The sequence below is a fragment of the Rhizophagus irregularis genome, chromosome 24 (genome assembly GCF_026210795.1).
Source record: "Rhizophagus irregularis chromosome 24, complete sequence".
NCBI classification, from domain to species: domain Eukaryota; kingdom Fungi; phylum Glomeromycota; class Glomeromycetes; order Glomerales; family Glomeraceae; genus Rhizophagus; species Rhizophagus irregularis.
Genome location: NC_089452.1, coordinates 1295935 through 1357952, shown reverse-complemented (window position 1 = coordinate 1357952; position 62018 = coordinate 1295935). Strand labels below are relative to the sequence as shown.

The 62018-nt window shown below is 25.9% G+C and overlaps 14 protein-coding genes across 14 annotated transcripts; 11 read left to right on the top strand and 3 right to left on the bottom strand.

Annotated features, from left to right (window-relative positions):
* Positions 1-2524: 2524 nt before the first annotated feature.
* Positions 2525-3263, bottom strand: OCT59_016007 (uncharacterized protein; the record flags this gene model as incomplete). Its single annotated transcript, XM_066132196.1, has 7 exons — positions 2525-2535; positions 2618-2680; positions 2748-2810; positions 2892-2945; positions 3010-3060; positions 3130-3158; positions 3256-3263. The coding sequence occupies 7 exons, from the start codon at positions 3261-3263 to the stop codon at positions 2525-2527; spliced, it is 279 nt and encodes a 92-aa protein (XP_066003208.1).
* Positions 3264-11032: 7769 nt separating this feature from the next.
* On the top strand, positions 11033-11670 carry OCT59_016006 (uncharacterized protein; the record flags this gene model as incomplete). The annotated part of the gene is made up of 2 exons (XM_066132195.1): positions 11033-11524; positions 11668-11670. 2 exons carry the CDS (start codon positions 11033-11035, stop codon positions 11668-11670), a joined length of 495 nt encoding a protein of 164 aa, XP_066003207.1.
* Positions 11671-12575: 905 nt separating this feature from the next.
* On the top strand, positions 12576-12938 carry OCT59_016005 (uncharacterized protein; the record flags this gene model as incomplete). The annotated part of the gene is made up of 1 exon (XM_066132194.1): positions 12576-12938. One exon carries the CDS (start codon positions 12576-12578, stop codon positions 12936-12938), a length of 363 nt encoding a protein of 120 aa, XP_066003206.1.
* Positions 12939-13862: 924 nt separating this feature from the next.
* Positions 13863-14117, bottom strand: OCT59_016004 (uncharacterized protein; the record flags this gene model as incomplete). Its single annotated transcript, XM_066132193.1, has 1 exon — positions 13863-14117. One exon carries the CDS (start codon positions 14115-14117, stop codon positions 13863-13865), a length of 255 nt encoding a protein of 84 aa, XP_066003205.1.
* A 74-nt stretch (positions 14118-14191) lies between these two features.
* OCT59_016003 (uncharacterized protein) lies at positions 14192-15613 on the bottom strand (the record flags this gene model as incomplete). Its single annotated transcript, XM_066132192.1, has 5 exons — positions 14192-14842; positions 14957-15013; positions 15178-15434; positions 15505-15521; positions 15585-15613. The coding sequence occupies 5 exons, from the start codon at positions 15611-15613 to the stop codon at positions 14192-14194; spliced, it is 1011 nt and encodes a 336-aa protein (XP_066003204.1).
* A 4394-nt stretch (positions 15614-20007) lies between these two features.
* On the top strand, positions 20008-21363 carry OCT59_016002 (uncharacterized protein; the record flags this gene model as incomplete). The annotated part of the gene is made up of 1 exon (XM_025327510.1): positions 20008-21363. The coding sequence occupies one exon, from the start codon at positions 20008-20010 to the stop codon at positions 21361-21363; it is 1356 nt and encodes a 451-aa protein (XP_025170950.1).
* Positions 21364-25114: 3751 nt separating this feature from the next.
* On the top strand, positions 25115-25525 carry OCT59_016001 (uncharacterized protein; the record flags this gene model as incomplete). Its single annotated transcript, XM_066132191.1, has 1 exon — positions 25115-25525. One exon carries the CDS (start codon positions 25115-25117, stop codon positions 25523-25525), a length of 411 nt encoding a protein of 136 aa, XP_066003203.1.
* A 2239-nt stretch (positions 25526-27764) lies between these two features.
* On the top strand, positions 27765-28282 carry OCT59_016000 (uncharacterized protein; the record flags this gene model as incomplete). The annotated part of the gene is made up of 3 exons (XM_066132190.1): positions 27765-27842; positions 27951-28037; positions 28109-28282. The coding sequence occupies 3 exons, from the start codon at positions 27765-27767 to the stop codon at positions 28280-28282; spliced, it is 339 nt and encodes a 112-aa protein (XP_066003202.1).
* A 1203-nt stretch (positions 28283-29485) lies between these two features.
* Positions 29486-31382, top strand: OCT59_015999 (uncharacterized protein; the record flags this gene model as incomplete). Its single annotated transcript, XM_066132189.1, has 6 exons — positions 29486-29533; positions 29624-29872; positions 30185-31049; positions 31121-31159; positions 31244-31279; positions 31348-31382. 6 exons carry the CDS (start codon positions 29486-29488, stop codon positions 31380-31382), a joined length of 1272 nt encoding a protein of 423 aa, XP_066003201.1.
* An 8951-nt stretch (positions 31383-40333) lies between these two features.
* Positions 40334-40558, top strand: OCT59_015998 (uncharacterized protein; the record flags this gene model as incomplete). The annotated part of the gene is made up of 1 exon (XM_066132188.1): positions 40334-40558. The coding sequence occupies one exon, from the start codon at positions 40334-40336 to the stop codon at positions 40556-40558; it is 225 nt and encodes a 74-aa protein (XP_066003200.1).
* Positions 40559-40712: 154 nt separating this feature from the next.
* On the top strand, positions 40713-41129 carry OCT59_015997 (uncharacterized protein; the record flags this gene model as incomplete). Its single annotated transcript, XM_066132187.1, has 1 exon — positions 40713-41129. One exon carries the CDS (start codon positions 40713-40715, stop codon positions 41127-41129), a length of 417 nt encoding a protein of 138 aa, XP_066003199.1.
* Positions 41130-42283: 1154 nt separating this feature from the next.
* On the top strand, positions 42284-44146 carry OCT59_015996 (uncharacterized protein; the record flags this gene model as incomplete). Its single annotated transcript, XM_066132186.1, has 1 exon — positions 42284-44146. The coding sequence occupies one exon, from the start codon at positions 42284-42286 to the stop codon at positions 43913-43915; it is 1632 nt and encodes a 543-aa protein (XP_066003198.1). The 3' UTR covers positions 43916-44146.
* A 1882-nt stretch (positions 44147-46028) lies between these two features.
* Positions 46029-47759, top strand: OCT59_015995 (uncharacterized protein; the record flags this gene model as incomplete). The annotated part of the gene is made up of 1 exon (XM_025320634.2): positions 46029-47759. The coding sequence occupies one exon, from the start codon at positions 46029-46031 to the stop codon at positions 47757-47759; it is 1731 nt and encodes a 576-aa protein (XP_025170958.2).
* Positions 47760-50326: 2567 nt separating this feature from the next.
* Positions 50327-50686, top strand: OCT59_015994 (uncharacterized protein; the record flags this gene model as incomplete). The annotated part of the gene is made up of 1 exon (XM_066132185.1): positions 50327-50686. One exon carries the CDS (start codon positions 50327-50329, stop codon positions 50684-50686), a length of 360 nt encoding a protein of 119 aa, XP_066003197.1.
* Between the last annotated feature and the right edge of the window lie 11332 nt (positions 50687-62018).

Genomic DNA, 62018 nt, shown 5'->3' with positions numbered 1-62018 from the left:
ATCAATAAAAGTTCATGTTATATAAAAAGTTGTTAAAATAAAATTTTAATTTTCTGATTTCATTACAATTTTTTTTACCAACAGTTGAAATTTCTTAATTACTCTAAAGATTAAATAATTAAATTATACTTTCATTTATTTAATGATCAAATAACTTCTAAGTTGAATCACAGTAATTCAATCGTAAAAGAATATCATTATCAATAACAGAGTGCATTAAAAGATAATAATTTCTAGATTATAAAATACAATTATCACTTTGTAGTTGCTTTTTCGTGTAACAATATTTTATTTTGTGATCATCAGCTGATTTAATGATTTAAACTTTGTCGATCACTGCAGTACAACATATAGGCGTAAATTTTTTTTTAAAAAAAAACTAATCATCTTCTGCATAAATTGACCAGTAATCTAATATGGAAGAATTTAAGCTCAGTGATGATGTAATTGAGCAAATAAAAGATTTTGACTATGAGGGATTAACAGAAGAACAAAATTTGTTAATTGATAAGCTAATATTAGATAAAGAATTGATGCATTTGTTTATTATAAAAATGATAATATATGAATTCAATTCTAGATAATCACCAATTTTTTGTAATAGTAATTGTAATGACTCAACATGTAATATTTCATCCATAAACAAAGATTTCAATTTAAAAGGTTTACAACCTTAATAATTTGTTGAACAAATTTAGAATCTAAAGAATCACAATAAATGATATGAACAGATTCTAAAACATTCAATTGATCAAAAACCTCTTGTAAAATATTAATTATATCATTAAAATCAATATATAATAAAATATAATTGTATTCAAAAGTATTTAAACAATTAGAATTTTTTTAACAATGAAAAATATAGATGATATAAAATATCTTCAAATGTAATTATTTTGAGATTGTGTTGTGAAATAATTATTTGTGATATACATTTTTCAAACAATGAAAAATTCTTGAATTTATACAATAAAGATAAATTTAAAACAATTGATGAAATTGATTTACAATTAGAATATAAAAATTGTAAAATGGTATAGTATTCATGACATTTGGAAATGAATGAGGAAAATTGAGTTTTATTTTTTTGATATTATAAATAAAATTTAGATTTTGTAAAATTAATTCCATATTTTCATTAAAATCTCTACAATCACTATTAATGTCAATTACAACTTAAAAAGAACGTAAATTTCCTTCATTTTCGATGAACACTTCGAACAATGATTTATAAACTAAATTTTCTAGCTTCTTACGATTATATTTCATCACTGAAATTTTAGCCCACTTTTTAATTGAATAACAAATATTTTGTATATTTAAACATTAAATAAACTTGGGTAATTGAATAATGTATTTGTAGTTACTAAATTATTATTAATTCCATATTCACTAAATTTTGTTTTACTATCTTCATATAAAAAGTGTAAATAAATTTCAATACAACGATAATTTTGTGTAGGGATCTTCCCATAATAATAGAATCACCAAACGACGCCAAAATTTATTAACTAAATACATGAATACAACGTTGAAAAATTATTTTTAAAATATAGTATAATTTCATTTGTTAATTCAGGTAAATCTCCTGAAAATAATTTGAGCATGTCATGTTGGCAAAAGGGCTATCAAAAGGAAAGAAAGAAGAAAAAGGAGTAGCTTTCATTCAAAAAAGATTCTATTTATCAATTTTAGTAACGTTTGTTGTTACTAGTTCATAAAAAGGTAATAAGGGATCTAAAAATAACACGTAAATCTCCTTGTATAATTTGGGTAATTCAGGCTTACTGCTATTGAGAAATAATATCGAAATTATGTAATTTGAAGTCAAGATATATCTTCATCATCTCGATTTATATTAACCGACGAATAACTTTTTAATAAAATATTTGAGAATATTTTTAAAAGTCACACAAGTTGATCATAAATTTTTAAATGAACTGATTCAGAAGAAAGAATTCATACCAAATTTTGTAATATAATTGGAAAAATTTTAAAAATTTAATTATTTAAATATTAGAACCAGCAACAAGCCCGTTGCTTCACATGAGGATCGATGAACTTAGACAAAATAGGTTAACTACACAAATAATAAAATTATGATACATTTAATAAATTTAAACACAAATCTCCATCAAATTATTACCATAATTCTATCCGTACGGAGAATGTTACACGTTACATGATCCAAACTAATTTATAAATAAATTTCATTTCGTCAACTTTGAAATTCAAATAATATTCTCAAAAATGGATATATTTGATTGAAACTGGATATTGATTATAGGATGAGAACTGGACGTAATCTAATGCGTTATTACAAAATTACTTTGCTTACACATAATATTTTATAATAAATTTATAATTATTTTTATTTAATAATTGAAAAGTCCTATAAAAAATAAAGAATTGAATTATTTAAATTACAAACTAAGAATCTTTTTACTACTCTAATCTTAGTGTTTAAATAATTTCAAAATAAAATAATAAATAGTAAAATGAGTTTTCTTTCAAGTAAATTAATTTAAAATCCATCTAAAGAGAATAAATATATTAGTAAATAAGTAAATATATTATATCATTTTAATATTATTAAAATATTAAATTATAAACAAACCATCGGGAGTTTCTTGTTTATCTTTTTCTTCTGAATGAAGATTTGGATTATTTTGTACTTCATCTATAAAAATAAGATAAATTAGAAAAATAATAACTGATCATTATTATAAATAATTTATTTTACTTACCATCAATACTAATATTTGATCGTTGCTGCATTATTTCTCTCTTATAGTCATTTTGAATGTCTGCTATTATTAAATAAATCAAATTTAATAAAAAATTCAATCTTATATTCAATGAAAATTAGAATGAAATATTTAAGGCTTTACCATTCTCCATTTTCAATTTTTTAAATAATCTGGATGACTCTTTACTATCATCATCTATAATTAAGATATAAATTATTAGTATTTGTTTATTATAAACTCTAATTTAAGAATAAATTACCTTTAAAATTAATTGATTTATACTGATTACTTGATTTACTATGATTACTAGCTATAATGAAAAGATATTTATATTTATACAAAATATATAAAATTCAATATTATTTTAATAAATACTTACTATTACCAGAAATACTAAAATCATATGATCTAGTGATATAAAATGCTATTTTTTTTAAAAAAAAAGATTATTTCAATCTATTCATTAATTAAAGGATTTATACTAAAACATTATTATTAACTTTACATTACCATTTTGTTCTTCTATTATTATTTAATTAAAAAAGGGTATCATTAATTATAATATTAAAGAAAAAAAATTAAACAGTTAATAAACATTAAAAAAGCATACCTTCTGTCGCATTTTTAGGTTCAGGTAGATTTTCAAAATTGTGAATCTTACTTGTAAATAATTTACTACTCATATTATTAATTTTTTCTTTATCTATTTTCGCTATTAATTGAGGTAATTCATTTGGATTATTTCGATAATATGACATAATTTCATTCATCTTATTATAAAGTGTATTAATATCAGGCCTTTTTAATGGATTAGCATCCCAACATTGTTCCATTAGACTTTTATATTCGGAAGGAATTTCTGATATAATTTTTGGTCTTATACCATCAATGATATTAATTGCAAGAATACTATCATGTTCATAATTCATAAATGGAGGTTGCCCAAATGAAATTTCCCACATAAGCATTGCAATACTATAAATATCAGATTTATAAGTATACCCTTTTCCATTAATAACTTCAGGAGCTATGTAAGGAAGATTTCCATATATACTTGTTGATGGTTTGTCTGCAGGACCACAAAATCCAAGATCACTAATAAACCAAGAATCATTAAACTGTGAATATAATATATTTCCAGAATGCAAATCTCTATGAATTGAATTCTTTTCATGAATCCAATAAAGTTTATCAATTATTTCAAAAGTAATTCTAATTCTTTCTTTCCATGTAAGTTGATTATAATTTTGTTGTAAATATTCTCTTAAATTCATATCAAGCACCATCATTACAAGTGAATAATTTCTATTTGATGGATTTTGTGTTAAACCAAAACATTGAACGATAGCTGATTCTTTGTTGCCTAAAGTTAAATGTGATTTAGCCTTTAAAAAATAATAAATATTATTATTAACGATTAAATTTTAAATTTAAGTTCTTTAAATATTTTTAACTTACAAACCTCTTCAAACCAACTTTGACTTGCATTTTCAACATTTTTTAATTCTTTAAGTATTACAGCAAGAGTTCCAGATCTTATTAATTGTTGCTCTTTAGAATCCCATTCAATATAGTATCCATCAATCCAATCTGCTGTATAAATCTCTGAGAATCCACCTTTTGTCAGATATTTAATATTTTCTAAATTATTAAATGGGATCCATTCAATAATAACATTTGGTGCAAGTGTTTCCATTTGACAATTTTTTATTAAATTATCAATAACATTATTTCCAGAAGTCCAATTTGAAAAATTAGATTTTAAATAATTTCGAACACAATATTCACAATATAATGTAGCTAAACATTTTTGGTTACAATTTTCACAAACTCTTCTTGTTCCATCATTATTAATAATTTTATCTCGGTCAAGATCTCTTTTAATCAATCTTATTGCTTCAGTTTTTTCTTCTTCTGTAAGAGAATTATCAGCAAGAACGAATTGTTCACAAAATTCGTATTGTTTATGAAAGCCAACGTGAATATTATAATCAATTGATGATTCTGCTCTACTAAGCGCTGCTCGTATTAATTCTTCCCGAATATTGGACATTTTTGTAAAAAAAAAAGAAATATTTTCAAGTGCAAAAAAAATAGTTTACATAGAAGGTTAAACAAATAAGTTGTGCGACCACCAAAATTTTAATATTGTCTACTGTCATGTGTTTGCATTGTAAAAAAACAATGATCATCTGATCATACAATATAGACAAAACAATCCGTCATTACCGACAACTTGGATCTTTTATTATTTTTTTTTATTGTACATATATGATGTAAAAACTATAAAGGTACAAATGACGTTAAGCTTTTGTAGACTAGAAATTATTTACTGCAAATTTAATTTTAAAGATATTTTTGGAAAAAAACTTATTTTATCAAATCATTATAGAATTCAAAAATGAAAACACCTTTAAATTCATAATAAAATAATAAAATAAAATTTCAATTGCCATATTTGTGATGATGATTGTCTATGTTATCAATAAATATCGATGGTAATAAAAAAATATTAAATATTTAATAATGGATTAATTTTCTTTCTTTCTTTCTTTTTTAATAATATTTATTTTAGTTATTACTTAGGATAATTTTTTTTTTATTGGCAATTGATGTTTGATGAGTCAAATTTTGAAGTTTTGAATGAAAAGGCGAAATCAAAAATTCAATTTTTGATTATAAACTTTTATTTGCATAATATTTCGATATTATAATATAGTAAAATATTTTTCAGGCAAAATTTATTGCCTTTTTCGTAAATCCTTATTTTAAACATCGTTTTTTATTCACTTTTTAATGCAAAAAAATCATTTACTGGGACTTTAGGCTATTAGAAAATTATACTCATCACTTGCATAAAATTATTGAAGTATATCCTATTATTGAAGTAATTATATTATAGAAAAAAGAAATTGGCTGATAATAATATTATAAGGTTGTTTGTAGGTAAAAATTATTTAATCATTGGTTGCATTTTTAACAATTTACAATATTCTATTTAGTAATGAAGGTGAGTTCAATTTATCTTCTTTCATTCGGCAAATAATTAAAAGAATTTTTCAAAATTATTTAAACTGTTAGCAATGACGTGAAACGTTGTACCGTGTTAAAACCAAAAACAGAAATAGCACATTTTAGAGGTCTAGCTATCACGTTAATAATGCTGGAATTATTACATACTGTCTTCGTACAGTATATGGATATTTTCTATAAGTATCAAAAACGTATTTCTTAACAAGACAAAAGGATTTGGTAATTAATTATTTATCATACTGCATTATTTCGTAATAAATTTATGTTAATCTATTATTTACCTTAAACAGCAAGTAGGCCAAAAATAATCCGTCATTCCTTTTTAAAATATTAGTAAACGTAAGAGCGATACTAATGAAACATACTATTGTATTCTAACAGTCGTGGGAATTTTTACGCCAAGTTTTTCCAGATTTACGAAACAAAAATTTTTTTTAAATCAGAAATTCATAAAATATTTTTCTTTTTTTTTCATGTGTGGAAAAATAGAAATTATTTATAAATTAATAAGTAAATTAACACATAAGTCTTGATATTTTAGGTTGAAACCGTTTACTCATTATTTACGAGGCGAGTAATAAACATTTAGCTAAAGTTAACAAACTTTTACTCAATTCTAGCCGGAAAATTTAACTCTGACTAAAATTGAGATAACTATTTTTACTCAATTAAACTCTTACCTGGATGTATAAGGATTTTTTTAAGGCTTTCTTTATCTTCTTTTTTTTCATCTTTTTTTTAGGTATTTCTTCTCTTTGTCTAGGTTTTTTCTTCATTAGGTCTTCTCTTAGTGATTTATGGGTTTATGGCTGGGACGGGTAATGAAAATAGGCAATAAAAATAATAGATTTTAGAGTTTTAGATAGGTATCATTACATTTACAGTATACAACAGAAATCATTGTATCTGCTTATGTTAAATAATTGAAGTACAAAAAAAAATGATATTTTATCTTATTATCATTTCATTGCTATTGTTTATTATTTAAGTTTTAGCTACAACCTGTATTAATGATTAATGATCAAAAATAAATTAGGCTTTTAAGTTTTAACAGTCCAAAGACCGGTCTAGTCCAGTCCCAGATAAAAGGATCAGACCCTAGGATAAGACTTTAGTGGCTTAGATATTGTGTCAATACATGATCTGTATAATAAAGAGGAATATTCTGACAAGGAGACTCCAAAACATTCACAGAACAACATATTATCTGCCGTGACATACAGTGTTATTAATAACTGCCTTTCATGCGCAAATAATACTGAATCTAATGTTATAAAAAGTATCTGAAGATATTTCCAAAAAGGTTAGTTGTTTAATAAGTAATTATTTTTTGTTATAGATTCTCAAAATATTTAACTTTCATAAGTCAACCAAAAAGTCTATTCTCCTCTAAGCTATCAATGCAAAAATTGAGAGACAAAGAAAAATAAAATACAAGAAAATGTACTTTTTCTATAAAATAATTGTTTTTCAGAGATAAAAGCTTGGTATAAAAAGGAATAACTTTTAGTGATAACAATTTTTTTTGTATTCTATTAGAATGAAATAAGCAAAAGAGAGTACATCCGAAAGGAGTAAACACTTTAATGTATCAATTCTTTACATTTTAGTTTTATTGTATGTTTCGATGGCAAAGAAATAAAATAATTTTTTACTCTGATTACGTATTTAATCTAGAAAAGTTAGTATATAATATTAATTAAACAACTTTCTTTCCATCTAGGTACCATTTTAATTATTATAACAACGAAATAAATTTAATAAAAATCAGCTAATTCAAAAGTTTTTCTAGAAAACATTTCTTCATGTATTTAGTATAAAAACAATAAATGGCTTGAATGAAATGGAATTTGAAATGTGGTTTCGGTGAAATGGTATTTTGGCGAAACGTCCCTTCGGTAAAATATGAAAATATCCCTTCAGTGAAATATCCCTTCAGTGAAATGGCTTCTGCGAAATGGGTTTCGGCGAAATGTACCGTAACCGTCTAAAATACGTATACAAATATGTTATTATACGATTTTTCACCTAAGCCTATATTACTCTGGTAAGTGTACGATGATCGAGTATAAAACATGACGTCAAAGATTATAAATATTTTAATATTTGATAAGGCTCTGATCAATTTTTTGCCTAGATCGTATATTATTTCTAATAGTTCTTTCATGACATATTACCGCAAATTTTCTATTTAACTTTTTGATTATAGATACATAATCATCTATTGTTGCTTTAGAAATCCCTAAGCGCCATGTTATTTTTGTAACAAATTTATTTAAAACCATTCACTATTTAAGATGAAACTGCATTAATGAATTTCTTTTTAGAGAAAGCCCATCCTATATACAGTCATTAATAATTGTAAATACTAAACTAATATTGATATTTTGATATCTTACAAAACTTCATTCGAGTATATCTAATGTTTTGCTTTATTGGGATCTCCTAAGGCAGATATTAGCTATTAAGTTATCTATTTATTTTTTTTTTATAGGTTATAAACTAATCAAATGATATTAATATAGAATTTGAAATTAAGAAGGTCACAAAATTTCCCACCATCTCAGATTTTTGAATAATAAAATTCATTTAACTTTAGAATCAACAATAGTAAAAATTTTGTAATTACTTAAAATCCTTTAAATATGACATAAAAATAAATAAATAAATAAATCATACCAAATTTGGTTAACTTCATTAACAAACTTTTTTGAAAACGAAAAAAAAAAATGTTTACATGATTAACTTTCGATGTTTTATCAAAAAAAAAAAAATCTTTTTTATCGGTCAATGCAAGATAATAATGTAATACAATTTGAATTTAGAATTGTGAAACAGAAATCACATTTGATAAATTTTATAAATCCTTAATTTAGGACGATTCTATAGATTGGCAAATATTTGCTAATACATTACACCTAGAGAAAAATTATTGTGATCAAAATTGAATTGGGTTTTTAATAATTGGAAAAGCAAAAAAAAAAAAACATTGTATAATATACATTCTATTCTATATAGAGGATTCTCATAATTGTTTTACAATTTAAATAATATAAATGAGGAGAAATTTTGATTAAAAACATATAAATGAATGCCATATCCGCCGATTTGCGGAATTTGCCGATCATCAGTTATGTGGCGCAGTACCGATTAAAATCGATCAAAACCCGTTCCTACGTAAGAAAAAATGTCAAAAAATATATAAAAAAACTTTTAAGACCTCTCCCAAAATATTTACCTCTTTAACCCGAAGCCAGTAGAAGGAGTTTCTAGAAAAAAAAGGAAAAAAATATTATAAAGTTAGTTTATTAAAAAAAACAAAAGAAAAACTTTACAAAATTCAGAATATTTAATGATTTAACGAAAAAAAATTAACTGAAAAATAATTAATAATAAATATCAAATAGATTTTAATTAAACAACTAATCAATACATAATCTAAATTCGCTAAAACATTGTTATTAATATTTAGAGTTATTTATTTATTGAAAAGATTTTTTTTGAATAATTTTGCTTTCTAAATAAATTTTTTCTATAAACTATAAAAAAAAAAATAAAAAAACAGCTCCAAGTTGTATCTAATATAAAATAATTACAAATATACTTGCAAAAATTCTCAACTTACTTGATGTAAAAACTGTTTGAAAAGTTGATGGGGAGTTGATGGGGAGTTTAATAGGGAGTTTACGAAAGAAAAAAATTTTTTTTAACGCTACTTTTTGTTGAAGTAATTTCTTAATATCTGTCATATGATCATGTAGCACAAGTGTGATCATTTTTGCAAAACTTAATTTACCTAATTTTTATTAAATTATTGTCAAATTCCTTAATTTAGACGAATTTTGTTAATTCCGCAGATCGGCGGATATGCGTAATTAAGAAATTCAAAGAGTTATTTCAATTAATTACTGATTTCTCTTTATTTTTTAAAAAAATAGATACTTATACATTCAACCCTTTATATACCATAAATTATATATGATGTTTATATATTATAAAAAAATTTATTTTTTCAATACTATTTATGTTATTTGTGAGTAATAACGGGATTATGGAATTTACAATAATTATTATGCTGGTAAATAATTTGTATAAACAAAAAAAAAACAAAAAAATATATTAAATTTGTGATTGTTACACTTGTAATTGAATAATGTAGGTCAACGGGACCCGGAACCCGGAAACCTAACCCGGCCCGGACCCGGAACCGGGTTTGGGCCAGCAAAATTTCTTCAAAATTAACCCGGGCCGGGTCCGGACCGGCACATGATTTTCGTTAAACCCGGATTTCGTAATTCTGGTCAAAATCGTCTTAATTCTGGCCGAAATTAAACTGGCCAAAATTAAGTTGGCCGATTTTTTGTTTTTACAACAAAATGATATAATAATAGTCCAATAGTGGTTAACGCAGACCTCTAATGTAGGAACGATAAATGCAATTTCTACTAGTAAGGAAATATTTTTTGATCAAATTAGAAAGACGTATGCAGCATCGCTAAAGAAAAAAATTTTTACCTAAAAAATTTTTGGCGAACCTAATTTTAAATGTTACACTGATTTTTAAATAGTGATGCAATACAATATTTGACTAATTACTTTTTAGGCAATATCACCAATTTGTATAACATCGTAACCATGAGATAATTATATCAATACAATAAACCGTATTTCCCATCTAAAAAAAACTAGCTAACAAAAATCAACCACTAACCTAAATTTATGTTTAACTAAATTTTACGCTAAGCTAAACTAAAAAAAAACATACAAATCACATGTTAACCTAAAAAGTAAAACAAAAAAAAAAATATGAGAAGGGTATGTGGTAAATGAACCAAAATAATGTGTAGATCTTACCTTTTTTTGGATAGTACCTGAGTGCCGATTTCTTGTTACCTATTTTTGCATTGGATTGGGTCAACGTGTTTACTAATAATTATTGTTTCGACTTTGAAAATCTAAGCGTTTCACCAAAGTTTCGCCAAATATAAACCAAAACTAGCTATCCAGAAACCTAAATTTGGAAACGTTTTATAGACCACTTAGGCAAACTAGTTTCACCCAAACCACTAATCATAACAATAAAATCACCTTTTAACATACGATTCGTTCCCACATCATCCAATCAGTGTATCGTAAAAAATATAGCCCGAAAAAATATTTTTTTTATTGCAACTTCTACTTTTATTAAAATATCCCTTTTTAGTAGTTTATTTATTAGGAATTATTAAAAAAAAATTTTTTTGGTCAATATGGCAACTGAATTTAGTGAATTAGATAAAGATACTAATACAACAAACACCAAAAATTGTTCTTATTGCAATATACCCTTTACTGAAAAATTATGGTGTAAAGAATGCATTAATTCTTTGGAACAATTAGTAGAAAATGGTGATAAAGAAGCAATGTATAATTTAGCCAAATGTTATGAAAATGGAGAAGGAACAAAAAAAAATTTAGAAAAAGCCTTTCATTGGTATCAAAAAGCAGCAGAAAAAGACCATGTTGCAGCAATATTTAATTTATCCGGATGTTATAGATATGGAGTAGGAACAGAAAAGAATTTAGAAAAAGCCTTTCATTGGTATCAAAAAGCAGCAGAGAAAGACCATGTTGAAGCAATGAATAATTTAGCCTTATGTTATGAAAATGGAGAAGGAACGGAAAAAAATTTAGAAAAAGCATTTTATTGGCATCAAAAAGTAGCAGAATGTACTAAATTAAGTTCTAAAGATGAAGTTAAGGTATGTAATAAATGCAAAAAGCCACATATTGAGTACCCATGGCACCATCAATGCAATAAATGCAAACAACCATATATTGATTACCAGTGGTGCCCACAATGTAATTCTAAACAATTTCAACAAGAATTTTTAAATTGGACTAGTAAAAATGAATTTATTGATAAATTTATTCAAGAAGCACAACTGAATGCTAAAAATAGTTATGAAATATTAGAATGGATACCTTATAATAATTTGTCAAGTATTAGTTATTATGATGAAGGAGGATTTAGTGAAATTCATAAAGCTATCTGGTCAGATGGACCTATTTTTAATTGGGATTCTGATAAACAACAATGGAATAGACAAACAGATTATGAGGTTATTCTTAAAATATTTAAGAATTCATCAAGTTTGAATAGTAAATTTTTTGATGAGGTATGGTATTTATATTTAATAAAAAATTTTATTTCTTTTGCAAAAATTTAATACTTTTGTTATTATTCATATAGTGGAAGTATCATTATAATTGTCAGAAAAAATCATTTTCAAAATTTATTCAATTCTTTGGATTTACCCAAAATCCAAATAATTTGAATTATGCAATAGTGATGAGTTATGCAAAAAAAGGAAGTTTAAGAAAATGTTTATCTGATATAATTAAATTTAAATGGCAAGACAGATTACAATTATTGAAAAAAATTGTATTGGGACTTAAAGTAATTCATGAATCAAATTTAACTCATGGTGATTTCATGATGGTAATATTTTAATGTCAGATAATCATGAGTTATTTATCATTGATTTAGGATTATGTAAACCTATAAGTGATTTACAAGATTCTGATGATAAAATTTATGGAGTTTTACCTTATATGGCACCTGAAATATTAAGAAATAAACCCTATACTCCAGAAAGTGATATTTATAGTTTTTCAATGATGATGTGGGAATTTACATCAGGTATTACTCCATTTAAAGGTAAAGCACATGATCATCACCTTATTTTGAGTGTTTGTGAAGGGAAACGTCCTAAAATTATTGAAAATACTCCAAAATGTTATATAGATTTAATGAAAAAATGTTGGGATCCAAGTCCTTCCAATAGACCAACCATAGCAATTCTTGAAAATATTATATCTGATTGGATTAGATGTGTTAATAAATATTATGAATTAAACAGGGATGTAAATTATATCTATGGAGTACCTGATATTGATAATCAATTAAAAAAATTAAAAAATAATATGTTAGAATTTGTAAAAGCAAATGAAGCTTTAGTACAAGAACAAGCAAATATCTCTATTATACAATCTCATTCGCAAGAATATTACACAAGTCGCAATGTTTCTAAAGAAATAGAAAAGTCTAAGAATGTTAGTGAAAGCTTTGTTCAAGAATATTCTGATTTGGTGGAATGTATAGTTAAAATTTAAAATCAATTTGTTATTCATTCTTTATTTGTTGAATTATATTCACCAGCTATTATACAGAAAATATTTATATTATGTATTTTACAGTATTTACAATAAAGTAATAAGAATTAAGCATTATTAACTACAAGCACTGTATATTAATTATTTAAATAAAGTTTATTTTTCATTTACAATTTTTTAGTAAATTTAAGTTTAACTTTCAAATCTTTATTTTAAAATTTACTGGCTAGTATTATTATTATTAATTCAGTGTAATTAAGTAATATTATAATTACCCTATACCATTCATACAAAATTGTTGTAAAAATATCATTATACTAATTCTGCTGTACCTGTATAATTTCTATATTGTGCTAAGTTGTATGATAATATACAGACTTTATCTTTAAAAAACTGATTTACAATAATTGCATTATAGCCAAATTTGTAAGCGTGAGTTAAATTTAAAATTTATTATAATGCTAACGATATTATAATTCGAATTTGTAATATAATACCGGCCAAATTTATATAAATTTGTTCAAATTATATGAACATACAAATTCATATAGCAGGATAAGTAAATGTAATGTAATACAAAAAAAAACCAAAATTTTTAAGAAGGAAGAGTTTGGAAAAAGAGCAAAGAGGCAGGACTGGTTATTCAAAAGATAAAGAAATAGCCAAGTATATAAAAATTTCAGATATGCAACAGCAATTAATAAGATTATATGAAGTAAAAAATAAAATTTGTTTAATTAAATAGATCTACCGAATAATCTGATAGAGTGACTTTTAAGCTATAATATTTTGTTCACAGATGTGATCGTCAGTGTCATACGCAAAATAATATTTATATAGGGATAAGAAATGTGCTAAATATATAACAAAAAGAGGAGGAACACAACACCTCATGCTTCAAACTAATTAATTCACCAAAAAATACTAACTCACTTTGTTCACATCACTAGCCGAATTTTTTGATTCATTATTCTGCATGTGAAATGCTATAACAGAAGCTTGTTGCCAAGAAAAATTATAATCTCTAGATTTAAGTTCACAATATACTGATGCTACGTAATGATCAGGAACCTTCATCTCTGTGTCTGATAATCTATCTGCTGATAATAAATATGAATTGATAGTTCTTTCAGATGGAATTTGAACTTTAGTAAGGCTTGGACCCCAAAATAACCGCATAATAAGGTCAGCAAGTTTAATATTGGCTTTTGCCTCTGACCCATAATTATAAAAGAAATGTACTAATAAGCCCTCTAAAATATTGAACTTTTAACTATAAAAGCAAACATAACATCTAAGTCTTCAATCCTCTTATCTTGTTCTTTCATTTTCAGCATCTGTCCACCTCCGTTCCTCAATTTTACTACCATCTCATCATAAAAAAAGTCTCTTAGATTTTGTTTTTCATGATTCTCCTTCAAATTTGCATCACTGATGGGCAGCTCATCTATTTCTTGGATCCAAACTGGATATTTGCATAAATCCCATAAAGTACCTGTACGTGAAAACTCCCAATCAATAATGCCTACAATTTTGATATCATTAGTTGAAGAACGTTCAACAAGCATGTTTTGTGCATCGAAATCATTGTGGATAAGAGTAAAGGGTTTTTGATCTACCAATTCATCAAAAATATTGGATAGCTTGGATTGAAGTAAGCCTAATTTCTTTATTGGATTTTTCACTCTAGTTACTTCCATTCCGTGATCTATTTTTATTCCTTCTAAATGTAGTAGTTTTTGAGCACCATGAATTTCGAAGAATTCCTTTTCTTTTTGAATCAAAGTGCCATACAACTCTTTCAAGCTTTTAAAAGGACCAGTGGAACTAGGAATGGAGTCTCTTCCTTTGGAGTGAAATAAATAATTCACAACAGGTCCTATTTGGAAAGTTGACGTCGCTGACTTTTTACATGAATTAATTATACGGTACATCATTGAATATTATAATAATTATTATGTGCTTTATGTAAGGCTCCAATTCAATTATAAATGTAAATAAGATGTTATCACACTTACACTTGAAGTTTGTTCATCCATGTAAAGACAACCAATCTCTTTGAACTGACATTTCGTCTATAACTCGAACAATATGTCAACAATTTGGCTTAAAACACACTTCTTTTGTTCAATAGTTAACTCATCCCAAACTTTATATATAAATGTTGTCCAGGAAGCCGTTCCATGAAAATGTAAGGGGTTTTTATGGGATTCTGCGCAGTACCATTCCAATCATATACCGCTGGTACTTTGATATTAGTGTTTTGAGTGACATATTTCATAGTCGCAACTTCGCTAGCAAATTTTGATGCGGGGTGAGTTAGTTCGCGTGAGAGTCTGGCGATGCAATCTGGTCCATTTTCGAATTGTAGCAAATAAATTTCATTATAGAGCCCTCTTGTTAATCTACGAGCGCAAATACAGTGTCTGTTTAAACGACAGGAAGCATACTGCTGTAACACATTTATATCCACATCCAGTGCTGGGTCATCATCGTCTATATTGATTTGACTGAATAATTAGACAATTTCTCACTTTTGTTATCCATGATAAAAAAATACACTCACAATCAGCAAAAGAGTTCCTTAAATATTAGCACATATATGTAAATCATGATATGTCATATTAAGTCACATTATAGACCTACTTTACTGTTAAGGCCAATTGTTTCGACATAATTTTACAATCATTATGACATCCATGTAATCATAATGTTGATATATAAATACATGTTATCATGTATGTTAACATGAATATTGTCAGATAATGTAATAAACCATTACAAAATGATAATTGTCAAGTATTATGCAATAATTATTTTTTTCTCTTAATAAATAATCATTTTGATATATATGTTAATATAATTTGTTTAAATCTAATGCATTACACAAATATTATACTAAATATGATTAAATTTAGCAAATATAACATACTCCTTTTTTGCGAGCAATCATCTCTTCTTCATTTCTTCCTTCATTTCTTGCTTCATTTCGTTAATTTAGAATTATATTAAGGTAAGTTGTTTTATCTGCGTTAGTGCTTAGACCATTTATAAATTATAAGCAATTCTGGAGTAAGTGATTCCCGGGAATTCATTTGTATGACCACTGAAGCCGTTAGTAGGATTTACTAGATTAAAAAAATTTATATATATCTCTAGAATTTTTAATCCGTATTTGTATTTTGTGAAGACATCGGTAAGATGTCTTTATTTAATAAAAAAAGAAATCACCAGGTGAAAGTTTTAGTTTGGTAAAAGTTTATAAAAGGTTGAGTTTATATACTCTTCTGTTAATATTGTGATTCATGACGTGATTTGTAAGTAGTATAATAAGCCACTAACCAATATTGTGAGAAGGTTTGTACGAGCATTTGATTTTTGAAAATAGTCATTAAGTTATTGGAAATAATGACTCCAATTTTAAAGTGTAAATAAATTTCAATACAACGATAATACGATAATTTTTGTGTAGGAATTGAGAAGGAAAAAGAGTAGTTTTCATTTTAAAAAAAGATTAAATTTATCAATTTTAGTCCATAAAAAGGCAACAAGGGATCTAAAAATAACATGTAAATCATTCCTTGTATAATTTAGATAATCCAGGCTTACCATCTCTTATATTTTATATTTATCGGTTGTCGATTTAATAATGTCTGTGCTAGGAGAAATAATATCGAAATTATGTAATTTAAAAGTCATGATAAATTTTCATCATCTCTATTTATATTAACCGATGAATAACCTTTTAAATAAAATATTTGAGAATATTTTTAAAAGTTACTCGAGTTGATTTTAAATTTTTAAATGAACTGATTTAGAAGAAAGAATTCATCATTGCTTCGCATTATTATCAATGATTTACCTTGAGATAAACAATACGGATATAGATAAAAATCAATTTTTCTTGATAGAAAATTTGTACTAATTTGGATTAGCTTTTGGAAAAGAACATCATTATGATGACAATTTTTTTATGAACTTGAACAATATAGGTTACACAAATCTAATAAATTGTGATATAACCAATGGAAATTATCTATCGATCAAATTATTACCATGTATGACATAATATTGATTAAATTATTCCATAATATGACATATTATTCTATGACAGCAATCCGTATGGAGAATGTTACACGTTATACAATTCAAATTAATTTATAAATAATTTTCATTTCGTTTGAAATGTCAATAATATTCTCAAAAATGGATATACAATATTTTTTATTGAATAAAATCTTCTTACCGCTTCACAAAGTACAAGTACAGATTGTAAGTACTAGAAATATATAAAATTTTTTAATCTAGTAAAGTCTACTAATGGCGATCTATCATTTCAGCGATCATACAAATGAATTCCTGGGAATCACTTACTCCAGAATTGCAAAAAATTTATGATGGACTGACTCCATTTTCGCTTACAAACAGCTTACCTTAATGTGATTTTAAATGAACGAAATGAAGGAAGAAAGGAAGGAGAGAAGATTGCTCACAAAAAAGGAGTATGTTTTGTTTATGATTAGTTTTACCACGAAAATTTTCACTTAAATAATTTTTAGCTTTTATTTTTTTTTTTCGCGTAATAAATAGACTTTGATCTTTAACCTATTCGTTGCTATCTCTGTATTGGCTATTGTAAGTGGATTTAATTGGAAGTAACGCAAAAGATAATAATGATGAGAAGAATAAGCTCTATCAATTAATTTCAAATATTGTCATCTATTTCGTACAATATATCGCAATCATGATGAATTAACACTGGAAAATGGATATAAGCAATAAATTTATTCACCTGATTTGCATATCAATAGCATCAAATGTTTGTAGTTTACCTTACAAGTCTTTTAAAACAATTGAACCAACCTCAGCAACAGCTTGGGTTGGTTCAGGTATATGTATCTCTAATTGGGTCCCAAACAAATTAGAACTTGTAGGCATTGTGCAAAAATACGACAATTGCTTTTCTTACGACCTTACATGGTGATATATAATATATTGAATGACATGTTAATCACAACTTTGCAATAAGAGACGTTTTTATTAATATAACACAAAAATTTTCGCTTTATTTATATCTAGAAAGTAGTAAACAATATCAGGTGACAATGATGAAGAAAAAAATATTGTGCTATGTGTATAAAATATGCATTTAAAAAAATATGTATTATGCTTTACCACTAGCTCTCTCTTTTTTTTAATTAGTATTAAAGATTAATATAATTGTATAAAAGAATTAAAAACACTTTTTACTTATAGTCTTTTATGACGTTCTGTGACGTCATTTATGGTTTCTTAGTGAACATCAAAATATCGTACATGATAAACTGATGTGCCATCAAAAAATGAATTTTTCGATTTCAAGTGACCCATTTTAAAGGACTTATATGCCGGAGCTATAAATCTAATATTAAGGCTTATCTGTTATTATATTTATGTAAATTGAGCCAAAAATTTAAGTTTATATACATTTGACTCGCATTATACCATCCACAAATACATAATGAAATTTCGATTGGTTAATTCTAACGAAAAAAGTTCAGTAATGTGCATTTCTTTACTAGTAATGTATTTTTGTATAAACATATACAAAATGGTTTTTTTATTTTTATTATATGAATTTATTTCAAGTCTTCTGTGGCTCGTTCGGGACGTTTTTTTTAAAACTTTTTTTTTTCGGTTTTTTTTTTCAAATTTTTTTTTTAAATTTTTTTAAATAAATTTTTTTTTTAATATTTTCCTTTATTCGGTTTGGTTTTTTTCCTAAAACCTAAACTTTTTTTTCATTTTTCTTTTCGATTTTGTTTTGAACTTTTTTTAAGTTTTTTTTATTCAATTTTATATATTTTTTTATTGTTATATAAGTACATTATTATTTATTTTTATTTTTTAGACTTGAATCTAGATCAGTAATTGATTGACATTGCGGTGTTATGGTAAGCATCTTTTTTTTGACACATTTTAATAATTTTTTTTTCCTAATTTTTTCGCCTGGATCAATGTTCGGGATCGATGCTGCGGTGCTACGGTAAGTTCGATTTTTATTTTTAATAATATTTTTTTTTTCCTAATTATTTCATTCTTTCACCTTTTAGGTTTGGATTAAAGTCAGTACTGTGATATAGTCGAAATAAATATTTTTTTTTATTTGAATAAATATCTTTTGTATGATTTTTTTTTAGTTGAAACCGTATTACAAACGTAATCCATAATCGTTAACTGTTAAATTTATTATGTGGTTGGACCTGGATTATTGCAGAAATCGTGGAATTCCATGATAATCTATGACTGCGAGCTCACATTCAGGAATGCGGCTGCTAGCTAAATGATGCGAAAAAAAGTTATTTTCTAAGAAATTTGAGACATTTTAGAAGAATAAAATTACTCTTTTCCCATCAAACAAATAATAATAAAAGGTGAAAATAAAGAGTTAATGGTTAAACAACGTTAAACAAATAATTGAGAATCGCGATCTGTTAGAATTAAAAAATTATTTTTAAAAAAAATGAATTTTTAAATAAAAATATTCTTATTACTTTCTTCATTATTCATAAAAAGTAATAATTATTGAATCAACAAGGTTTGGTAATGAATTTTCTAAATTAAATTATATCATAAATTTAGTTTGTGAATTAACTAATTAACTAAAGACCCACAAAGTTCTAATACTCCTAGTTCATACATATTCTATCATTCATGCGATATGAACAATTTTTTGTTGTTTACAGGACGGCGTCTCTACTTGAGATATTTGACTTATTAAATTCAATTTTTATTTGTGATTTTTTGGGATTCATTTTTCTGAAAAAATGATTTTTTACGTTTTGAACAAAAATATTTTAATTTAATAGTAGTTTAATATAATCTAACTAAAAGTAGAAATTGCGCGGATCACCGCCATGATCAACCGGATAGAAACAGGTTAAATTTTTTTTTTTTTGAAATGTGATACGTGAATACGACGTAAATCATGTACCGTACAACATACAAAACTGTAACACTTAAATAAAAATTTACGCCCCTTTTAAACCAAAATCAATTTTTACTTTTTTTTAACATTAAAAAAAAAAAAATGTCTAAATTGAACAACGATATTTTTTGCTTGATATTCGAAGAATTACGAGATGATGAAAAGACTCTTTATTCATGTCTTTCGATTAATAAAGAATTTTGTGAAATAATTATTCCAATTTTATGGAAAAATCCATGGAAATTCTTAAAGAAAGGGAAAGAGAGATTATTATTAAACGTAATAATTTCACATTTATCAAAAGAATCAAAAAATAATTTAAATCAAAATAATATATTTATAAATTCATATCAAAGACCTTTATTTAATTATATTAATTTTTGTAAACATTTAAATTTAAGTGGAATTCAAAATATAATTTATAATATTTATGAAGAATCTAAAATTAAAATTATTGAAAATGAAATTATCAAACTTTTTGTTAATGAAAATACAAAATTTACACATCTTTATTTACCTTATCAAGTAAATTTTCAAATACATCTTATTCCTGGAGCTGAAAGTTGTCTATCAGAAATTAAATTCCTTAGATGTAACGCTAGTGTAGAAAATTATATTTTAGATGGATTAACAGAAATATGCAAATCAATTAAAGAATTGGAAGTACTTTTTGAAAAAAATAATAATTATGGGATTGTTAATTTAATTAAAAATCAGAAAAATTTATTTAATGTTTGTTTATTTGATTTTTATAAACGACATGAATCTTTTAATAATATTATAGAAAATTCTTTAATTAAACATGCGAATACCATGCAATATTTTAAGATAACTAAACCACCTGTCATAAATCTTCTTTCATCTTTTGTTAATTTAAGAGTATTAGAATTGGAATTAAATGGTGATTATAGGGATTATAATTATTTAAAGAATGTGACCTTACCTTTCTTACAAGTTTTAAAAACTAGATTTGTTCCAACCAGTATTCTAATAAGTTTAATTGAAAATACGAGTGGAAGTCTTATTGATATAAGTATGAAATCGAGTACGAGTAATAATGTAACTAATAATAAAAAAATTATTCAAACTATTTATCAAAAATGTCAAAATCTTATGTATCTTAAACTAGTATTAAGAAATAGTAGTATTTCAGAATTAGAAGAATTATTAATTAGATGTCAATATTTGGATGAATTATACCTTTTTGATTATGATGGGATTGATTTGAATAATTTATTTAGAATATTAACAAGATCATCACCAACTAATTTATTTAAATTTAAATTTTCTTTTTCTCAAATTGATTTGGATTCTTTGGAACTGTTTTTTGAAAATTGGAAAGGTAGACATCCTATGATATTACAATTTGTGCGTCAAACGGAAGATATAGAAGTTTTGATAGAAAAATATAAATCAGAAGGAGTAATTAAAAATTACAATAGTGATTTGGTGTTGTAAATCTTAATTAATTATTTTTTGTTTAGTGTAAGGTATTTTATATAAATAAATTTATATTTTATCATCGTCTGTTAAAGCAACAAAATCCTTTTATGTTTGGTCATACCAAGAAATCACAGTTTTAACATAATTTATCAGCTGTTAGTCTTTTACTCGAATAATAATGCATTCTATTCTAATCTGAATCTATTAGTATATATGACTAACGCTACTAGTATATAATCCAATCACGTCGTAATATAAATCGTATAGGGATTATGAGTTTTAGTCTTACTCATACTCTACCGTACCTATAGAAAGATTCCAACTTACATGAGTGCAAAATCTAACTTCTTTCTCTGGGGGATAATTTTTGAAATATAAATTTGTGATTATTTATATTTACACCGTTTAATGAATACTACATTTATTAATAAAACAATAACTAAAAGGGTTCAATAGCCAAATCATTCATGTGCAATCAATATTGTTTAGATAGGTAAATATTGCCTGGATTCTTTTCCTTTCTTTACGATCATTAAGTTTCAGTGTTCAAGATACCAGCAAACATATAAGTTACAAAATATTATAATAATTATTATAGAAATAGTACCTTTTAAAAGACCAATTTAAATGAAAATACATACTATGTTAAATTTGAATTTCATACTTCTTTATATTAAACCAAATGGTTTTGCAATAATATTCATATCACATATCTAAATATTTTCAATTGAAGATTAATTCCTTATTTATATCAAAGGCAAATAAAAGAATTACTATGGATGACAGTATATTGTCATTTTACTGTCATTCTACCGACACTAATACAGACAATTTATAAGAAAGGTGTCAAAATATTATTTGTGTCTAATGTATCAGGAATATGAAATATATATATTATTAACAAACTAAATGCATTGACAGTGTCAAAAAGAAATTTCTCAATAAACAAAGAACATGCTGATCAAGAGTGTGCGTCTCTGCAAGAAATGTTAACTCACCTTGACGTAGTGATGTTAAATGACATTGCCATTTGACTAATTTCAATGAATTTAAATGATATCTAGATTAGTGTTTCGATCGTGTACGGATAAAACCATGGTATCCAGATATCTGAAAAAAAAAATAATTATCCGGGATAGAAAATATCCAGTTTGGCCCATTATTCGGATAAAAAAAAATTATAATAAATTTTTTTAAATCATTTAAATTTACTTATTTATTTAAATTATTATCTATTAATTATCATATTTAAACCTACCTCGCTAAAATAATATTTGTTGGTTGGCAGTAATTCGGGCCGTCTGTAATGCCAGCCCGAATTTTGCGAAATTGATATTTTACAAGACTTAAGAGGCAGCAGTATCCCAGTTAAACGAAATTTAGGATTTTTGTAATTTTTCTGCCATTATACATTTGGCCCAAATTGCTGTCGGTCCATGATATAAAAAATTTTTTTTTTAATAGATAAGTTGAATTTGATTAGCAAAATAGTATATAAACATAACAAACCTGATTAGTTTTATGACTAACCTTTCATTATTTATAATGTACTTATTGTCAAAATTTTACGTTTCTCAAATTTTCGGCATAATTCAGGCAAAATTCATGGTTGCAGGCCAAAATTAGAATTTTATTTTATTTAAAATTAATAAAGTATCACTAATTTAATTAAAAATATACTAACTTATCTTGTTAAGATCAATTGATGAAAAAATTTTCTTATATTTAATCTTATCCGGATTTCGGTTTCTATCCGGATCGAAACACTAAATTCTAGATGACATAAAAATTATATCATGATTTAAAAAAATATCATTTGAAAATGACAAATGATAAAATGACACATGTCATGTTTAAGTGACAATGTCATTAATGATTACCATCGATGGTATCTCTGAAAATATTACTAACAAAATAATTGAAGATTGGATCGATATGGTATAAATCAATTAGATAGTGAAAATTATATAGGTAAATCTGATGAAAGACCATATGATTTTGAAAGCAGATACTAGCATGTTGGAAATTACTTGATTTTATTTGATAATCCTTTAGAAGCACCAGTTACCAGTTTACGTTGTTACAATAATAAATTTAGATTAAAATTGCTATTGAACAAATAATGCTACATTGTTACAAAATAACTGAAATAATATTACATACTTATATGTAGTAATACTGTATAGTAATATAGGAATTTATATAATATTTAATAATCATGTAAAATTCCATACTAAAGCTAAAATAGATACTGTACAGTACTATCAGAAGTATAACACCAAAATGCCGCAGTTTGATAATTCTGGCTAGCATTATAGATCACATGATATAATAATATTATCTCTCCAAATGCTTTACTGTAGATCATAGATCATTTGTGTCATTTCCTAACACTGTAACGGAATTACACCAATTGACAAAATTATACGCGGAATTAATAAAAAAGGAATGATTTACATATAATTTTTGTTTCTTTTGTTGTCTTTTTATGGAAAATTGTATAAATTATATTTTATTTTTGAAACAAAAAGCAACCTCTCTTTCCTTTACGAACATGACATGCTCAAAAATATTTTCAGGGGATTTACCTGAATTAACAAATGAAATTATACAATATTTTAGAAAAGATTTATCAACATTATATTCATGTATTTTAGTTAATAGATTATGGTGTCGTTTAGCCATTTCATTATTATGGGAAGATCCATTTTCAATTCCTACCAAACATTATCGTTGTATTGAAACTTATTTATGCTTTTTAAATGAAGATGGAAAAGCAAAATTTAATGAATATGGAATTAATAATAATTTATTATTTTCAAATACATTATTCAATTATCCTAGTTTTATTAAATACTTAGATACATATAAAATTTATTGTTCTGCTAGAAAATGGGTGAATAAATACAATCATGAGAAGCTAGAAAGCTTAGTTTATAGGTATTTATTTGAAATTTTCATTGAAAATGAAGGAAATTTACATTCTTTTGAAGTTGTGCTACCTACGGATATTGATCATAAATATTTTAATGATAATATGAACTTAATTTTAAAAAATCCAAATTTTACATGCAACATTAGAAATTTAAGATTAGATAATTTTTCATTTGAAAATACTATTGTATTTTTAAAATTTTTATATTCTAATTGCAGATCAATCTCATCAATTGTTTTTAAAATTTTTATTTATGATATCAATAATCGTTCATTAATTGAAAAATATTTGTCACAAATAATTATCTCACAACATAATCTCAAAAAAATTTCATTTGAAACTAATTCTATTTTATATAATCCATTTTTATCATTAAAAAATCCTAATTGTTCAAATACTTTAAATACAATTATATTTTATCACACTGATTTTAACAATATAGTTAGTATTTTACAAGAGGTTTTTGATCAATTGAATGTTTTAGAATCTATTCATCTTATTTACTGTCGTTCTTTAAATTCTGATTTTGTTCAACAAATTATTAAGGTTAATAAACCTTTTAAATTGAGATCTTTATTTATGGATGAAATATTACATATTGAATCATTACAATTACTATTAGAGAAATTTGGTGATTTTTTAGAAAATTTTGGATTTGGACTTACAAGTAACGAATATGACGAATATATTGAACAAAGACGACAATTATTTAAATTAATTATGAAATATTGTACAAAGATTAGATATTTTGATTCGGGTATGCCTGATGATAATAATATTTACTCAATCATTAAAAATAATCAACATACTATTAATTATCTTACTATTGAAATGGATTTTCATGATGATTGTAATGATTTAAGTTCAACTGTATTACAAAATTTAGGACAAGTTCTTCCTCCAAAATTAGAATATTTAAGTTTATCTCTTTCATTTAATACAAGTGATTTGGAAATATTTTTAAAAAATTCACAAAATAATTTTACTAAGAAATTAATAATTGGACATATAACGCAAGATAATGATGAAAATACTATTTTATTTTATATAAAGGAATATATTATGAAGAAGGAAAGGGTTAAATATTTGGCTGTTATTTTAGATGATGATTTGACTAATGAATTATTTTCTTTAAAAGACGAAGTAAATGAATTTAAATTACATAATATTATAGTTCAAAAATTCTTTGATTTATATATTGATGCATATAGTTTTGTAAATGATAATGATTTTAATAAATAAAGACCTGCACATTTATTTTAAAAATAAAAAGTTGTATTTTAATTTATTAATGTCATGATTCCATACTATTTTTCTCTAATTCTTTGCGATTTTTTTCTACCTCCTCTTTATTTTTTTTGCTTCTTTAACCTCTTGCTTTAACTCCTCTTTGGCCAAAACTTTTTCCAGTGAATATGAAAAATCTAATCAATTCTAATTGACAAATCCATGTTATGCTTGGTTTGGGGAAAGCAAATCCTTACATTACTATAATTTAATTTGCGAAGTGTAGCGTTATAATTAATCATTAATAATAATAAAAGAATTAATAGTTTTGAAAGTATTTAAGCATAAAGTCACATGTAATATACTGTATTAATGTAGCTTAATAATTATTAATTGACTGTTTTTGTATATTACTGCGTCACTTATATTATTACCCCTCAACTTCGTCTTACATGTTAAAAATAAAAATAAAAATTTTTTAATTATTAGTAATAAATAATAAAATTACCAGTTTAGGGGAAGAAAAATTCACGCGACTTTTTTTTTTTTTGATAATTGTTTAATATATTAAAGAAAAGAAAAGTTCACACGAATTTTTCTTTAGAAAGCTTAATTAAATTAAACTTTATTATTGTTATTATCAAGAATTTGGATTATGCGCAATCCATAATTTAATAATTTCAAATAATTTTAACGAATTTTTATAATTTTTTTTATACTTTTTATAGAGAAATTATTGACATATTATGAAAAAAGAAAGCGCAGGGAATGATGTATAAACCAAGGTAAATGACGTATATTTTGTAAGAAAATTTGATATACAGTAAGTTGATGTGCGACGTTTTCTATAGCCAAAACTGAAGATACGGTCACAAACCGCAGCTTTTGGTGTATTGATCGTTGACCATTGTAAGACCTACGCCCGTAGTAAACTACGTTTCCACCGCAGTCTTAACAAAATTGATGATTTATTAATAATAATAAAATGAAAATGATTTTCCTAAGAAGGTAATGAAAAATTATAATGTCGTTACTAAAATTAGTCACTGGGGGCTTATTGATTAAAATAAATTCACGTAAAAAAAAAAAATTTTTTTTTTCACAATTAACAAATTCATTTAAAATTTTTTTTTATTTTTTTTTCACAATTATTTATTTATTATTATTCCTTAAACATATATTTTGATAATAATAATAACTGCAGTTCATTAAGCCTCAATATTTCCTAAATAATAAAACAATTTTACTGTTGCTGTGATTTTTTTAAATTAGTCGCTGGGGGCTTATTGATTACCTTTTTTCGGATTTAATTTTTTTTTTTTACGCGTCATAAATTCATTCGTTAAAAAAATTTTTCATTTTGCATTTAATTTTTTATAAATAATACCCAATTTCACAAGGAGGGAGGGGCGCTACTCTACTCAATAATGATTAATGGTTAATGATTATTTAAAATTTCACCCAATTTAAACGTATAAGTAGATCATGACCAAAAAAGGTATTTATTGCAAGTGTTTTGATGGGAACTTCACGGAGTACATATATAAAAATAAATAGCTATTACTTAAAATAATAACTTTGCATTACAAGGTACAAATAAATAAAATAAAGAAAATGGAGGACTTGTTTTCTATGAGTCTGGAATTTTAGGTGATAGATTAATTCACAAAAATTCAGAGTCTCATCCTTGGGAAGGGTTCATTTAACCAACGGCTTAAATTACCAAAGGATCATTATATACAGGCTATTACCGAATTGGCCGGATGATTCATAAATATTAGGTTCATCGTTTGGTGGCATTAGTATTTTGTTCGAATGAAGGCCGTACATTTTGGGCTTTGTAACAATAAACCTACCAAACGTGCTGTCAAGCAGATTTTTGATGACGGCTCTATTCAAGAATTTTCGTCCATAGCAGAAGCACAACGTGTAACAGGGATTGACAAAGTAAATATTGGACAAGTATGCCGAGGTATTCGAAATAATTCTGGAGGATGTCATTGGGAGTTTATCACATGATAAACGTTGAATATATTTTCATTATAGTATCAATATGTTATTAATAGAAAAAAAAGATAATTGGTGGCTGTTATGATGTAATACATCAAAAAATTAATTTATCAGTATGCGAAAAAAATAATATAGATTGTGTAACAACAAGAATGATAAATATATACGACATACTGACTGAACTCCTGGATTTTCATTAAATCATATAATCATTCGCCGTCACAAATCATACAACTTTTACAAAATGCCTGATAAACAAGAAGAAGCTAAACGACAAGAGGGCGATAAAGATAGTGATGGAGGTATTTTCATGGCAAGAAAGGTTTTATTTTACGCAATACCCTAACCCTTAAATAACATCTTGGTCTATTTACGCACCATTTGCTAGTCGACATATTAACAAATTTGTATCTCAGTCATTATGAATCAGATTAAGAAGTATCTTGGCTATTATAAAATTATTGTTGGAGTAGTTCTCGCTGCAATAATGTTGTTTTATGTAGTTATGTCAACAAATGTATGTATGAAATGTGAATGATCGTCATATCACGCAATCTTCATATGACAGTAACATAATTCATTTTTTAGGAAATTCGAACTATGAAGGAAGGACTAAAAAAAAAAGTTGATTTGTCAATTGCTATATCTAACGACAAATTCGATGTCGTTCAAGGAAGATTCAATAATATCAAAGGAATATTCGAAGGAAGATTCGATAATATTGAAGATAATATTAAGGGTAACAAAAAGCAAGAACTTTAATTTAGAAATATAATTATTTGATTATTTTAATCAGTCTTAAATAGTCATATTATTCTGATCATATGATTATCATCTTACGGATTTCAAAATTCTGTAATCAATAAGCAATTATTGATAGATGCTTTTGACATTCTTATACATCTTGTTATTAATTAAAATCCGTGTATAATTACCAAATGTACTCTTTCGAATCGTAACTCTACTTTAGACTAAACTACAGTACTACTTTATTTAGGTTCAGATCAACTCAAAATAAACGAATAAATTTTTAACATAACTGCAGATAAATTAATATTCTTTAAGGTTTTATAAATAAAAGAATGTATTTTCGTTAAATTATTCTTTTTATTAAATTAAACGCAATCATATAAAAGGTTCATATTTACAAGATTTTTACAGAAGTAGCGGACAAAATTTTATTGTCTTTTTTAAAAACATTTGTTAATATTTTATTATAGGAATGAATTTGTTAATATAAGAGCCATTTACTATTTGAGCATAATTTTTCGATCCTTTAATATTGGTCACCTTCGTAATAATAACTTCACTATACGGATATTATGAAATACCTTACATTTCTTTTATTTATTTTATTTACCATATTTACTAGATAAGGTTCATTTAACTATAATCATATAATATTATTATTAATCCAAAAATTATTTTCCTAGCGTAAAGACAAAAAAAAGCTTATGTAAAAAATGAGCAAACGTCATCATCTAGCTTTGATTAAAATAAATTTTTTAAAATTTTTGATATATAATTTGGCAATGGTTTTAGTATAAAGTTTTTATTATTTTGATAATGATTTACATATACATTACCGAAAAAAATAATACTGAAAAAATGCGAAGTAAAATTATTTTTACTTTAAACTTAAACATACAAAGCATTGTCTAAATTTGGACCTGAATCTCCTTATGTAACCATCATTTTAACCATTTTATTTTCTTTCTTTTTTATGATGATCAGCAACTGCTTACGAATTTTCTTTGTCACAAAATCACAAAAATAGTAATGTTTGTATAAAATAGTTGTATAAATAGTAATACAAATGGTAATACAAATAAATGTGCGCAATTTATTCAACTCTTAATTTTTTTTCTTTTACTTATAATAATTATGAAATTTATTTCGAGTAACATAATTATTTATTTATATAACTAAAATTAAAATTATAATCCACAACTCAAATTAATTAATATGGATGAAAAACCAAAAAATTTATGGAAGTATGATGATAAATATCAGGTAATAGTAATTTAATATTTTTTAATAATTATAATTATTTATTGAATTTTTGTAGTTAAAGATATTAAAAATTTTTTTGTCTATTAAAAGAGATATGTTACAATTTCTACTATTGATTCAACTATTGAATCAGAAAATGTAGATGAAAGAATAGTTTATATCGAAGATTTAGAAGAAAGAAGACAAGCATTTGGAATATGTGGAAAATGTAAAGAACCTGGCACAGGAGTAGATTGGTGTCAATCTTGTAATGCTAAAAGATTTAAGGATAACTTTAAAAATTGGACTAGTGGAAATAAAAATATTGATGAATTTATACAACAATCACAACTTAATGCTGTAAGTTATGATACATTTCTTGAATGGATACCTTTTGAAAAATTTCAAAATATCACTTATATTGCAGAAGGTGGTTTTGGTAAGATTTATTCAGCAAAATGGCCTGAAGGAAATATTTACTATTGGGATATTGAAAATCAAAGTTGGCTTAGAGACAATATTGATAAATATGCATTGAAAAGTTTGAATAATTCTTCTGATATATGTTCAGATTTTTTAAATGAGGTAATTTAAACTTACTTTGTCTTATATATAAAGTTTGTTATTTGCATTTATTTATTAATAAAATTTTTCCTTTTTGATGATAATTAGATTAAATCTCATCTTCAGATTTATATTGATGATATTGTTCCATGTTATGGAATTACTCAAAATCCAAATAATAAAGAGTATATGATGGTTTTATATTATTGTGATGATGGAAATTTGAGAAATTATTTAAATAAATCTAAAAATTATATAAATTATAATTCAAAAATTTATCATTTACTACAAATTGCAAGAGGACTTTTAGATATTCATAATGCTGAAAAAGTTTACAAAGATTTTCATTCAGGTAATATATTATATAATGTCAGTGGTTATCCATTTATAAGTGATTTAGGTATGTGTCAACCAGCAAATTTAAAGCAATCAATTAAAGAAGAAGGAATTCATGGAGTATTACCATACATGGCACCAGAAGTTTTATGTGGACAACAATATACAAAAGCAGCAGATATTTACTCATTTGGAATAATAATGAATGAACTTCTTTCTGAAGAAATTCCTTTTAATGGTATTCCTCATGATGAATTTTTGGCTATTAAAATATGTAAAGGGCTTAGACCAACAATTTCTAAAGATGTACCAAAGTTACTTGCAGATTTAATGATAAAATGTTGGAATGCTGAAATAAAAAATAGGCCAACCACTAAAGAATTGTACCAACTATTAAAGAAATGGAATGATGAAATTGAAGATATTGAAGGTAGTGAAGATAGTCAAAATAGTGAAATTTATCTTCAAACAAAGGAATGTGATAAAATTAGAAAAGAAAAATTCAAAAACAGGTCAAATGAAGATAAATCCAAAAGCTTCAAAACGCATCCACAAGCAATTTATACTAGTAGACTTTTAAATTTTAAAAATCTTCCAAAACCAGTAAATTCTTCATCATCTTTTCAATTCAGCTCAGGTAATTAAATTTAATTTTGTTTTTATCATATAATCCATTTTACATTATTTATGTTATTTAATTTTTAATAGATGCTAATTATACTGCTCAATCAACATTAGCAAATCCAAGTAAGTATTCTCTTAATTATTATTATTATAATTATTTCATTTACATTTGTTAACATTTAAATACTATGAATACATAATATACAGTTTCAGAATGCTTAGATGTTCAATTAAGTGAATTGGGTAAGTTATTATTTAATTTGTAATTTTACTAATATTTCCTTTATCTAATCTATTTTTTTTTTTTATAGAACTAAATGAAATTAGTCAAGATAGTGAACAATAATATCGAATGAAGTTTTTTTTTATGTGAAAGTTAGAGTCAAATAGTTTAAATTACTAGAAGTTAAGTTTACTTTATTTTTCTTTCATTATGCTTTATAAATTATTATCTTTAGTTTTTTTTATTCACGTAGTATATTATAGTATGTATACAGTAGATTTATTGGATTTATTGGATTTTATATTTATGAATATTCTATATAAATAAAGATTTTAAATTTTTTTGATGATTATTATTTGATTGTTAAATGTAAACTGTGATATATTTACAACTACCAATATTCCACTCAATGTATTTATAAAAATCACGTGATACCGGATAATTAATAGTTGTTCGGCACTTCGTGCCGAATAACTATTAATTATTGTGCGTAATAAATGTTTTGGTTGGGCTGATAGTTTTTTAGGTTGCGACTCATTTTCAATCTACCTTTAAATAACATAACTATATAACTTAATAATTATTTTTCCACTTGTTTAAATATTCAATAAATTTTCTTTCTATACTAAGATATTTTAGATTTATTTGATCAATAATTACATTTAAAATAAGATATTTAAAATAAGACATTAGTGGGACATGTATGGGTTTAGATAATAAAACTTAAATAAAAATGCCAATAAAGAAAAAATCTTATAATGTCTCACTAAAATATTTACGAGTCCATTCCCTAACAGCAGCTTCATAATGATTACGATCAGTCTTGTACGATTGAGCATTCTAATTTATTGATAAATAATTTTTAATTGAAATTAATCATAAAATAATGAATATGAAAAAATGAATTAAAATACCTGGGTTTGGATATCTCAACAATTGATAATTCCCGAGAGTACTTGATAGAATAAAAGATTTGATTAATATTTTTTTTTATATAATAAAAAATACCACATAATAAATTATTATTACCCCTAGAGATGGTAATTGCTGGTGAATATTGATCCCTTAAGAAATCCACGTCTATACTTTCACTATCAATAATATTCGGATGATAGTCACCTGTATATATAATAAATTTAGTACGTGAATCAACTGAATCATGCTATTAAATAACAGTACAAACAAAAGTATACCTTTGGTAGTTTGAATGGATATTCACTTGGAAGACGAATATCAAGATAAAATATACCTCCAGAGTATTAAGTATCCCTCTAATCCAAATTATACCATAATATTCAAGCGAAGTTATTATAATCTTTACACATGATAAAATATTACTTACGGACTTATAATTGACGCTTGTCAATGAAAAAGATCATTGTCGATAGGACCAGCACTAAAAGATGATAGTGGGACACGACTTAGATCATACAATACCTAATAATTTATATGTAAAGAATAAAAAAAGGAATAAATTAATTAGTTGCAATTGAAAAAAAGCTCATCAACGTAAGATGAAATTATAACATACTTTATTAATTCTTTTAGTAATTAAAAATAAGTGATAAAATTGTCTTTTTAAAGCTTTTTTTAGCACGTAAATGTTTTAAATATTTCCATTGCCATGAGTATTATTATTATTTTTTTTTAATGAATCCTAAAATGAATTCGAATCGGAAACAATGAATAAATTCTAGTTATTGTTATGTGATTTTTATTTAAAACTTTTATAGTAAGTGTCATTATTATATAAATTTTTATTTTAGCCTTTCGTAGTAAGTATTTAATTTATAATTTTACTGTTATAATGAGAATTTTATCTGATTGTCTGGTACTGCGCAACATTTTAATTTAACACTGCGTCTTAGAAAAAGGAATTTATTACATAATTATCATTCATGTATTTCAAATGTTAAATCTTTTATGCCAAAAATAATCTACCTACTCAGATGTATTAGTTTATGTATAAAAAATTTTTTAAAAAGAACAATAAATATTAATGAAAAACTATGATTATTAGCATAAAAAAGCATAGGTTAAAAATCATTATGATTGGTTGATTACGTATTACAAAATTTCATATTAAATAGAAAAAAATTTTGCGTGAATTTTTCTATAAAAAATCAGTAACTTTATTAAAGAGTTAAAAAATATCTTTAAAGTAAAATCTTTAAGCTTCATTAATATATTATATGTGACATTATGCTTAAACTTTCCAATTACTTTCAAAACTATTAATTCTTTCACGATACACTTTCCACAAATTATTTAATAATTCTGGTAGTTATAAAACACTATATATTTTGATAGTAATGCAAAGGCTTGTTTTCTCATAACCAAACATAACACGAATTCACATTAATAAATTAAAAGTAACAACTTTCATTATTAAAATCATTTAAAGCTTTATTTTTAATTTATCTAAAAAAGTTTATAAAACTATATTCATTAATATATAAATCAAAGAATTTTTTAACTATAACATTATGAAATTTAAATTCATTTACTTCGTCTTTTAAAGAAAATAATTCATTAGTCAAATCATCATCTAAAATAACAGCCAAATATTTAACCTTTTCCTTCTTCATAATATATTCCTTTATATAAATAAAATAGTATTTCCATCATTATCTTGCGTTTTATGTCCAATTAATAATTTCTTAATAAAAGTATTTTGTGAATTTTTTAAAAATATTTCCAGACCACTTGTATTAAATGAAAGAGTCAAACACAAATATTCTAATTTAGAAGGAAGAACTTGTCCTAAATTTTGTAATACAGTTGAACTATATTCATTATAATTTAACACCCAATTCAATATTAAGATAATTAATATTTTGTTCATTACTTTTAATGAATAGATAAATATTATTATCATCAGGTATACCAGAATCAAAATTCGTTTTGGTTCATTATATTCGTCTTTAATAAATCCAAATCCAAAATTTTCTAAACAATCATCAACTTTCTCTAATACGATCCAACATGTAATATTTCTTTCATAAATATGTAATGATCTCAACTTAAAAGGTTTATTAACCTCAATAATTTGTTGAACAAAATCAGAATTTAAAGAACGACAATAAATAAAATGAATAGATTCTAAGACATTAAATTGATCAAAAACCTCTTGTAAAATACTAAAAATAACTGTAATAAATATAATTGTATTTAAAGTATTTGAACAATTCGAATTTTTTAATGATTTAATTATATTTTGATATGAAGAAATATAATTAAAAATACAAAATGTTAAATTTCTAAATGTAAATTTCCTTCATTTTCAATAAAAATTTCAAGTTATGACCTATAAATTAAGTTTACTAGCTTCTCTTGGATTTTACCCACTACAGTATCAACCCACGTTTGAATAAATCTTAAGATATTATCTATATTTAAGTTTTTAATAAAACTAGGATAATTAAATAATGTATTTGAAGATGCTAAATTATTATTAACTCCATATTCATATAATTTTGTTTTGATATTTTCATTTAATTTAATTCAATAAATTTCAATACAATGATAATGTTGGGTAGGAATTGAAAATGGATCTTCCCATAATAATGGAATGGCCAAACGACACCATAATCTATTAACGAAAATACATGAATATAATGTTGAAATATCATTCCGTAAATATTGTATAATTTCATTTGTTAATTCAGGTAAATCCCTGAAAATATTTTTGAGCATGCCATGTTCGTAAAGGTAAAGAAGGTTGCTTTCGTTTCAAAAAATAAATATCAATTTTCATAGTTGTGTAATTTTCCATAAAAAGACAACAAAGAAATCAAAAATCACATGTAAATCATTCCTTTTCTATTAAAGGATCTATTAACCTTACAAGTCTATAGTTGTCGATCAGGTGGATGGGCGCAAATATCAGTGCAGTTGGACTGTCGTATAACCAAAAATACCCTAAATTTCCCTTTAAGGCTTGAGCACAATACACTTACGCGTATGACAGTCATAATGAACAATGAAGATTTGCTATGGACAGATGGACTACCTTCAACAAAGAGTATGCACTCTCGTCAAAGTCTCCTAACATGAAATACATAATTAGCAAGTACCCTACATATGTATTTTCCATAAATCATCAATCCCCATTACCCAGTTACGCAACTTGCTTGAAAAATTGTATCACCCCGAATTCTAGCAAAAATCATAGGACAACAACTTTCATCACATTTACCTACTATAGACGATATGTTATCTTTCTGGATTTTTACCTACCATGTTATTACAATTGTTCTTTACCAGCAAGCTTTATACGTAATGTCATTTTTTTTTAAAATTGATGATTTTTCCTCAGTCATCTTGAAAAATAAAAAGTGAAGGTAAAGTCATTTTTTTACAATAACTTTCATTTACTCGCTTATTTATATATTATTAACTTCAATCAAATACCATTTTCATAAAGGAGCTTGGCATGTTTATAATAAGTTTTTAAGTTGAACTAAAATTATTTATCACACGATAAAGAGATTTCATGAATTCAGTACTTTGTGTAAAATAACTATTTAATGAATGCTAAACTTTTTAATGTATAATGACTTTATTATATTCATAAAACTTTGAAAGATCTCTTTTACAAAAAAATTTTAATAGCTTCATAAGTAGGTTTAATAGTAATAGAGGCCATTAATAAGCATTCCACAGTAGTAACAAAACATAATATGACAGTGTTATAACTAAAAATAGCATTGTATTAACCTTAAATATATGTTGTATACCATTTAAACATCAAAAAAATTTGATTTATTTGATTTCAATTTTCCTAAATTTCTTTCACCGTATTATAAAGTATTCCATCAGATATTTAAGATATTAATTAATATATACTGTATATATATATATAATTTAATAGCTTAATATTAATAATATATATATATTAAAAAAAAAAATAAATCGTCAAAAATAATGAAATTTTAAAATTTCCCCAGAAATTTCAGTGGTTAAAAAAGATTTATCCATATTTTCTTTTTATAATACAAGAATATATTGTATTCACAGTTTAATGATGTTTGGTATATTAGTGATCTGGGATTTTGTGGTCCTGTAAATAAACCATCAACACATATACATGGAAATCTTCCTTGCATGGCTCCTGCCCTATAAAAAAATTGGGATACGTTTTTTATAAAGTTTTTATACGATTTTTTTCCTTAGAAATAACGTATCATAATAGCATACGGAAAAATGCACAATTCCGTATCACTAAAAATATGGTTTGGATACGGAATTTGCACGGAATTCATATGGAATTTACATGATTTGATCACTGATTTTATCACGAAATTTATACGATTTGGTCACTGAATTTACTATTTGTATTACAGTTTACTATAATTATATTTACATAAATCTAATTTTACTTTATTAAATTAAATAAAATAAAAAATAAACATAATACAAATACATTATGAAAATTCCCTCCTTATTAAAACCACCTATTGCAACCAAAATTATCTATAAGTTCAGGTTCATTTGGAGTCAAACAACCTAAAAAAAACAAAAAAAGAAACATAAGAACGTCTAACTTAATTGGAAACAAAACCCCCCCTTCATATAGTATCTGCAATCGTCCAAGTCACCAAAGGTCAGCATTCCTACAAAAAAAGAAAGAGAACTCCAGAATGTCTGACCCACATAAATGAAAAGAATTATGAAGCATCTGATGAAAAAGAAACCAAAACAACAAAATAAATCCAAAACTGACCTACAAAAAAAGAAGACTCTGAAGCAACAAACTGAAACAACCTACAAAAGAAAAGAATCTGAACCCAACTTACAAAAAAAAAAGAAAATTTGAACCGACCTAAAAAAAGAAAAGAATCCTAAACAATCCTACAAAAGGACTCCCAAACTGATCTACAAAAAAGAAAAAAGAAACTGAATCTTCTCACAAAAAAAAATCTGCTGGCCTATGAAATAAAAAAAGGGATATATATAAAAAAGAAAGGGGAATAAAGAATAAATCAAAAAAAAATATTTTTTTAAAAAGAGGGTAACGAAGTTAGGAAAGTTAAAAAAAATTTTTTTTTTAAAGGGAGGACGTCAAAGTTAGAAAAATAAAAAATTTTTTATAAAGAGGAAATAGAAATAGAAAGAAGAAAATTTTTTTTAAAAAAAAAGAAGAGTGGGAATAGTGGGAATAAAAGAATAAAATCAAAAAAAAATTTTTTTTTTAAGGGGGGTGACGAAAAAAGAAGAAAAATTTAGAAAAAATAACAAAAATAAGACAAGAGAAAAGAGAAGGAAGGGAAAGACAGAAAGGAAGATCGGAAGATCAAACTTCATCAAAGTAAGGGTTTATATAAAAAACAAAAAACGTATCATAACAATAAACAATCACGTGATCTCGTGTTATGATACGAGATTTTTGTAAAAATTATTTTCTAAAAATATTAAGTTTAAAAATTCCGTATACATTCCGTATGATTAATTTTTTCTGTATACATTTCGTATACATTAGTTTTTTTAAAAAATGTTCAAAAATGAATTGCTTATTAAATATACGGAATTTGTATACGGAATCTATAGAAACGTACATAAAATGTATACAAAACGTATCCTTTCCGTATACATATTTCTTATAGGGCTGAAGTTATTAATGGAAAAGAATATACTTTTAAATCTATAGTATTGCAATGCTTATATGGGAAATTTCAACCAGGTGACTGCCAAAACTAATGTCAAAGTGCGTGTGATGTAAGTATAACAATTTTTCTACTCTGCTTGCTTGCTACAGGTTGATCATAGGTATAACTAACTTACTTCGCTACTCTAGATAAATATACTGTAGATATGAAAAAGAAAAAGCGAAAGGCTGATAACGCATTTGATCTTAATTACGAATACTATATGGTATAGCAGTGCTAGAACTGACTGGTACTTCATTCTTCACAGTAATGAGTGCATCTATAGCATGAGCAAGACTGAAGATCAAATTTCATTGACAGAAGACGCTTTCAAGGATTCAACCGAGTTACACAAGAGTGTAAAGAGGATTTAGAGGTTATGGTTGTTAATGGATAGGGTATCAGCTGGTGAAGAACCAGTGACTAAGAAGCGTCATGTGGAAGAAAAAATAGGTGATTGTAGTATCCCAATAGAATTCCTCTATCCTTTATTTATTATCTATTAATTTATTATCTACTTACTGTACATACAATTATCAAATTTATACCTTTAAAATGCATGTTTTAAAATTTTATATAAATAAATTAATCGAATATTTTATCCTATGATAATAAAAATAGTCATGGAATAGTTAAATAATTATAAATTGAAAATTTAGGACAAACTGGTTAAAACAAGGTGATTAACTTGTTTTATAAATGACTGGGAAATCTTTAATTTTAGTTTAATTTACACATGATGATAATTATCTTTTTAATGAATTTCGTCAAAATCGAAAGAAAACAAGAAAAAATTCAATCAAGAAAGTAGTGCTTCGATCTATAGCGGTTTTATCCGGATTTTCATCCGGATTGAATATCATTAAATTTCGCTGGCACTATGAGTTTGGCCAGAATTAGTATAAATTTTTGGGATAATAATACTTTAATGTTGGTTTAAATTATAGTCTGTTTAAATCTGAAATTCATAATCTTTCTCAGCCATAATCGTCATATGAAAATATTCAAGTTTTCATCCGGATCGAAGCACTACAAGAAAGGTTAAATTTGATGTTTTTGATTTCAATTTATTTTATTTTTTTTTCTTGTTCTTTTTGGGTAAAATGTTAAGGGATTTAGAATGCAATTAATCGACATGGTTTTACATTTTTATTATAATTGTCAAGTTTCGTTCTGGCTAGTTGAAATAATGTAATACAATCGTTAAGCCGATTTTTTAAAGAATAACAACATTTGGCGTAATTTATTTAATTTAAATAACGTGATTAAATTAAAGTATTAAAAAAAGAGAATGATTTCTAAAAAGTAAAAAATAATAAAACAATTGGTTCATTTGTTAAACCAAACGTTTGTTGAACATACTGAGAAGTAAGAACTTTTTGATAAAAGTTATATTTGACTCCAAGGAATTTTTATAATTCATAAACTTATTTTTTTATAGAAACAACCAATTTTAAAAAAATATATGTATTTTTAAGACTATTTTGACAATTTATTTATTTTAATCATAAAAGAGATCTGAAAAAAAGTAAAAGCACGGACGATAAAAATACAAGTTAAATACTCGGAGTAACTGAATTTTAATAAATGGTACGTAACATATAATGAGATAAGATAATAAGTGGGAATCTCTTTGATGGGAATTTTCTTTACTTACCATTTCAATTTTTTTTAGAAATTTTCATTTTTGTTTAAGAGTACGAGTTGATATTCATATTTTATAGACATTGATACACTTCCCTAATATGTTTAAAAAACCTCAATAAGGAAATAATCTCAAGTTTAGACATTTATAAAGCTTATTAAATTTATGAAAATTCCTATAAAAAAAATTCTAGAATTCTAATAATTTTTAGTTACAGTTGATTAAACCCGATTGAATTGTTTGAAGGGTTATTCTTGTTATCTTAAGCGTATTCTTTTTTTTTTTTTTTGATGAATGCGTTTCTTTATTAGTAAATGTAAGAGATATTACATGGTAAAAAAAAAAATACATTTGAAATTTGATGAAAACTGAAACCAGCATCATCAAATCTCAACTATTAGATCGTATCAAGATAATGAAATCACGTGAACAGAAAGTTGACGATCGAAATCGTTCTAAAAAAAGCTTTTTCAATTTTTCCTATAAGCAATATCGCTTTTATTTTGGTATTCATATCCCTTGTGAATATGTAGATAAGCCCGCATTCAATAATGATTTATCATTTTCCTGTTCAGTTCCAAGTCCTATTGTTTTGTCTAATCATAGGCACGCCTGCGGCGTCCACTTTTCCAAAAAATACCAAATCATTGTATTGAAAAACTCAACTCAAACTCCTAACATAAGGTTGGACATGCTAATCTGCTATTTGATAGATGGACATCAAAAGAAAAGAAAACTATTTTCTCCAAACGTACGGGTATTTCTTATAAATCCCGTTATACATGTATGCCAAAACATTGGATAATTTCCGATTCGTACCTAGTACCAAAGCTAGTACAGCTCGAAAACAAAGAGAACGCTTTAACCGTTCACTCCGACGTGTCTTTGGGTTGATTATTCCTAAAAATAATGGTGAACTCAACTACAAAGAACTTATTTCTATAGGACGCAAATATGGCTTCTTTTCCTCGAATCGCAATATGTCAACAAACGCATCAGTCATTTGAAGCACACCCGAACTCGTATCACTCCGATTGCTAACCAGTTCCAATTTTCCATCCCTCACGCTTCTGAGACAGTTCCAGTGGTTGCAGATGTAAAAGCAGACGAGATTATTGAAACATTAGCCGAACCGCTTTACCCTATAATCTGATACCGGACATGTTTATTCCTCACAAATACCGGAACATTATTCCAAAAGATCCCATTTATGATGAAAAAAGTTCTTTTATCGTCCCAGGTTCTTGGGAATGGTTCACCTTTATGTACAAGATGGAGATACAAATGGCTATTAAAGTCGCAGAAGAACGTCATTTAAGACTTATACAAGAAGAACAGATCGCACGTGAAGAGCATAAGGCTAGGGCCCAGAAATTAGCGCGTGATGAAGCTGGTTATTATGGCACGACTCCGCATTATCTCGACAAAAGACGTAAACTTACGGATGATTCGACAACTTTGAATAAGATTTATCACGACTCTATGTCTAGGTATCGCAAAAGACTCTTGTATAATCAAGATAGTTTGACAAAAGAACATCGGAAACTTAAAGCAGAAATGAAAGAATTCTTTCTTTGATTTCCTCAAGATACAGGTATTTTACCGGCGCGTCGTTATGCACACAAAGATCGTACGACAGATGAGAATTCTGCTTCTACTTCAGAGGATACTAAAGACCTCGAATGTCGGCCCCTTAAACGTGACGTAATTTGGTAGTACGTAAACGGGCACGCCATGATTCTATATCAGACGTTAACTCCACGGTGGCGGGTTCGTCTTACTAGTACTAATTTAGTTTCATTTTTTTAGATAATTATATCTTTTGATTTTGTTAGTCTTATTTTTTGTTTTCTTTTTTTTTAGTTATTTTATAATAACGATTTTGGAATTTTATATTTTTTTTTAAAAAAAATATAACTTTTATATAGTTTATCTATTTCTATTTTTTCGTGTTAGGTTTATATAATAACAATTAGAATAGTGTGAACCATTCCATCTATGACAGTATTTACAGATGGCGACTATTAGTCGAAAGAATATACGGGTCTTTTTTTTAATTAGATTGGAAGTTTTCCTGTTTGGGGTCGATTTTTCCCTAGACAGTTTTTATATATAATACTAGTTAGGACCTGTCTTAACGATCTTTGGCTCGTTACTTCTAGGTGAAGTTCTATACTGTATCTCATTTTTTACTTTCAGTTGTTACCTTTTGATCTTCAATGTAGTCCTCCTAGCCATAAAATAAATAAATAAATAAAAGAACTGATTCTTTTTTTATTTTTCTTGTTCATTTCATATGAACTCTCGAGCTGTTTTATCTATTACAATAAATATGAAAGGCAACAACAATGTGATGAATTTCAACAACATACTTATTTTATATGCAACATAAAAAAATTTGTTACTATCTTGGAATTTTGTGGATTTTGGATTTGGACAAAGTGATGGAATCTATTCCATTGAAATCAAGGTAGTATTTTTTCAAGACTATGATAGGAGGCAAATTATAAATTTATTAATAATCACATGTTTAATAATGATCGACATAAATTTTTTTTTTGCTGCGATTTTCTGAAAACTGATTGGTTAAATGATAATTCCTTTGTTATCTATAAATGGAATAGGTACTGTATATCACTTGATCACCACATATGTTAAAGAAAAATAACTCCAAAAAAATAAAATAAAGTACTCCCTTTTTTCTTTCTTTCGTTTTCTTCGTTTGCAATATCATGGCATGCTCAAAAGTATTGTTAGGAAATTGTCCCGAATTAACAGATGATATTATTCAATATTTTCGGGATGATATTCCAACATTAAATTCATGTATTTTGGTTAATAAATTTTGGTGTCAAATTGCGATTCCATTATTATGGAAAGATCCGTTTTCAATGAATAATCCTAAAAATTTTCACTTTATTGAAATTTATTTACAAAAAATAAATGAAAAAGACAAAACACAATTAAATAGATGTGGAATTAATAATAATGTATTTCCTTCAAAAACATTATTTAATTATTCCAATTTTATTAAATGTATAAATACACGAAACATATGTTCCAATATCGTAAATTGGATTGAAATTAACAAAACGTTTACCTGTTCAAAAGGACGTATTTTTTTATTATTAATTAAAGTATTTATAGAAAATGAAGCTAAATTACATACTTTTGAAATTGAAATTGCATTTAAATACCTTATGAGTAGAAAATTTTTTAATTCTATTTTTAAATTAATCTTACAAAATCCAAAATTTATTAGTAATATAAAAAATTTAAAACTTAATTTTAATGAAGAAATTGTAAAATATAAATTTGATTCTGAATTTTTGAAATGTTTTTATTATTATTGCAATTCAATTTCATCACTTCATATTAGATTTTCTGAATATGGAAGTTTTAGACATAACCACATGACAATTGAAAACCAATTATCACAAATTATTAATTCACAAAAAAATCTTGAAAAAATTATTTTTGCACATGATAGAAAATATCTAAATCCTTATTATCCACTTTTATATAATAGTATACCATTATATAATATCATAGGTAATTCTAATAGTACAAATTCTTTAAAGATAATTATATTTTATGGAATTAATTTTGAGAAGACATTACATATAAAAAAGGCGTTTAAACAATTAAATGGTTTAGAATTTATTCACATACTTGAATGTCTTATTTTTAATTCTAATTTTATTCAACAAATCATTGATCTTAATAAACCATTTAAATTAATATCTTTATTTATAAAGGATGAGTTTAGGTTTAATAGTGATGAAAATAGAAATTTACAAGTTGAATTAATGCAATTATTATTTCAAAAATTTGGGGAATATTTAGAAAATATTAGATTTGCCTCAGGTATAGATGGTGTAATACAATACAGAGCATTAGAATTTATTAATAATTATTGTAAGAGAATTAAATTTTTTGATATTTATACATATAATATTCAGAAAGCTCAAATTGTATTAGATTCAGTCAAAATTTTCGGACAAAACCTTAATTATTTTTCCATATATGTTTCTCTTTCTCATAATGAAACAAATGAATCTATAATGGAAATGTTTTCAAGATTAGTACATGTTCTTCCTTGTAAGTTGGAATATTTGAATTTACATTTTAATTATCAGATTAGAAAAAATGTTTGGGAAGTATTTTTAAAAAATTTAAAACATATTTTTATTAAGAAATTATTATTCAAAATTAATAATTTATTTGATGATATTTTACCATATATAAAGGAATATATTATGAAAGAACAAAGGACTGAATATTTAGCTATTGAAGGACGTATAGAAACCCAAAGTAAATACTACTATAGTATAGATTGGGATAAAAAAGAGTTGTTACTATGACAGATGAATTGAAGGAATTTGAATCATATAACATTAAAGTTAAAGAATATAATAATTTATATATTAAAGCCTATGATAAATTTATAGATGAGATGTATTAGGGATATGTATAATGTACTAAATCATAATTTATATTTACTGTATATCTATTAAGAGAATTATTATATGTTATTCATTTTGTATTCAATTTTATATTAAATTAAAAAACAGAATAAAATAAATATTATTTGATTTAAAAAAATACACTATTTTTATGTGATAAATTCTTCATACTTATAAAATTATCCAAATTTCAAACACTGGTAACAACTAGAAATTTGAAAAAAGAATGAATATCATAATTAAATGAACACAAAAAAAGAAATGTGAAATTGTAAAAGTGTATGATATAATTATTTATAAAAGAATAAATTACCAACAGATATTCTGATAGAGTGATGCTAGAAAAACTGACACTTTATATTTCCTTTTTTTGGCCATTGTATAAAGCTCTAAATGGTTCAGATTGGTCCAGGTTGAAGAGTAATCTAGGACCAGATTAAAAAATTACTTCATTTCAATCTGATCTGGATTATGTTAAAAGATAATTCAGGACCAGACCAGACTGAACCAGTTATTTAATTTGGCCCAGCCTAGTTCTATAATAATAAAAAATGTTGTGAAAATATTTTTAATTATAATTACTTTGAAAAATGTTTTACAACATTTTTTTGTTAAATTAATTAAAATAATATTGCAAAAGCATTTTTTAATTAAATTACTTTGAAAAAATATTTCACAACATTTTTTTAATTAAAATTACTTTGAAAAAACGTTTTGCAATATTTTTTCATTAAATTAATTATAGAAATGTTGCAAAAACATTTTTTTTATAATAATATATTAAAAAAAAACATTTTGCAACATTTTTTTATTTAATAATTAAACAATTACAATGCTTTTATTATAAAACTATTGCGAAAACAATTATTTGGTCCAATCCAGTCCTAACCTGTTTAATTCAATCCAGGTTAGATTTATAATCCAGGACTGGACCAGACCAGACCGAATATTTCAGTCTGGGTTGAAGCATCAACCCAGACTGGACCAATCCTAATTTTTGGTCCAGATTGCCAGATAAGGACTGGACTGATTAGCGCTTTACCATTGTAGTGCCATGAAATAATTGAAATATTGCAATGTTAATTATAAAATGTAATACGTTTTTATGATAGGTAAATCAGTAAATTAAAATCTTAATGTCACGTGATCATTTTGTCACATGACTGACATGAGTATAAACTAGGTATACTAATGAAGTTTTCAATATTAACTATATAAACTATAACTTTGGTTCATTTTGAGAATTAAAAATAAAAAATATATGATTCTTTTTTTATTTTTTCTTATTCATTTCATATGAACTCTCAAGCTGTTTTATCCATTACAATACAGTGTTCAGAAATGACCTGGTCATTTGACCATTTAAATGATTTATGAAATCATTTGTCATTATTTATAATCATTTGTCATTTGATCATTTTTGATTTTGATTGGCTAATACTATTTATCACATAAATAATCATGTGACTATAATTAAAAAATAATGAATGTAGTGTAGGCAAAAATCATAATGCTGGCCAAAATTACATTCAAATGACCAAGATCATTTGTCATTTGAGCATTGAAATGACATGTCATTTGTCATTTATCATTTGAATCATTTGGTCATTTCAAGTCATTTGCCGAACACTGTTACAATATATGTGTGTGGAGAATTGCTTCCATATGCAACATATAAAAATTTGTTACTACCTTGGGATTTTGTGGATTTTGGATTTGGACAAAGTGATGGAATCTATTCCATTGAAATCAAGGTAGTATCTTTTCAAGACTATGATAGATAGGAGGCAGAAGTAATAAACAAATTATAATTAATATAACTAAATCACGTGTTTAATAATGATCGACATAAAATTTTTTGCTGCGATTTTCTGAAAACTGATTGGTTAAATGATAATCCTTTGTTATCTATAAATGGAATAGGTATATAACTTGATCACCATATATATCAAGAAAATAACTGAGAAATAATAAAAGTACTCCCTTTTTTTCTTTTTTCGTTTGCAATATCATGGCATGCTCAAAAGTATTGTTAGGAAATTGTCCCGAATTAACAGATGATATTATTCAATATTTTCGGGATGATATTCCAACATTACATTCATGTATTTTAGTTAATAAATTTTGGTGTCAAATTGCGATTCCATTATTATGGAAAGATCCGTTTTCAATGAAAAATCCTAAAAATTTTCACTTTATTGAAATTTATTTACAAAAAATAAATGAAAAAGACAAAACACAATTAAATAGATGTGGAATTAATAATAATGTATTTCCTTCAAAAACATTATTTAATTATTCCGATTTTATTAAATGTATAAATACACGAAACATATGTTCCAATATTGTAAATTGGATTAAAATTAACAAAAAGTTTACCTGTTCAAAAGGACGTATTTTTTTATTATTAATTAAAGTATTTATAGAAAATGAAGCTAAATTACATACTTTTGAAATTGAAATTGCATTTAAATACCTTATGAGTAGAAAATTTTTTAATTCTATTTTTAAATTAATTTTACAAAATCCCAAATTCATTAGTAATATAAAAAATTTAAAACTTAATTTTAATGAAGAAATTGTAAAATATAAATTTGATTATGAATTTTTGAAATGTTTTTATTATCATTGCAATTCAATTTCATCACTTCATATTAGATTTTCTGAATATGGAAGTTTTAGACATAACCACATGACAAATGAAAACCAATTATCACAAATTATTAATTCACAAAAAAATCTTGAAAAAATTATTTTTGCACATGATAGAAAATATCTAAATCCTTATTATCCACTTTTATATAATAGTATACCATTATATAATATTATAGGTAATTCTAATAGTACAAATTCTTTAAAGATAATTATATTTTATGGAATTAATTTTGAGAAGACATTACATATAAAAAAGGCGTTTAAACAATTAAATGGTTTAGAATTTATTCACATACTTGAGTGCCTTATTTTTAATTCTAATTTTATTCAACAAATCATTGATCTTAATAAACCATTTAAATTAATATCTTTATTTATAAAGGATGAGTTTAGGTTTAATAGTGATGAAAATAGAAATTTACAAGTCGAATTAATGCAATTATTATTTCAAAAATTTGGGGAATATTTGGAAAATATTAGATTTGCCTCAAGTGTAGATGGTGTAATACAATACAGAGCATTAGAATTTATTAATAATTATTGTAAGAGAATTAAATTTTTTGATATATATACATATAGTATTCAGAAAGTTCATATTGCATTAGATTCAGTCAAAATTTTCGGACAAAACCTTAATTATTTTTCCATATATGTTTCTCTTTGTTGTAATGAAACAAATGAATCCATGATAGAAATGTTTTTAAGATTAGTACATGTTCTTCCTTATAAGTTAGAATATTTGAATTTACATTTTAATACTCATATTAGAAAAAATATTTGGGAAGTATTTTTAAAAAATTTAAAACATATTTTTATTAAGAAATTATTATTAAAAATTAATAATTTATTTGATGATATTTTACCATATATAAAGGAATATATTATGAAAGAAAAAAGGGCTGAATATTTAGCTATTGAAGGATTTATAGCAATCCAAACAAGTAAAAATAGTACATATTGGAAGAAAAAAGAGTTGTTTACTATGACAGATGAATTGAAGGAATTTGAATCATATAACATTAAAGTTAAAGAATATAATAATTTATATATTAAAGCCTATGATAAATTTATAGATGAGATGTATTAGGAATATGTATGATGTATATATAATCATAATTTATATTTACTGTGTATCTATTAAGAGAATTATTATATATTATTCATTCTGCATGCAATTTTTATATTAAATTAAAAAACAATTTTAAAAAAGTACACTATTTTTATGTAGTTAACTCTCTGTGCATATAAAATAATCTAAATTTCTAACACTGGTGACAACTAAAAATTTGAAAAAAAGAATGAATATCATAATTAAATGAACACAAAAAAAGAAATGTGAAATTGTAAAAGCGTACGATATAATTATTTATAGAAGAATAAATTATGAACAGATATCCTGATAGAATGATCTTTATCTAATAAAATCATCAGGCTTGTCCTATTATCTAGATAAAAAAGTCTTTTTTTTCTTAAATGTTTAAAATTATTATTAAATATCAAAAAAATAATAAATAATGATTTTAATATATTACAGTTTTACAGATATTAATAAATTATGATGAAATGATGAATGAATTAATTGATGATTTAAAAATTACGCTACTATATATTAAATATTATTGAGATTGGATTAATGGTCATTTTAATTCTAGGATATTCTAAACTATTCAAAAACTAGTTTAGTATATTGGTATAAAATTGTAAAATTTAAATTGAACTTAGATATGTTAATATTTAGTTTATTTCACTAATAAAAAATAAAATAAGAAGCAACAAAATATAGGAAATATTTCATAAAATATGAGCAAGAAAAGAGATGCTTGTTGCATTTATACTATTCATGAAAACTATTCAAGATGCCATTTTTCTTTTGGACTTGAAATATTCTAATATTGTATATTGTATCTCAATCTTTTTTGAAAATAAAAATAAAACTGGAATATGTTAACATAAAAAATTTGGTGATATTTAAGTTATACTGTATAACATATAGGCGATATAGCACGTCTCCATCAAATTAATTAATGAACTTGTTAAAATTAGGACTCATATAGTAGTCATATCATTTTTATACTCTTATTATTATTAAGCCATTGATCCTGGTACGAAGCAACAAGTGGTTGCTAGTAAATTGCTACCCCGATAGTATATATAACATCTTAAATGGACGTTTAAACTCGCTTTCATAAATCATGTAAAACGAATCACACTTAACACGAATTATAAAACCTTTATTAGTTTATTTGATAAAAGACTGCATTCCTCTAAGCAAAATATTTAAGAAGGTTCCACCACCAGTTCCTTCTAAGCCTAATAAAAAAGCCGCATACTTTTAATCTTTATTATCTTCAGCTTTCAATTATAATGATCGATATCTTAAATATATATATACTATATATATCATAATTTTGAATCAAATTATAAAAAGATGTGATTGGTAGATAGTGACAATATGGAACTTCCTTTTTTGAGATCCACAGGAAAAGTTCATAGAGAAATTGGTAACAAGACAGAAGTAAAATATTAGTATAGAAGAGATAACCATAACAAAAAAATATCGGAGAGATTGATCAAAATAATCGTAACCAAATTTTGTAGTAATCATTTATGATACAATGATAAATTCATAATAGTTATTTTTTTTATTAACATAATGATAGTGATAATGAAATATATTAATAATTTTCGTAATTTCTGGTATTTACCTTAAATATTTTATGTTATTATTTTTACACATTGACTTAAGTTGTGGAAATTCATTATTTTCCGGATTATACCAACTTGTGAAATTTGCTGAAAACGATTTTTATCGATAGTTCTTCTCAACCGAAATTATTGTAAATTCCGGCGAATAGATTAAAGTGTCGATATTCGATAGTGTTTGGATCCGGATAGAAACCGTCATCCGGATAAAATAAAAAAATTATCCAGTTTTTATCCGGGTTATCCGTTTCGAATAAAAATCCAGATATATCTGGATAAAAACCAAAATCCGGATAAATTTATATAAAAATTTTTTTTGTAGATCGGTTTTAACAGATAATTTTGTGGAACCTAATAAATAAATTTCGTGGTACTTATTTGTGGCTTTTAATTAAATTCGTGGCAATTATTTAATTAATCATAAAAACAATAGCATTTATTAGTTAAAATCGTGGCATTTATTTAATTAAAATCATGGCATTATTTGATTAAATTGATGGCTTTAATTTGTGGCTTTATTTAAATTAAATTCGTGGCATTTATATGATTAAGTTCATAGCATTTATTTGTTTAAATTCGTGGCATTTATTTGATTAATTGATGGCTTTAAATTTGTGCAAGGCTTTATTTAAATGAAATTCATAGCATTTATGTGATTAAATTCGTGGCATTTATATGATTAAATTCATGGCATTTATATGATTAAATTCGTGGCATTTATATGATTAAATTTGTGGCATTTATTTGATTGAAATTTATACACATTTGTGCCAATTAAAATTTGCAAAATTTTATTAATTAAATTTTGATTTATGAATTATTTATTTTTTATCAAAATTAATCTAGTTCTAAGCCTTAATTGAAATAAATAAATAGTGCATTTATTTTCCATCTTTCTGGATTTTTTTTTATAATTTCATTTATTGAATAAATAAAATAATTCATAAAATTATGGAAAATCAAAATTATATTGTCTTAAGTGAAAATGAAGGTTCTAGTGATGAAATTGCAGAAATTACTCCAATACCATCAAGAAGAGGATGCCCTGCAAAATCATCTAAAACATTTGGAAAACAAAAAATGGCAAGTACTAGTGAAAAATCAGATCAAGAATCATTAACTGCATTTGAATCAACAAGTCAAATATCAAATGATTCAAATCCCTTTAAGCAAACTACTTCAAAAATCAAGCCACAAACAAAAGTAAGTTGGGTATGGGATTATTTTGTTAAAAAGCAAAATGAAAGTGGAGGTACGTGCATATTGTCAGTTTATATTAGAAAATGGGGAAAAATGTTCAAAACACTATAAATATGATGGATCTACAGGAAATCTTAGTTACCATGCTATTAAACACGGAATTACACCACCTACAGAAAGTATTACATCTGAAAATAAATCAATGCCAACTCAATCTACTATGTCCAATATTAATGGACAAAAAGAAAAAGAATTATCTACATTACGATGGATTCTTTTAACAACCCAACCACTTTCTACTGTAACTAATAAGGCCTATATTGAGCATATGCATATTATTGATCCAATATTCACAATTCCTGGAGCAAAAAAAATAAGAATGATGATTGCTCGTAGTTATGGGTATAATAGAGATAAATTAAAGCTACTTTTAAAAACTGCTCAATCAATATATTTAACTACTGATTTATGGTCTTCTCGTTCAAAACATGGATATTTGGGTTTAACAGCAACTTGGATCAATAAAGATTTTGAAATAATGGATGTTTTGCTTGAAATTTCTTATTTTCCAACCCCACATACTGCACAAGCAATTACTGAAGTAATCAAAAAAGCTATTCAAAAATGGGAAATTGAAAGCCAGGTTATATCAATAACAGCAGATAATGGAGCTAATATAGTAGCTGCCATTCGAGATTTAGAACCAATTAAAAGACTCTCCTGTGCTGCCCATACCTTACAATTGGCAATTAATAAAGGTTTAAAGGTTGTAGAAGATTTGGTATCAAGTGTAAAACAATTAATCAATTTTTTTTCCACTCAAAAACAAATTGAAAGACTGATTAACGTTCAAAAAGACATTGGTTATGAAGAAACATACCATTTAATACAAGATATATCTACTAGGTAAATTTTTTACATTTAATTAATTACTATTCAATTAAATTTTAATATTTTATTATTATAATTTTAATTAAAATTTGATGTAATTTTATTTGATTATTTAAGGTGGAACTCTTCTTATTTAGCATGGGTAGGCTTATTTTTCTTCAATATGCAGTACTTCAACTAAATATAAATTTGTCATGTTCTCTCAAACCTGAAGAAAAAGCTGATGGTAATAGATTAAAAAAACTTGTGTTAAAGGATAATGAATGAGAATTATTGGATGAATTATGTAATATATTAGCACCATTTGAAAAAGCTACACGAGATTTTTCTGGAAGTACCTATATAACATTAAGTCAAATGTTCCCCATCATTACAAATCTTACAAATTCCTTAAAACCAGTTGATAATTTACATGAGGAATATGAAGAACCTGATGATAATACCATTATATCTGATACAGAAGAGAATTTAACTAACCAGTCAACTGGAATAGATTATAATAATATTTCAGAAGTTTTAAAAAATGTAAAAAAAAATATATATATAGGCTTAAAACACTACTGGTCAATGCCAGATGAGTTTGGCATTATGGCAGCACTTTTAGACCCACGATATAAAGATCTTAATTTTATATCTGATGAAAATATAAAAGTAAAAATTCATTCAAGTTTACAGATACAATATGATCAGTTGAAAAGAGAAATGCAACAACAAATTAGTACTCCACCATCACCCACAATTACACCAATTTCAACAATTTCAGCTGATACTAGTAGAAGTTCAACTCCCAGTACAAGATCTTTACATGAGTATAGAGAGATGCGTGGAAAATCAATAAGAAAAGTATTTCAAACAACAGAAAAATCTACTGCATCATCAACAATAGCTGATGAAATTACTACTTATTTTCTCTTGCCAGTTGCTAGAGAAAATAAAAATCCATTAAATTGGTGGAAGACTAAAAAAGAAATTTTTCCAATTCTTTCTATTATTGCACAAAAATACTTAGGAATTCCTGCTACTTCTGTAGCTTCTGAGCGACTTTTTTCTGATGCAGGGAATCACATTACGGCAAAAAGAAGTTTATTGGATCCTGGTTTAGTAGGAAAAATGGTATTTTTAAAACGCAACATGCAAACTATGGATCATATTAATGTATTTCCACCAGATTTAGAAGTGGAAAATAATGATTTTGTGGAGGATGAGGATGTATTAGAATAATTGATATTAAATTTATTTTTGTTAGTGTCTTATTTTTATTATGTAAATGTTTTTAAATAAAGTGAATTTTACTTTTATTAAATAAAACAAGTTAACATTAAACATGGCAGGGAGCTATAGTCATAGTATAATTAGAACTGTAATAATTCTGACTTTTTTTTTAATTAAGTTGGTTTATACTACCATACAGTATCATAATTATTATGATAAATAGTTTTTAAGATTTAAAGAGAATTTCTAAATTTTAACTGGTGGAAAAATTACTGGTAGATCATGTGATTGTGTATTAAATATTCATGTGATTTATTATGATGATGCAATTTCATTTGGCTCGCTTCGCTCGCCGGGCTTTTCTAGCCAAACCATAACTTTCACTTTATTTGCAAAATTTTTGATTATATTTAACATATCTATAAAAAAAAATGAGAAATTACTCTTAACTAGCTATTAACATAATTTTTTTCTCATTTGGTAAAGGATGATCATTTTCGGTTTATTTTGCTTGTTAATCATTTTTGGCTTAGTTATTTCACTTGTTAATCATTTTAAGGTTAATTATCTTGATTGTTGTTTATTTTTTGGTTTAAAAATAAAAAAATATATATATCAGAATATGTGATTAACTTTAAATAACAATACAGAAAGATTGTTTATTACTTGATAAAGCATTTATTTAATATTTACTATCATCATTTTTGGAATTACGGCTCTGGAAAAAAATTTTTCATGATTATATTGTAATAAAACAATTCTACTATCCGATTGTTGATCATTTTTAGTTCTGGAAAATTATGATAACTGAATATCATAATAATAAGACAATGATAATGAAATTTTACCATTTAGTTGTTGTTTATTGTTTTGTTTCAAAATAAAAAATTACTTGATATAACATTTATTTAATTTTATCATCCAATTGTTGAGAAAAAAAAATTTTATGATAACATTATAATAAAACAACAATCTTATTATCTGATTGTTAATCATTTTTAGAATTACTACCCTGAAAAAATTTTCATGATAGCATTATAACTAAAGTTGCCTGCCAAAACTCTACAGGCTATTGTCGAAATGTCGAAACTAAAACCTGTAGAAATGCCGAAATGCCGAAATAGTTTCGACATGTCAAAATTGTCAAAACCTAAAAATATTACGTTTCACGTAATAACTCGGCGTCCAATGATCGTAGAAAGATGCACCATAGCTCGTTGGAATCGTCTCATAACGACGAGTCGAATGGTGGGTAGATCGTCTTTCTACGATCACTGGATGCCGAGATATTGAGCGAAACGTCAAAAATCAGCATTTTGTATTTTGCGATACTGCGCCATTTGACGTTTCACTTAATAACTCGGCATCCAATGATCGTAGAAAGATGCACCATAGCTCGTTGGAATCGTCTCATATCGACGAGTCGAATGGTGGTTAAATCATCTTTCTACGATCATTGGATGCCGAGATAATAGACGAAACGTCAAACGGCGCAGTAGCGCAAAATACAAAATGCCGATTTTTGACGTTTCGCTCAATATCTCGGCATCCAGTGATCGTAGAAAGACGATTAGCAACCATTCGACTCGTCGTTATGAGACGATTCCAACGAGCTATGGTGCATCTTTCTACGATCACTGGATGCCGAGTTATTAAGTGAAACGTCAAATGGCGCAGTATCGCAAAATACAAAATGCCGATTTTTGACGTTTCGCTTAATATCTCGGCATCCAGTGATCGTAGAAAGACGATTTAGCCACCATTCGACCCGTCGTTATGAGACGATTCCAACGAGCTATGGTGCATCTTTCTACGATCATTGGATGCCGAGTTATTAAGTGAAACGTCAAATGGCGCAGTATCGCAAAATACAAAATGCCGATTTTTGACGTTTCGCTTAATATCTCGGCATCCAGTGATCGTAGAAAGACGATTTAGCCACCATTCGACTCGTCGTTATGAGACGATTCCAACGAGCTATGGTGCATCTTTCTACGATCATTGGATGCCGAGTTATTAAGTGAAACGTCAAATGGCGCAGTATCGCAAAATACAAAATGCCGATTTTTGACGTTTCGCTTAATATCTCGGCATCCAGTGATCGTAGAAAGACGATTTAGCCACCATTCGACTCGTCGTTATGAGACGATTCCAACGAGCTATAGTGCATCTTTCTATGATCATTGGACGCGGAGTTATTACGTGAAATGTAATATTTTTAGGTTTCGACAATTTTGACATGTCAAAATAGTTTTGACAATTTTGACATGCCGAAACTCCCTAATTTCGGCAGGGAACTTTAATTATAATGATAATGTAATGACGACGATAATGAAAATTTACCATTTGATTATTGTTTATTTTTTGGTTCAAAATAAAAAAAAAATGTATCTATATTTAAATAAGTAATACAAACAAATTGTTTATTTACATAATATTAAAATTTGTCATCCGGTTGTTGATCATTTTTGGCTAACAAAAAAATTATTCAGTTTTCACATGATTTGCTAAAAATTTTATCCCATAATTTTTAAGCAAGAAAGATCATTCTATATAAGTGCAATATCACCCTATGGGTGGGTGGGTGGCGCGTCACGTTATTGTTATGACTTGAAATGATTGACATGTCATGATAGGTTAACGTTAACTTAACGTTAACATAAGATTAGTTTTTGAGTGATTTCCATTTTAAGATGCTGATCCCCCATCTTTGGTATTGATTTGCTGATTATATAAATACATTTCAAATCAAGCTTTTCTATTTTAGTACGATCGGCAACCAACAAATCTTTTAGTGTTTTAATGATAAATCTTTTAGTAAGTTATATTTTTTTACTCTTTTATTGAATAATTCTATTCTAACAGTATAAGATTTATTGTATTATATAAAATAAATTCTAAATCATGATAAAATAATTTTATTAGACAAATAAATCTTTTTTTATTAATAAATCAATGATACAAATAGAATATTTTACAAATGAAATGAAAATTAAAAGGATAAAATTAAAATCAAAAAAAAATTTTTTTTATCCGGATTCTGGGTCAACCCGGATAATTTTTAACCGGTTTCTTATCCGGGTAAAAACCGCAATTATCCGGATATCTGAAAAAAAAAATTATCCGGATATATCCGGTTGAATCCGGTTACGGATCCAAACACTAATATTCGATTTTATAGTCAGAAATTTATTTGATTTGCATTTTCGGGCCGGATTTACAATAATGCCCGTCAGTATCCAAAATTCTGGCTGACCATTCTAAAAAAGGTAAGATCTACGTGATTGTTTCTACCATGTGATAGAATTTTCGTGAAATTTCCAAAATAATTTACTAGAAATTGCTAGGGAAATTTCTTAGAAATATATATATATCTTGAATCCAAGCATTTCGAGACACCAATTTTATCAAAGATACAAATAAAAATAATTATAAAAATTACACCAGAAAAAAAAAATCTTTTTAAAATCAACTTTCAAATTTAATACAAAATGTCTCTCTACCAAAGTAATATTAATCATGTCTTCGATGATTTTATTAAAGATTTGAATGTAGCCAGACGTGGAGGTACTCGCTCCGGTCATGAAAATAATATTTATTTTGCGGAAAAATGCACAATTCCGTATCACTAAAAACATGGTTTGGATACGGAATTTGCACGGAATTCATATGGAATTTACATGATTTGATCACTGATTTTATCACGAAATTTATACGATTTGGTCACTGAATTTACTATTTGTATTACAGTTTACTATAATTATATTTACATAAATCTAATTTTACTTTATTAAATTAAATAAAATAAAAAATAAACATAATACAAATACATTATGAAAATTCCCTCCTTATTAAAACCACCTATTGCAACCAAAATTATCTATAAGTTCAGGTTCATTTGGAGTCAAACAACCTAAAAAAAACAAAAAAAAGAAACATAAGAACGTCTAACTTAATTGGAAACAAAAACCCCCTTCATATAGTATCTGCAATCGTCCAAGTCACCAAAGGTCAGCATTCCTACAAAAAAAGAAAGAGAACTCCAGAATGTCTGACCTATATAAATGAAAAGAATTATGAAGCATCTGATGAAAAAGAAACCAAAACAACAAAATAAATCCAAAACTGACCTACAAAAAAAGAAGACTCTGAAGCAACAAAACTGAAACAACCTACAAAGAGAAAAGAATCTGAACCCAACTTACAAAAAAAAAAAAAAAAGAAAATTTGAACTGACCTAAAAAAAGAAAAAAAATCCTAAACAATCCTACAAAAAGGAAAGGACTCCCAAACTGATCTACAAAAAAGAAAAAAGAAACTGAATCTTCTCACAAAAAAAAATCTGCTGACCTATGAAATAAAAAAAGGGATATATATAAATAAAAAAGAAAGGGGAATAAAGAATAAATCAAAAAAAAATATTTTTTTAAAAAGAGGGTAACGAAGTTAGGAAAGTTAAAAAAAATTTTTTTTAAAAAAAAGAAAAGTGGGAATAGTGGGAATAAAAGAATAAAATCAGAAAAAAAATTTTTTTTTTAAGGGAGTGACGAAAAAAAAATTTTTTTTTAAAGGAGAGTGATGAAAAAAAAAATTTTTAAAGTGAGGTACGAAAAAAAAAATTTTTTTTAAAAAGGGGGGTGACGAAAAAAGAAGAAAAATTTAGAAAAAATAACAAAAATAAGACAAGAGAAAAGAGAAGGAAGGGAAAGACAGAAAGGAAGATCGGAAGATCAAACTCATCAAAGTAAAGGTTTATATAAACAAGTTAACATTAAACATGGCAGGGAGCTATAGTCATAGTATAATTAGAACTGTAATAATTCTGACTTTTTTTTTAATTAAGTTGGTTTATACTACCATACAGTATCATAATTATTATGATAAATAGTTTTTAAGATTTAAAGAGAATTTCTAAATTTTAACTGGTGGAAAAATTACTGGTAGATCATGTGATTGTGTATTAAATATTCATGTGATTTATTATGATGATGCAATTTCATTTGGCTCGCTTCGCTCGCCGGGCTTATCTAGCCAAACCATAACTTTCACTTTATTTGCAAAATTTTTGATTATATTTAACATATCTATAAAAAAAAATGAGAAATTACTCTTAACTAGCTATTAACATAATTTTTTTCTCATTTGGTAAAGGATGATCATTTTCGGTTTATTTTGCTTGTTAATCATTTTTGGCTTAGTTATTTCACTTGTTAATCATTTTAAGGTTAATTATCTTGATTGTTGTTTATTTTTTGGTTTAAAAATAAAAAAATATATATATCAGAATATGTGATTAACTTTAAATAACAATACAGAAAGATTGTTTATTACTTGATAAAGCATTTATTTAATATTTACTATCATCATTTTTGGAATTACGGCTCTGGAAAAAAATTTTTCATGATTATATTGTAATAAAACAATTCTACTATCCGATTGTTGATCATTTTTAGTTCTGGAAAATTATGATAACTGAATATCATAATAATAAGACAATGATAATGAAATTTTACCATTTAGTTGTTGTTTATTGTTTTGTTTCAAAATAAAAAATTACTTGATATAACATTTATTTAATTTTATCATCCAATTGTTGAGAAAAAAAAATTTTATGATAACATTATAATAAAACAACAATCTTATTATCTGATTGTTAATCATTTTTAGAATTACTACCCTGAAAAAATTTTCATGATAGCATTATAACTAAAGTTGCCTGCCAAAACTCTACAGGCTATTGTCGAAATGTCGAAACTAAAACCTGTAGAAATGCCGAAATGCCGAAATAGTTTCGACATGTCAAAATTGTCGAAACCTAAAAATATTACGTTTCACGTAATAACTCGGCGTCCAATGATCGTAGAAAGATGCACCATAGCTCGTTGGAATCGTCTCATAACGACGAGTCGAATGGTGGTTAGATCGTCTTTCTACGATCACTGGATGCCGAGATATTGAGCGAAACGTCAAAAATCAGCATTTTGTATTTTGCGATACTGCGCCATTTGACGTTTCACTTAATAACTCGGCATCCAATGATCGTAGAAAGATGCACCATAGCTCGTTGGAATCGTCTCATAACGACAAGTCGAATGGTGGTTAGATCGTCTTTCTACGATCACTGGATGCCGAGATATTGAGCGAAACGTCAAAAATCAGCATTTTGTATTTTGCGATACTGCGCCATTTGACGTTTCACTTAATAACTCGGCATCCAATGATCGTAGAAAGATGCACCATAGCTCGTTGGAATCGTCTCATAACGACGAGTCGAATGGTGGTTAAATCATCTTTCTACGATCATTGGATGCCGAGATAATAGACGAAACGTTAAACGGCGCAGTAGCGCAAAATACAAAATGCCGATTTTTGACGTTTCGCTCAATATCTCGGCATCCAGTGATCGTAGAAAGACGATTTAGCAACCATTCGACTCGTCGTTATGAGACGATTCCAACGAGTTATGGTGCATCTTTCTACGATCATTGGATGCCGAGTTATTAAGTGAAACGTCAAATGGCGCAGTATCGCAAAATACAAAATGCCGATTTTTGACGTTTCGCTTAATATCTCGGCATCCAGTGATCGTAGAAAGACGATTTAGCCACCATTCGACTCGTCGTTATGAGACGATTCCAACGAGCTATGGTGCATCTTTCTATGATCATTGGACGCCGAGTTATTACGTGAAATGTAATATTTTTAGGTTTCGACAATTTTGACATGTCAAAATAGTTTTGACAATTTTGACATGCCGAAACTCCCTAATTTCGGCAGGGAACTTTAATTATAACGATAATGTAATGACGACGATAATGAAAATTTACCATTTGATTATTGTTTATTTTTTGGTTCAAAATAAAAAAAAAATGTATCTATATTTAAATAAGTAATACAAACAAATTGTTTATTTACATAATATTAAAATTTGTCATCCGGTTGTTGATCATTTTTGGCTAACAAAAAAATTATTCAGTTTTCACATGATTTGCTAAAAATTTTATCCCATAATTTTTAAGCAAGAAAGATCATTCTATATAAGTGCAATATCACCCTATAGGTGGGTGGGTGGCGCGTCACGTTATTGTTATGACTTGAAATGATTGACATGTCATGATAGGTTAACGTTAACTTAACGTTAACATAAGATTAGTTTTTGAGTGATTTCCATTTTAAGATGCTGATCCCCCATCTTTGGTATTGATTTGCTGATTATATAAATACATTTCAAATCAAGCTTTTCTATTTTAGTACGATCGGCACCCAACAAATCTTTTAGTGTTGTAACACCTGAGCCCATAGAGAATTATGTTTGCCACCTCAGGTATTAACAAAATGACTCTTTATTAATAATATAAATAAATACAATAATATGCTTGGTTTAATAACATTAAATAACAAAATAAATAATTCATAACAAAATTCGTCTAATTTTTTCTCAAAAGGTGATCTTCACGCCCTTTTATGTTTGTTTTTGTGTAACTAAATTCATAATCTCGATTCATGGATTTAATTTATTAAAGTATTTCCATTGTTTTAAAGTATTTCCATTATCTTAATTTTGTATCCATTTGATCATCATGAACTCCTGAATTGTGATTTATAATATTAACGTAGTGATCAACAAATTAATCACTTGACACCTCAGGTCACTTGATTTCATTCAATTTAGTATCTTTCGGATCTTCATTTATCCTTAAATCTCGTGACTAGTAGTTTAAGGTCATCACGGACCAACTACCTTAATCCATGTGATTATTAGTTTAACGACTTCTCGGTCCAATTATCCTTGATTCTCATGACTAATAGTTTAACGACTTTTCGGTCCAATTAAAATAAAAATAAAAATAAATTAAAATTTTATACACTAAGACTAAATATAATACTGCGCCTCACAATTAATAAATTTACTAGATATACTACGGCATTACAACTATCCCCCGCATAAAAATTTAATGCCCTCATTAAATTTATTCTAAGAATCGAACTCGTGTCTCGAAGTGGTAGGTGCGAATTATACTACTAAATCAAGCATGCGTTGTTACTTGACTTAGCTGCGTCCTGCGGCTGTTCCCGTGGTTTGTCATGTGTTCTTTTGAATTTCACGGTTTTCTTGTACCGGATTTCACTTAGGTCTTTCTTTGGAAATTTTCATTAATTTTTCCTACTTTTCCAAAATTATTTTTATGTCATGTGATTTTATTTCACATGATTATAAATTATCTTTATTTTTCTAAGTCCATTGATGATGGTTATCATTTACTCATCGGTGTATGGTAAGTCTTTAATAATTCTCCATTTACAGGTGTTTTCTTGATTACACCCTTAATATCTTTAATTTTGTAGGCTCCGTTTGGTAGTATTTCATGAATGTAAAATGGTCCCAACCATTTTGATTCCAATTTTCCAGATAATTGTTGTGCTTTGGCTTTATCATAAAGTAGTATTTTATCTCCAATTCCAAAGGTATGTTCTTTAATTATTTTTCTGTCATGATACTCTTTTTGTTTTGTTTGAGATTTCAGTATCTGTTCTTTGGCTTCATGTCGGATTTTTGGTAGTTCTTCTAATAATCCAACTATTCTATCACTTAGGTTAATTTCTTTGATATTTTCATCCATTATTGTCCGTACATCTCTTCCGTATGTTAAATAAAATGGTCGAATTCTTGTTGAACTATGCTTTTTATTTCGGTAAGCAAATAATATGGGTGCTATCCTTTGATCCCAATCATCTTTGGTTGATAATTTTGCTAATGCTTGACCTAATGTTCGGTTGAATCTTTCAACAAGTCCGTTTGTCTCTGGATGATAACTTGTAGAAAAATTCCATTTAATTTTGAATTTTTCCATTAATTCCTTAATCATTTCATTATTGAAATGACTTCCTCTATCACTCAATATTTTCATTGGACATCCATGTCTACAAATGATGTCTTCATAAATAAATTTTGATACTTCTTTGGCAGTTGCTTCTTTTACTGCTTTGGCTTCTGGCCATTTTGTAAAATAATCCATTGCTACTATGATGTATTTATTACCATTTGTTGTTGTGTTCAATGGTCCAACAAAGTCAATCCCGATTTGATACCATGGTTCTACTACTTTAATTGGGTGTAATTCATTTTTCCCTTGTGGTTTTCCTCTTCTTTGACATTCATCACATGTCCTTACATATCTTTCAACATCATTCAGCATATTTTCCCAATAATATTTATCTTTTAAATTATCATAAGTACTTTTGATTCCCATATGTGCTGATAATTCATGACTGTGAGCTAAATATAGTGCTCCCATCTTTTCAAAGTCTTCTATTATTCTGATGTTTTTACCGTTTTTCT